A 60,948-nucleotide genomic window follows, 5' to 3' on the forward strand; every position below is an offset into this window, starting at 1 on the left:
TGGTATTGCCCCCCCCCCCCTTATGTAATACCCTCTTCTAGAGGGCTTTAGGGGTAACCTGTATAAATATCAGGTTCAGATTGACGAGGTTGCTCTGTGCATACAATTCAGAAATACCAAGAATTCGGTGTGCTAAAAGTCGACTCGGCGGTCAAACGAGTCACAATTTTTTCCTAATACACGCACTTGCATATGAGATGAAAAATTACAGCCTTTTAGTAGTTGATGCGTAAGAATTTTTAGGTGACTCCGCCCAGAGAAACGCCCGACTGTCCCCAACGCGAGATATATAGGTAAGGGCTAACTGGGTGGCACACGTCCTCGTGACGTCAGTTGTGAGTGCCATCTTTTGGGGTGGTTGACAGGCTCTCCTCAAACTGCTCTAAAGAAAACGTTTTGGAGCGCATAGCGGAATTTAGGTCATTAGGGGCTTGGAATTTCTCGACTAAGGCTGACTTACCCCTTTTGAATATTGTGCAGTACGATACTAAATGGTGGACACCCGGCACTACTTGCACTCTGCAGGAGGTACACGGGGGTGCTGATTTCTGAAAGTGGCTCCGTGCACGATGTCTGGTGTGCAGGCTGCGTTTGCACTAACATATTAAATCTACGCACCTAATCTGGAGCGGCCCAAAGGGAACCAGGCTGATAAAAGGAATTCAGACCACTTGTCAAAATTCGCTAACATATACAGGCAAGGTTAGTGACTTGCGCGTGTTTGGTTGGTTGGTTGGTTGGTACCAAAAATCAATGGCGCGTACCCACTCTGGGGGATTGGCCAAGTCAGATTGGGTAAACTGGTTAAGAACTCAAACTAAGGGTAAAATAGAGCTGTGGAGAATGTGAGGGAAGTGATGTTGACAATTTTGAGAATCCAAGAAAAAAAAATACTATAACATACTGAAGTAAAAACTACCAGAAAAAGAAAGTACGAAATGTGTTTTAACAGGGTAGGCGACCGGATTGTGAAATAAAAGCGTGAAGGGCGCGACAAACATCCCCGTGGCAGAAACCTAAACCCGATGCCCCAAATGACAGTACATTCGATACAGACAAGGAAAGACCCAGGCGCCGGAGGGGAACCTCCAGGAATCGATTTCGGATAGAGGAGAACCGCCGGCAAGACAGCAGGAAATGTTCGATTGTCTCCTCCTCTTGACAAAACTCGCATTGGGGCGAAGGCGCTATGCGTGCGCGGTGAAGGTAGAAATTCAAATTGGGCACTCGGCAGCGAAAGCTGGTCAGTGTGACCTCGCACAATCGCGACTGCATAACATCACTCTTCCACGCATACCGGAGGTGCTCAATTTCGGGGCAGCCAGAGATACTGTCTGGGGGCAGGCTGTCCAGCGAGCTATACCTGAGAAACCGGGATGCAACAACTTGGGCTATGGGGGGCACAGCATCAACCAGCGGTCCATTCAATGCCATACCTGCCAGATAATGATACTCCTGTGTCCTGGAACCCAGACCAGGCGGATTTCTCGTACATAGGGTGGTAGGAGCATCGTGAGCGTTCGGCTTAGAGAGGTAAAGCTTGGAGTAGATAGGGTGGAGCAGACTGAAAGCGAGTCCGTCACAATAATCACTTTCGAATTGTATTCATCGAGTTTTCTAATAGCAAGGGCAATCGCCAAAAATTCTGCCAAGAATACTGTTGTGAAATTGGGTAGCCGCAAAGAAAATGCCCAGTCAAGTGCAGGTGAAAAGATACCAATACCAGCCTTTCTTTCCTGAACAGACGCATCTGTGGCCACAACCACATGGGTGGGAAACTTCTCTAAACGGGTGATTAGAAGACCAGATATAGTCTTCTCCGACAAATATTTGGAATTGGAGGGGAAAATATTATCAAAATAAATTTCCACCTGCGCATTTTGAGGTTCAAAGGAAGGAATCGAAAGAGAGAGAGAGAGAAACATTTTATTGAGCCGGTGAAGTGGGAGTGGTTCCTTATTCCAGGAAGCCATGCGATGAGCCGGCAGCCTTCGCTCTGGAGGCCAAACGTGTCTGGACGTCCAGATCGCTGCTGGTCACAAGGTTCTCCCACAGCTCAGGGGTGGGAAGGGGGGATGGAAGAGGGGGGAGGTTGGGGTTGTGCTTGCACTCTAATATGATGTGGGGAAGAGTACCGGGTTGTACGCAGAACTTGCATGTGGCCGGGAATTGCGTGGGAAACATGCGATGGAGGCGGACTGGGTGAGGGAAGGTATTGCTTTGCAGTCGGCGAAGTAGGGATTCTTCTTCTTTTGAGAGTTTAGGATGCGGAGGAGGGAAGTGCTGTCGCTCGAACCGGTAATATTGAGTGATGTCCTGAAAAGTCAGTAGAGGGACGGACGGTTCGGTATCCTCAGTAGCCTGGAGGGACAGGGCGCAGGCTTGCTGGTGAGCAAAGTTATTGCCCGTCAGTGAGGAATGGCCAGGAGTCCAAACGAGGGTGACTTTCCGGCAGGGTTGATGCAAAGACAGTAGTTTTAAGGTTGAGTGGGCCACCCTTCCGGCTAGAAAGCTTCTGCAGGCTGCTTGAGAATCTGTGATGATTACGGGGTTCTTCGTATGAATGAGGGCTAATGCGATGGCGAACTCTTCGGCAACCGATATTGACGACGTCTCGATTGTTGCTGAAGCTACGAGGGCGGTCTTGGTGGTGACTACCGCTACTTGATTCTGTCCGTTGGGGTAGGTGCTAGCGTCCGTGTAAGAGACATCTGCACGCTTTCCATAGATGGTCTCGTGCACTTGACTTCGCGCTTTTCGGCGGCCGGGCTGTAGGTCCGGGTGCATATTTTTTGGCAAGGGGCGAACCCGGATAACACTTCTCCAGTTATGAGGGAGAGGCTGAGAGGCAGTGGATTGGCATGGGACGTGAAGACTTTTCAGGAGGGCTAAGCCCGCAGGTGTTTGGGTGAGACGGAGACGTTGACTAGATAAATGGCCTTCAATAAGTTCTGACACCGTGTTGTGGAGGCCCAGTTGTAAAAGACGGGCCGTGGAGGTGTTCATAGGAAGATTTAGCGCTTGTTTGAATGCTTTTCGTATAAGCCGGTCAATGGTGTCCGTGTCACTTTTGGTGAGGATAAGGTACGGTGCGACATACGTGACACGTGAAATAAGGAGAGACTGGACCAGTCGGACCATGTCTTTTTCCTTCATGCCACGGTGGCGGTTAGAAACACGTCGAAGCATGTGAGAGACTTGGTTAAAAGCATTGGAGAGCTTAGATAAAGTTTCATTGTTGCGTGTATTGGCCTGGATGATGAGGCCTAAAATCTTAAGGGAGGAGCCGGGCCGTACAGTATGGCCGTCGAGGTGGATGCAGACTGGTTCTTTCTGTAGAGCAGATGGATGTTTACGGATTATGACAAGCTCAGATTTTTGGGGGGAGCATTGAAGTCCCACGGAGGAGGCATAGTTGTGAACGACGTCGGTAGCCTGTTGAAGGTAGTCTTGGATGTTTCCCATGGAGTCTGTGTCTGTCCATATGGTGATGTCGTCTGCGTAAAGTGCGTGATGTATGTGAGGGATGGCGTCAAGTTTCTGGGGCAAATCCAGGAGGGCGAGATTGAAAAGGAGTGGAGAAAGAACTGAACCTTGAGGTGTTCCCTGGTCCCCCAAAGCAATAGGCTGGGATTTAATGTCACCTACACGAATAATAGCTTGCCGATGAGTAAGAAAATCTGCAATGTATGAGTACGTGCGGTGGCCGCAGCCTGTTTGATTGAGGCGGGATAAAATGGAGGAATGCCAAACATGATCAAATGCCCCTTTTAAGTCCAAGGCAAGAATGGCCCGAGGGGAGCAACGAGTCGCTGGAGCAAGGACTTCTTCTTTAATTCGAAGGAGAATATCTTGTGTGCTGAGATGCTTCCTGAAGCCATACATGGTGTCGGGTATAAGGCCTTTTTCTTCAAGGTAAGGTTGGAGGAGCTTCAGTATCATTCTTTCCACTAACTTGCCCACGCAGGAGGTCAGAGAGATTGGTCTTAGGTTATCAAGATGAGGGGACTTATTTGGCTTGGGGATGAATCGTATTTCAGCCGTCTTCCACTGGGGAGGTAGGTGACCTGAGCTCCAGTGCGAATTGATGTGGTATAGAAGGTGATCCAGCGAGCCGCCGTCCAGGTTGGCAAGAAGCCGGTAAGTGGCTTGGTCTGGTCCCGGGGCGCTATTTTTATTGCATTCGAACAAAGATGCTTCCATTTCGTAAAGTTGAAAGTCCTTATCCAAGTCACTATTTGTCGATCCCGTGTAAGGAGGTGGGTTGAAGTGGCGAGAGGTGTTCAAATATTTAGCCGTGAGTTTTTGGATGAGATCTTGGGGAGATCCGTTGAAGGAGCTTAGGGTCCGGGTCATATTGCGTTGGGTCTCACTCTTGCTTGAGAGCGGGTCAATGAGGTGCCTAAGGAAATACCACGTTTTTCGAGTGGTAAGGGTACCCTGGAGGCTGTCACATAATTGAAGCCAATTCTCTTTGCATAGGGAAATGGCGTATTCAGTGGCTTCTTTATTAAGCGCTGCAATTCTGAGCCGGAGCTTGCGGTTCCGTCTTTGCCGTTTCCATCGCTTTGTGAGGCTCCTACGGGCCTCCCAGAGGTGGAGAAGTTTAGCATCCACGCTGGGGGTCTGGAAGGAACAGGAATCGAAAGAATGTTAATGTTTAATGGGGCTAAGAGAGACTGTACAAACACCACCTGCGGGCCTTGGTACCTGGGCCATGGCTGAGCGAAAAAAGGTGATGGGGAGTGAATGAGACCATTTGCGACCTTGAAACATGCAATTCCATTACACTAAGGTAGACCTGTGCGCCGGTCGGAAATCGCCGGCGGCGGCGCGCCGGTGTTCCCGCCTCCGGCGGCGGCGTGTAAACGGCGCGGGGGTCACCGGATCGGCGGCGGCGTGGCGCGGAAGAGGGGGGAAGGGGGAATGGATTCGAGAGTGAGGGGATGAGAATCATATATATAAAAAAAAAACAAAAAAAAACGAGGGAGAAAATTTATGCCGGGAAACAACGACTGAACCACGGAATAAAATCACAAAAAAGGAAGCACTGTGTGACGCCCTGCATTTACTTTTTTTTCACAGAAATGCTTAATCGGCGTATTAACACATTTAATGGTAGTAATAACGTAAACGGAGAGCATTGATCTAACGGACCTAAAAAACTCCAACACACAAATATACATAAAAAAATTACGCAGTGTCTAGAGTTACGTCCGACGGAACCCAAAATTGAAAACTAGAGTTACGTCCGACGGAACTTTAAACCAGTTTCTAGAGTTACGTCCGACGGAACCCAGAATTGAAAACTAGGGTTACGTCCGACGTAACTTTAAGCCAGTTTCTAGAGTTACGTCCGACGTAACCCAAAATTGAAAACTAAAGTTACGTCCGACGGAACTGTAAGCCAGTTTCTAGAGTTACGTCCGACGTAACCCAAAATTGAAAACTAAAGTTACGCCCGACGGAACTATAAGCCAGTTTCTAGAGTAACGTCCGACGGAACCCAAAATTGAAAACTAGAGCTACGTCCGACGTAACTTTAAGCCAGTTTATAGAGTTACGTCCAACGGAACTTTAGGCCAATGTTTTGAGTTACGTCCGGCGAACGTAAAGCATTAAAAAATTACAGCTAACGGCACCAAATACCATGACGCTCCATGGGTGTAGCCCGAAACAACCCATTCTGGGAGCGGCAGCACGACAGCGGCAATGTCGCATGACCACGCATGGCTTGTTTTGCAGATTCTGCCGCTTATCGTCAGCAATGCGGTGCCCAGTACAGCAGCGGTGGACGTCACTTGGATGAGCCAATCGGACCATCAAGCAGGAGTGACATCGGCAGCGGGCAGCGGGCATATAAAGCTGGCACCTCAACCAACTACCTTCAGTGGGAGCGGCAGCACGACAGCGGCAATGTCGCATGACCACTCATGGCTTGTTTTGCAGGTTGGTTATTACTCTCCCGTATCACGATTGCGGTCAAATTGCCTTTGTCTGTTGGTGCTGCCGCTCCCTGTGAAGTGTCTTGAGATTTTGAGCATGTTGTGGTTGGACCTGAAGGTCTTGCTTTCTGGGGACGTAGAAATGAACCCTGGTCCAACTGTGGAAGAATTGCTGGAACAAATTTTGGAAAAGCAAAATCAAATGGACAACAGGCTTGCCAATTTGGAAGAAAGCCTCACTAAAATTATGAATCAATGTGCTCGGGTGGAAATTTTAGAAAGAACAGTTGAAGACGTTAAACGAACAGTTCAGCATCAACAGCAGCGGCTAATTGGTTTGGAAGACCGGGCACGGCGCAATAATGTTATTGTATTTGGTGTCCAGTGAAAACGAAACGCGTGAGGACATCGAGCAGAAGGTTGTAAAAAATATATTTTCTGAGAAACTTGGCGTCATGGTCTCGTCAGTTGAAAGAATACATAGGCTTGGTCAAAAGAAACAGTCGCGTGATAGGCCTGTTATACTAAAATTGTACGATTTCAATGAAAAGGTGGCAATCTTCAAGAACTGCAAAAAACTCAAAGGAACGAAAATCAGTGTTTCTGATGACTACTCCCCGGAAACAGTTGAAAAAAGAAGGCTACTTTGGAAATCGGCGCAGACTGAGAAAGGCGCCGGTGCAAAGGTCAACCTTGTTCACGATAAGCTTTTTATCAATAGCATTGCTTATACATGGGATTTCGAGCAGAACGTGCGCGTGAGACTGCGCAACGAGCGGCCACTTGCTTCCGAAAAAGTTGACTGACGCGCAAGGCAGCCACAGATAAGATTACTGAACATAAATGCCCGAAGCATTGTGAATAAGGTAGAACAACTTGAATACTTGTCTTTGCTCCACGACGCGGAGCTAATTGCCATAACAGAAACGTGGTTGCACAGTGACGTTAAGGACGAGGAAATATTCCCAGGCAATTACAGTGTGATCCGCAAAGATAGAGCAACACGAGGAGGTGGCGTAGCACGATTAGTGAAGAAGCCACTCAGATATGAAACTGTGTCATCCATAAACGGGCATGAAAGTGTTTGGTGCAAACTGTTTCTTGATACCACCATTTTGATGGTGGGCGTTATCTATAGAACCCCCGGAAGCCCAGTTGAGTTTTTGTGTACTCTTGACCAGCACTTAAATACTATAAGGAATGCCAGAAGTAGAATTATTTTAGCAGGGGACTTTAATTTACCTGGTGTCGATTGGAATGCGAGAATTACGGGATTAGTTGAAAAGCCTAGCGCTGATACAATGTTAGAGATCATGCTTAAGCATAACCTTGTTCAGGTGGTCAAAGAACCAACCAGGACACAAGGACAAAATAAATCTACCCTGGATTTGCTTTTCTTGACAGACGGGACCTTCAATTGTAATATCGACATACAGGATGGCATATCAGATCATAAAACAGTCGTAGCAACTTTAACTATGGGTAATATACAACTAGAAAGAAATCCCTCTGTACATGTGTATAATTTTAATCGTGCTGACGACACGTCAGTTACGGACTACTTAGAATGCGCTCTTGATAATATCCCTGTCGAAGATGATATAAATAGTCTTTGGAAATACTTTGTGTCAGTTGTACGCGCCTGCTTAGAAAAATATGTGCCTAAGAAGGCCAAACGCATGGGAAGACGCAGCCCATGGGTAACTAGGGACATCATTCATTTGAAGCGACGACTGAATCGTGCGCGTAAAAGGATGCCAAGGAGAAGTGAAGAAATAGCTACTCTCGGCACGCAACTCAGACAGAAACTAAAAAGTGCAAAGGCGACCTTTTTTTCGACAACGCTTGTGGATTATATGCAAAACTCGCCTCAAAAATTCTGGACATACTTATCGGATTCTAAGCGCGACATTAATGAAATCAAGGTAAACGGAAGCGTCTGTAGTAAGCCAGATTTGATCGCTCATGCTTTTAACAGTATGTTTAATTCGGTATTTACACCTAGCAGTAATAGGCGCCCCTCAGATACAACTGATGCTTTGTCAGTGTGTGGAGATACTAACGATATCGACATTTCCCGAGATGGCATTGTAGCCTTGTTGCTGAAACTGGATACCAAAAAATCTTGTGGTCCCGATGAAATACCCAATCAGTTCCTGAGGCGCTATTGCGAATGGATATCCCATTTCTTGTTGAGAATTTTTGCGGTGTCATTGCGTACTGGAGGTGTACCCGAAGACTGGCTCCTTGCTCGCATTGTACCTGTTTTCAAGGCGGGCAATAAGTTATTGCCGGAAAATTATAGACCAATTTCCATTACATGCGCAGCGTGTAAAATGTTAGAACATATAATATCGAAACATCTAGTTGAATACATTGAAACTAACAACTTATTCTACGGAAAACAGCATGGTTTTCGCCGACGCTTGTCGACAGTAACGCAGCTTTTTGAAGTGTCCCATGCGTTCGGCCTTGCAATTAACAACAAGGAGCAAATCGACGTAATAGCCATTGATTTTTCAAAGGCTTTTGACCGGGTGTGTCACACTAAACTTATTGAGAAATTATATAAACTTGGAGTTAACAAGCAAATCGTGAAATGGATTCACGCGTACCTTTCCAATAGAAAACAGTATGTCCAAATAGCTGGTGAACGGTCATCTTTTTTGCCGGTTTTGTCGGGTGTGCCGCAAGGGTCGGTTTTAGGACCAATTTTGTTTCTTTTATATGTTAATGACATTGCTAATGACATTGATTCTAAGATTGAACTACGTCTATTTGCGGATGATTGCCTCATTTATTGTCGCTTCAAGAATGTTCAAGATCAAGTGCTGTTAAACGAAAGCCTTCAAAAAATTTACGACTGGTGTGTTACATGGGACATGAAAATTAATTTTGATAAATCGGCTTACATGACTGTATCTAGCAAGAAAACCCCGTTGCCTTTTACTTACACAATAAATAATATTCCACTTCAGCATGCCAGTAAGCTTAAGTATCTCGGGGTCACAATAACGAACAATTTGAACTGGAACGAGCATATTGATAACATCTGCGGATCTGCTCAACGCAAACTCGGTCTGTTAAGGCGAAAGTTAAAAGATGTTACACCTGAGGTCAAGCTCAAGGCGTACCAATCAATTATACGACCGACACTGGAGTACGCTAGTATAGTGTGGGATCCGCACAATGTGGGTTTGATAAACAAATTGGAGCTGATTCAAAGGCTAGCTGCAAGGTTTATCTTCGGTGCGTACCGAAGAACGCAGTCTGTATCTGCACTATTATCTCGTGCCGATTTGCCCGAACTCTCAGTGCGCAGAAAAATAGCTAGGCTGAAATTCTTGTACCAATTGTATAATAATAAATTCAACTTGGATTCCAGGCTATACTTGTACCCCCCAGGGCGCGTGTCGCCACGAACAGGTCACTCTCATGCTGTGATGCCGTATGTGCCACGCGTTGATGTGTTCAAATTTTCTTTTCTTGTAAAAACTATAGTTGAGTGGAACAACCTTGATGCAGATGTATTTATTGACACACCCACGACTGAATCATTTGAGCGTAAGCTGTCATTGTGTGTTCTCTGAATGCATTGCTTGTCTATCGCGGAACTGGTGTTACATGTTTGTGGAAAATTATTTTCCTCCCACCTCTGTAACAGCCCGCAAGGGCTAACAGTATTGGAAATAAATAAATAAATAAATTCCCGCTTGAACCCGCCCCGCTTGAACCCATTCCCGAAACGCCCTTCCCGTTTGGCCCGTCCCGTGTACGCCCGTTCCCAAAACGCCCTTCCCGTTTGGCCGCTTTCTGTTTCAACCCGTTCGCAAAACACCCTTCCCGTTTCAACCCGCTCCCAAAACGCCCGCTTCGAATAGCTCAGATAAGTTTCTGAGCTCGCAGTTCACTTCCCAGTGAACGCAAGCACGTCTTGTAGAATTCTCAAACTTATCTTGTGTAGCTGTCCAAGACATCTTGATCTGCACATTAGGACAGCTACCACACTTCTATACGACATCTGGGCAAGACCTCCAAGATGTCTACGCAACACCTGAAGATTTTTATAGACATTGCCAAGACTGGAGATAGCCATCCTGTAGCTCGGCTAACGCGACGCTATGCCTGAGCTACAAGTCTTGCAAGATATTCTTGATGATATCTCAGAGACTGCTAAAAATTCCAACAAGACGTTTACAGGACGAATACTAAACACCTCATAGCTATCTGGAATGAAAGCAACAAAACGTTTATTCTTCGTTTTGACGACATTCTCAAAAATTTTGAATAGCAATCTACGAGAAGACTTCTAAGCATGCCAAATAGAGACATAATGTCTTGTGAAGATGTTCTCTAGTAATTGTGGAGACATAAAGGAAAACCTCTCACAGCAGTTTACGCCAGCGGCATTGTAGCCATCTTGCTATCATCTTATTAAGATGTCATCAAGACGACTCTTATAGCTCTCTTCCTGTTTTACGCCCAGGGGTATATAGAAATGTGGTTGTCAGAATAAGAGTGCACATATATAACTTATTTCATCTAAAACAACTTTGATATTGTATAGATGGGACAGCATAACCACATTTTACTGCATTTCGTGTGGCCTGACAAATCTGACTGAGCTAAAGCGTCTAGACACACCTTAAATGCAGCAATAAGCACACTGAGCAACTTTTGCAAGACTAGCAATTTTATTATTCAAAATACACATGACAAGTCAAAATAGAATAAAAGGTGGCCAAAAGATGTGGGAGTAAAAAAAAACTTGATATGCATAAAAGGCAAAAATTAGAAACAACCCGTTCTATTTGGCTGCCATAGCAATTAAAACATGCTTATAAAAAATGACTAGATACTGAATGCCTTTCAGCCTTTCAATGTTATAGCAAAAAAAAGTCAACTGCAAGAACTAAAAAGAATGATCATAAAAAATAGGTTAGGGATCACCGAAAATATATCAAAACATGTGCATTACAGTGAAAACCTATTCAAAGTGGCCGAGTCTTGATGATGTTTGAAGTGCTGGAAATCCAGGTAGGCTGATCCAATGACGGAGGGTTAACCTTCCTGCGATGAGGTAAACACACTAATCTGAGTATACACAGACACGCACCCAAATGAAACACCCGATGGACACATTTTTGTGTAAGGAGACTTTTTTAGACCACAAGGCAGGGCAAAGGTAAATGCTTAAGGTAGCTACTATTTTACAGGTAACCAGTGAACTCTTGCTGAAAAAATTTTTAATGAACTATTCTTTTGATACATGGAAGGCCATGGGTAGGGGAAGTCAACAGCGACTGATGATAGGGGAAGGGGGCTAGTGGGTATACATTTAAGAGGCTTCAGAGTGCCACTTATGCAAGATGCCAATAATATGCCCAATATGACAACGTCAGGTTAATAATCCAAATTAGTTGTAGGAAAAAGTAAAACGTTGCTTGACAACTATTTTAGGCAATATAAAGCAGCATAAAATCATTTCATCAATTTCCACAATATTAAAGCAAATTTAGAAGAGGGGCAACACAAACACAGGGGGTGTGGAATATTGGCTGCATTCTCTTCCAGGCTACTACCCACAATAGAACATTTTTTTTTGTGGTGGACACGTGACCATTTGGCAAAATTGTGCATCTTGCAATGACAAAATATTAGGCTTGTGCGAATAGTGTTATTTTAGTTCGAAGCGAATTCGAAGCAAATAGTCCTGGGTTCGAATATTTTCGAAGTGAATTCGAATAGTCGCGCAGAAAACCGGGCTAGTTGGTACAGATTCATCTTCGCAGCGCACAAATGACAGGACAAAGGGGAGGAAAGGCAGGATACATCTTCAGCGCTTGCCCAGTGTTTTCCTCCTCTTTATCCTGTCATTTGTGCGCTGCGAAGATGAATTCGAATAGTTGTCAGGTGTCCGAAGAACAAAACAACAGTTGAAGTTGTTCTATGCAAAAGTTTTATTTGTGGGGTCATCACAGAGAATCCTGTGATAACATGATAAAAAATCGCGCCAATCCACCCCGTGAATGTGGTTGGAAAGCAAAGCTGTAAACGGCACCCATAACGATTACCCATGCGACGTCACTTAAATTCCCTCACATCGCTCTACAAATAGCAAAACCAGAGAGAAGGGAAATGCACTTAACCACACCATTTATTACTTCAAAGAGACATTCTTGTTAAGGTTAAATCAATGCATGAAGCATGAACGGTGTTTGGTTGAGTTGTATTGGTGTAGCACAAGAGTGGAAACTTTTTTTATAAAATTAAAGTAAGCTCCAACCCGGTGTTAGACAATCTGTCTTCTCCGTCTCTGCGCCGCGGACGGAGGCGACGAGATTTGCGGCAGAGAAGGAGGAGGGGGAAGAAATACTTCTGTTCAGATTTCTGAACGGCCCAGAGTGCAGCCCTGGGGAGTGATTCCTTCTTCCGTGGGGCCCATATGCAGTCCGCGCGCCTGTGTTCTCTCCACCCACTGAAGCTGGGTAGGTAAAGAGGGCCTGGAGAGCAGCATCTCCCATTGCTCTGGTTGGGTAGTTGACGTAAAGAGAGGAGGGTGCTCAAGGCTAAAGCCGCACACCCCGATTACGGGGCGGAGTGTTCCTACTTCTGAGCAAAATTTACATTCAGCGTCGTAGCGATTCGGATGCGTTAAGTGAAGACGCGTTGGCTGTGGGAAGGAGCCCGGATTGTATAAGCCGTAGGGTAGTTTGTTGTTCTCTGGAAAGGTCAGGGTAAGGCGAATGTACGGTTTGTCTCAGAATGCGATAATGCTGGGTTATCTCCCTGAACGTGACAAGCGGGTGACTGTCCTCGTTCAGCTCCATAGCACGGGATGTAAAAGCGCAGGCTTGTTGGGTGGGTGTATTTGTTTCCCTCCATTGAAGCGTGAGGGGGTGTCCAGATGAGCTGAATGGAACTGTTTGGGGAGTGGTTTTTTAGCACGCGCAGTGCAGGTCAGGACACCCAACCCGACTGGTAATTTCAGTAGGCTTGCTGGGAATCGGTGTCTACCCTCCGAACCCCTGGTTGAGTGAGAGCCAAGGTGATAGCTGCCTCTTCTGTTGGCGTCATTTCCTGGGTCCTAAGAGAGGTACACGCAAGGAGGTTGGTTCTGAAGGTAGCCACGATAATGGCGTATAGCTGCCCTCGATGTTTGGAGGCGTCTGTGTAGATAACTGCATGATTCCCATCGAGGGTGGTGTTTAGCGCTTGAGCCCGTGCTTTTCGGTGACCATCGTCATGTGAGGGGTTCATATTTCTAAGCAAAGGGAGCATCTTTAGTTTTACTTGCCAAGAGTCTGGGAGTACGTCAAGCGGAGTGACATTCTGGGCTGCCCAGCCAATCTGGTGAAGCATGCGGTTACCCATCGCAGTTCTGAGTCGGACCTTATGGTTAGAAAGATGGCCTTATATCAGCTCTTCCACGGTGTTGTGGAGCCCCGTGCTAAGCAGCCTCTGTGTGGACGCACTCATAAGAAGACCAATGGCCTGCTCGACCGCCTTTCTAATCATTATATAAAGCGTCTCTATGTCTTCCTTGTCTAGAAGAAGACAGGGGGTTGACGTAAGTAACTCTCGAGAGGACAAAAGCTTCAATTAATCGAAAGGTACCGGATTCCTTGAGGCCTCGCTTCTTGGTGGCAACTCGCCTGATCATGTGTATGATTTGATTAATGCTGTTTTTGAGGCGCTGCAAGGAGACGTCACTCCTGATGTTAGCCTCGAGATGTAGGCCCAGCTAGGATCTTGATGCTGGGGCTTGGAGTGATGGCCTGGCCATCAAGGATTATTTGAGTGTATTCCTTGGTTTGGCGTGAGGGCGGATGACAAGGAGCTGTGATTGTTTACGTGAACACTGGATGCCACAGGCTTTAGCACATTGGCGTAGTAGAAGTGAGATGTCATGCATTGGTGTGAGCTTCCTTTAATTTTTGTAACTCTTAGCACATGAGTAAGGTGCGCACAGGGCCGCTAGATGGGCGTGACTGGTCACGTGACGCTTTCACGTGGCATTCAGCGAGAACGCAGGGGGTAAACCCGTAGATGTGCTTGGTTAGTACTCCACCTGTCTTCCCAGTCTTCGTGTGGGCTCGTAGCTAAATCGGTAAGACAATGGGCTCTCGCTTTGTTAGTCTATTAGTTCCAGGTTCGATTCCCGGTGTTGCCAGTAAATTCTTTTATTTGTTAGCTGGAGTTTTCTGGTGACACCAACGGTCGCGAAAGAACCCTTGGGGGGTAGAGGTAAAAAGCTTTGCTTTAAAAAAACTTTGCTATAAAATGTGGCAACATTATACCAACGCTGCCTATTTGAAGATGAAACAAGGGTACATATAGACGTTCAGTTTGTTTTAAGGAATAAAGAGTTTTCCCGCTTGAAAGTGGACCAGCTTGAGAAAGCAGCTTGTCTCGATTAAAACGAACAGCGACTGCTTTCGTACGGGTACGCCGTTGCAGCGCAGCGCGTAAGGTGAAATATACTTTGCAAAATGTTTGTGTGGGCGTGTGTGTAGAGAAGGGGAAGCACTCTGCACTACTTCTGCACCAGGCCAGAATTCTTACGCAATATGCATACGTGTCGAACAATTTCAGAGCTTGCCTATTGGCCACTATTGCAAAACGCATCTAACATGCTCAAAATAGGGCAAAATTATTTTATAGAGCACCGCCCAGACCTAAGCGACGCGCAGGCGGAGATTTTGAAGAATAATTGTGCGGTAAGTCGGCAAGCTTTACGCCAATTCACTCCGTACGCGTGTGTTACATAGCCGGCGCACACACGGTGCGTGGACGAGAGACGAGACAGCGCTGGGGACTGAACCATTTATTCGTCCGTGAACACAGTATTTAAAGCATAGCAAGGGAGAGGGAGTTGGGAAGGAAGAAAGGGCGAGGAAATACATGACGCTGAGTTGATACGTCACACGCCTGGCTCAGGCGGCGGGAGATAACAAAGCAAGCCGATTTACAACATTTCTCCTCCCTTAGTATTGAAAACGCTGTACAGGCTTTCTTTCCCGAGTAGAGCGTCGCAAAACTTGCGGTGGTTCCTGCGCCTTCTGGATAGGCAGTGACGGTTTTGCGGGTGCCACCTGGTCTGCAGGCTGCTCGTTCAAATCGCCTTCGTTGTCGGTTGGTGTGGGCGCAGCTGCAGCCGAAGGGGTCCCCTCGTCTTGGTCTCGGTGAACGCCGCTCCGAGCGGATGCCGGGCTCGGCCTGGAACGCACTTGGTCTATGTGACGTCGAACCACCCCAGCGGGCGTTTGTATGATGACCATGCGAGACCCTGTTGTGGACAACTTTCCCTGGTGTCCATTTCTCCCCCTGGCCGTAATTACGGGCGTACACGGCTGTGTCGGGCGGCAGTGTCCACTCTTCCGTCTCCCGGGTTGACCCTGGGAAAGGTGGGAAACACGAGTCCAAACGAGAGCGGATCAGGTAGCCGAATAGAAGTTCGGAAGGGGATTTTCCCTCGTGGCACGGCGTTCTCCTGTAGTTGAAAAGAACTTTCACTAATTTCTCTTCCAATGTGCCTTCGCTTATCTTCTTTAAAGCTTCCTTAATCGTCCGAACAGCTCGTTCAGCGAGCCCGTTAGATTGTGGGTGATACACAGCCGTACGGAGGTGTGCGATGTTATTGTTCTTCGCAAAAGTGGCGAATTCTTCACTAGTGAACTGCGTGCCATTGTCCGTAACTATTGTGCGTGGAACACCGAATCTGGCAAAAATGCTGCGTAAGCTGGCAATTGTGGACTGCGTGCTTGCATGCCTCATGGGCACGGCTTCAATCCACTTAGTGGCCGCATCCACGACCACCAATATCATGCTGCCTGCGACCGGCCCGGCGAAATCGGCGTGCAGCCTCGACCATTTTTCCTTAACGGCTGGCCAACTCGTTGGTTGAGCAGAGGCTGGCATAGGCAGGTTTTGCACGCAGTTGTGGCACGACGCTGAGAGGTGTTCTATCTCTCGGTCTAGTCCCGGCCACCAGAATGCCGATCTGGCGACAGCCTTCATTGCCGATGACCCTTGATGTGTCTCATGCAGCATATGTAGCACCCGTTCTCGTGCTTGTGTGGGAACAACAACTCGATGACCCCAGTATAACAACCCATGAGCCACGGATAGTTCTAACCGGCGGTCCGAGAATGGCATCAGCTCTGTGTCCTTTACATGTTTCGGCCAGCCATTCTTGGTGTACTCAACGACCTTCGCTAGTAAAAGGTCCCGCGCAGTTAGCTCTTTGAGTTCACAGTACCATCATCGAAACTTGCTAGAGCGTAAACATACTCTGGGGGTTCGCTTCTCGCTGGTGGTGCTGGAGTCTGCAGCGGTAGCCGGCTGAGGGTGTCGGCGTTTAGTAGCAGCTTACCGGGCGAATACTGAAGCTTGTAGCGAAATCCGCCGAGGTAGAGAGCCCAGCGCTGTATTCGAGCTGCGGCCAACGCTGGCGTCGGCTTCTCCGCTTTCAGCAGGCCCAGAAGCGGCTGGTGATCTGTGACCAAGGTAAAATCTCTGTTGAGGAGATAGTCGCGAAATTTCGACACCCCAAAAACAAGGGCCAAGGCCTCACGTTCTAGCTGAGTGTAATTCCGCTCAGCAGTGGTCAGCGTTCGCGAACGGAAGCCTATGGGACGGTTCACTTTTCCATCTGTATGAAACAGCACGGCACCAATGCCATGCGGAGAAGCGTTGCACTCCAGTTTTAATGGCTTTGCGGGGTCGTAGTGAACGAGCACCCCTGCCGCAAGTAGGCACTGCTTTGCGTTGGCAAAGGCGGTGTCTTGAGCTGCTCCCCAGACCCAACGCGCATTTTTGCCAAGCAACTGGTACAAAGGTGCAAGCAAAGATGACATATTCGGAAGGAACTTGGAGTAATACGACAGCATGCCCAGAAATGAGCGTAGTTCCTGCACATTTGTCGGGCTAGGAGCCTGGGCGATTGCTTCCACGTGTTTCTCAGTGGGGTGTAGGCCGTTTTTGTCGATTTGGTGCCCTAAGTACGTGACTGAAGGCTGACTAAATTTGCATTTGTCTAGACGGAGTTTTACGCCATGCTCACGGAAACGCTGCAGTACCGCTCGCAGGGTCTCGCTGCTTCCCTGTCGCTCCGCAACCAACACATCATCGAGGTAAGCTTGCACGCCTGGTAGCCCCTGCAAGACTGTTTCGATTTTTCGTTGGAAGATGGCTGGAGCAGACGCTATGCCAAAAGGCAGCCTCTTGAAGCAAAATAGCCCTCTATGCGTGTTAATTACGCATAGCTTCTGCGATTCTTCGTCAAGCGGAACTTGATTATACGCGTCACGCAGGTCGAGAGTGCTGAAGTACTCTCCCCCGTTTAGGCACGCAAACATGTCGTCAATCACCGGCAATGGGTACTGCTCCAGTTCGCATACAGGATTTAACGTGATCTTGAAATCGACGCAAATCCGAACGGTTCCATCTTTCTTTAAGACGGGCACAATGGGCGTAGCCCACTCCGCATGCGCTACCGGTGACAACACCCCAATTGCTACCAGTCTGTCAAGTTCTTGAGAAACCTTATCCCGGAGAGCGAAAGGAATGGATCGTGCCTTACAGAACTTGGGTGTAGCTCCTTCCTTGAGTTGAAGGTGCACAGGGGGACCGCTGATGCAGCCGAGTTCCGCGCTGAAAACGTCTTGAAACTCGCTGACGATGTCGTCCACGGCCGGCAGACTCGTTGGCGATCCGGCTTCCGCGGTCAAGTTAAGGACAGGTGACCCTGCATTGCTCAGCTGAAAAATTAGGTCCCGCCCGCATAGACTAGGACCGGGGCAATTTAATACTACCAAGGAGCAGTCTACTACGGCACCCTTGTAGGCTACCTTCATGTCCAATTGTCCTAGGATGGGGAGCTTGCCAAGATAACAGGAAAGCTTGATAGATGAAGGTTGCAATGCCGGCCATCTCTCCCGGTTCTTTTCATAAATTTCGCGTGGCACAACGCAGACGGGCGACCCCGTGTCTATCAGCATTGGCATGTCAACGCCGCACCAAGTGAATGTCCTGTGAATTGGGGGCTCTAATTGCCACTTCCGAGATGAAGTCAAAGTCCAGAGGTGCATAGCTTCGTCTACGTTCCCCTCCGCACAGTCTTCCGCCACCGCCAGTGCTCGTCCCCGCATGCCTTGCGTCTGCACGGTTTCGCGTTTCCTCGGAGCGTCGCTCGAACACATTTTCGCAAGATGACCCGGCCTACCACAGCGATAGCACCTACTCTTGGCCCAGCCGCACGCGTGGCTGTTATGCTTCTTACTTCCGCAGCGTCCGCATTTTAGAGTAGGCTCTTTCGTCAACACGCGCTGCGCGTCAACCTTCAGTACGGTAGTTGTATCGCCCGATATCTTATTTGCGTCATCTTCTGCCGTTTCGGCTGATAATGCTATCGCTTCGGCCTCTTCCAAAGTCAAGTTAGCTTTTGCCAAAAGCTGTTTTTGCAAAGCCTTTGATCTGACACCACAGACTATACGGTCGCGGAGCATTCGCTCCAGCATGCTGCCGAAATTGCAGTTGTCTGCAATGCGTCGGATGTCGACAAGGAAATGTTGCAAAGGCTCACCTTCATGCTGACATCGATTGAAGAACCGGAAGCTTTCCGTTATCTCGTGGCGCTTCGGGTCAAAATATTCATCCAGCGCTGCAACGACTTCTTCGTAGGTTAGGCTGTTCGGTTTCTTGGGAGCGACTCGTCCAGCCAAAATCTGCACAGTCCTCGTGTTTAACGCTGCTACGAGCAACGTCCTTTTTTTCGCTGTGTCGGTAACCCCCGTTGCCTCGAAATAAGCTTCTGCCTTGATGACGTACGCTTTCCAATTGTCCCTCTCGCCGTCATACTCGGGAAGATGGTGGTGAGCCATGGCTGCCGTTGTCATTGCTGCAGGTTCTTGAAGGACCGTACCGTGGTTTTGCTCGCCGTGCTCTTCTTTTACTTCATGGGTTCCTTTCTTGCTCGTCGCCACTGTTACATAGCCGGCGCACACACGGTGCGTGGACGAGAGACGAGACAGCGCTGGGGACTGAACCATTTATTCGTCCGTGAACACAGTATTTAAAGCATAGCAAGGGAGAGGGAGTTGGGAAGGAAGAAAGGGCGAGGAAATACATGACGCTGAGTTGATACGTCACACGCCTGGCTCAGGCGGCGGGAGATAACAAAGCAAGCCGATTTACAACAGCGTGCGAGCGAGTACATGTGATAGCAAAAACTTACCCCCTACCTACATGCAGAGCGCCGATATCGATTATAGGCTACTGTTTCGCGATTCCAGTGCTTTGGGGACGTAATGATTTGGAGTAGATGCACCTAGCACTGAAGGTATCAGCCAAAAGATTGCGTGCAAATGCCCCCTACGTGCAAATCACCGAGATTCTAACTGCGCCAGCGCTGCGCTCCTCTCACGACAAAAGCAAACGTGCAGCGAACTTTCGCAAAGGCGTAGCGACGACTTGAGCAATACGTAGCGGTGCGCGTAGTTTGTCAAAGCACGCACTCTGGGATCCAAAGCAAGTGCAATGCCTGAGAGCCTGAGACGCCACAGCAGGACTGCTTTCAAATGGGCGCCGCCATTTTGGCTACAGCTTCAGTGGAAGTGACGTCGGTGACATCACGATGCTGGGGCGCTATTTAGGGGGGGGGGGGGGGGGGTCGGCCTGGTCCCTTACGGGATATGGTTTGGGAATGCGCTGCCGGGCGCTTACGGAAGGGGGTGTGGTTTGACCTCCAGCGCGCAAGGGCAAAACTGGTCACCCCGCGAATACTGCTCGAGGTAGCGTAGAGTAAAAACCAAAACCAAAACGCTTAGACGAGCCACGGCATGAGGAAATAAGCGCTTTGTACGACAGATAGTGTCGCCTTGTCGCTGAAACTGACCAAGATCAAGCAGCCGCAACCTTCACTCCCACATGTTCAGCCACACAAGCGTACATGGCGTCTGTTATTTGTGTGTCAGGGCAATTTAAAACCATCTAGGCTAACCTTCGGTAACTGGAAAGCAGAAATTGTAAACGCAGCAACTCCCTTCTAAAACGCTCATTCGGCGTCAAAGTAACGCTATAGCGTCCAACATGTCACTGCAACTTTTTCTGATGCAAAAATAACTGTCGGACGGTCTTCTTCATCCTGATCGATAGCAACGTGGTGTTGGAATTGCGCCTAACTTCATTAGCTTGGGCAGACGTTAGTGGGACTTCTTCTGTGGAAATAACAATGGGACACGCGACGTTATCACGCGCATTTGGAGGCTGGTGTGAGCGGCCTCTGATTCTGATGCGCATGCTTCCGTTCCATCACCTATGTGACGCCCGGCCGCCGGTAATGGCCGCGTTTTTCAGTTTAGGTTCCCAAAACACCAATCTTCACGAGCTGTTTGCGTCGCGCGCATTCACGCTTGAAACGCAGTATATTTGCATGTCGCACTCTTTTTATTGGCCCTGTTGGATGGCCTTATTTTTACGCCGCCGAAAATTTGAGTGCAGTTGGCCTTTAGGGAAAAGCTTCAGTATAACAAGCAGCGGGACTGCATGCTTTGTTAGGCAAGCGGATGTTGGATTAGCAGCAACGATGTTGTTTTAGCCCACTCCCTCCTCTGCTTCGTTTTAAGTGGATTGTCTTCGTCGTACGCAATCCCAGTAGGCTACTTCTTCACTAAACGTCCAACGGGTAGTCAGCTTCCCGATCTAGTACTCTTTGTGATGAAAAAAGGAAAAAAACCTGTGGTTGCCGCATAGTGCAACTTGTCACCGACCACCACCGAGTCAAAATGAAGATGCCGGACCAGGGCACTCTGGCGTTTGAAGTAGAACCCCCGTGTGACTGTAACAAACCTGTACTCCCAAGTTTCGACTCCTGCGATGTGCTGAAGAATGAAGAACGCACGCTCATGACGTAGGACCTAAGGGGAAAATTTAGGTATCTTACCTAAAGTATGTGTATGACCTGCAAGAGAACCTGACGGTGAAACCGGTCCGTTATCTACACCGAAAGCCCGTCCATACGAATAATATCGAAAAGATGAACGTGAGAAGGACCATTCAAGTTCTGCCTCCGGCTGTGACCGCTGCCTTATAACACCTAAAAGAACAAGCCAGGCACACATGCAGCCCATTGTTCGCAACTGCAGGCCACACCATCACATTCATGAGGAACTTCTATCAGGGGTTCATACTTCTGGACATGAGCAATACAACCCGGCACCTGCGCCAAAAGTTCCCCGATGTCCGGCACTACGGCGATGCTGACTATGACAGGCTTGAGTGGCTGGAGGTTACCATGCCTATGTACTTGGAAGATGTTAAAAGAAGTTGCGGCGATCCAAGCGAGTTCCTCACGAAGGAGACGTATGAGGAATTTTCTATCACCACCTACTCTAACGTTTCCTGCATAAGGTACCTTCTGAAAACCGATAGCTTCCTGTTCGTGCATATACCGAATAGAGAAACGGAGCGAGAGCCCGTTGTCTTACCAATTGAGCTACGAGCACACGCAGATACAGGGGAGACAGACGGTGTATTTACCGAGCACAGCTGTGGGTTTACCCCCTGCGTTCTCGCTGAATGCCACGTGATAGCGTCACGCGACCTCTCGCGCCTCTGTGCGCTCCGTCCACGGCACGTGTGGCGGCCGTGTGCACCAGTGGTTTGTCCAGGTAGACCTCGAAAAGTTTGGACTCGTGTGCAATACCGATACCAAACAACCGACTACCATACGTGGAATGTTGATTGATTTGATTGTGGGGTTTAACGCGCCGACGCAACGCAGGCAATGAGGCGCGCCGTAGTGGAGGGCTCCGGATTAATTTTGACCACCTGGGGATCTTTATCGTGCGCCGAAATCTCGTACACACGGGCGTTTTTGCTTTTCGCCTCCATCAGAAAAGCGGCCGCCGCGGCCGGGAATCGAACCCGCGACCTCGTGCTCAGCAGCGCAACGCCTTAGCCACTGAGCCACCGCGGCGGGTCATACGTGGAATGTGCTTTGAGTTAACTTTCACGAATAATATAACTGCGCTGAAAACGCAAAGTCTGAGTGCGTATCACACCGGTCATCAGTCCGTTCTGAACATTGTGCTGAAGTGAAATAATAAATAACGTGTTACAGGTACAGTGTAACGTGTGAATAACGCAACCGGGCCGTAGGCACCCGTGGTAGGTGGTGTATAAAGCGTCGCTTTCGAAACGCCCTCCACAGGGTGAATTGGCCCGCACTTTTTTGGAACGCAGTGCATAACGCAGAAAAGTCTTGCGAAAAGAAATATGCTCGGTTGTGGAATGCAGGCACAGAATTGTTTACAAAATCCCGCAGTCTTGTCAGGACGTTGCATTGACGATCGCCTGCGTGACTACGAGAACTTTCTCAAAGGGTCATGCTGGCAGTCAGCTTGCTGTGCATTGGAAAAAAAAAGAAGAAAGGGCACGCGTGACCCACGAGGCTTTCTGTATCGCACAATGCTGCGACGAGTGTATTCGTATGCCCAGTGTCTCGCGTGAACGGAAAAGGGATCGCATATCTTTCGAATTGATACGGGTTTCCTACCATCATTGTGTGCTTTAAGAATTCGTACAGCACCGTCGCCTTCTTCTATTTGTTATTTATTGTTGCGTAGATTTGACTCTTTCGTACAAAGGTTGCGCCCTAATGCAATAAAAAAGATGTGGTTGATAGTCAGTGCGCATGTTTGTCTCCTCCTTTCTCGTGTCCCGTCTTCGGGCTGTTGTAATCGCTTAGTTCGTTTTTTTTTATTTTGCCACCCTCTGATTGGCTAGGTAGCGCACAAAATAGGCGTCGCTGAAGGAACGACGGGCATTGTGTTGCTGGAACTACGTGCGTCGCCTCCCTTCTTGGGCAAGCCGGCGGTCGTCCAGGCAGCTGGTGGCGACGGAAGGGAGCGTATACGTCGGCGTTGGTCTTGGCGTCAGATTTGGTGAGAGCACGGTTTTATTATTATTATTATTAGAGTACCCTCAGGGCCTTTACGGCGTTACAGAGGGGGTGGGTACAGTGCATGAAAACAGGTAACAGTGTAGAAGTACAGGCAGTATGTAAACACAAGCATATTTCCGGAAATTAGGTTACTGCATTACATGTACAGAAAGTGCATTCTTCAATGATGCCGGATCTTCAATGGACACAATGTGGTGGGGAAGGTGGTTCCATTCCTCAGACATTTTGGGGAGAAATGAATCTGAGAATGCGTTGGTGCGGCCAGATGGAACGTTGTTGCCTTGAACGGATGGTCGATGCGGGATGATATGTACGTGGGCCGTGAGAAAAGGTCGCGTCTTATAGATGGGTTATGGAAATAGATTTTGTGAAACAGAGAGAGTCGTGAAATTTTTCTGCGATGGTGCAAGCTTGGTAGAACCAGGTTATTTTTCATTAGTGAAACACTGGAGGTACGGGAGTAGTCGGAAAGTATAAATCGAGCTGAGCGGTTTTGTACAGATTCCAGAAGAGAAATTAGGTTTTGTTGTGCAGGGTCCCAGATTGCCGAGGCATACTCTAGTTTAAGGCGAATTAGTGTCCGATAAAGTGTTAACCTGAGGGGGGATGGATCATGAGAGAAATTACGGCGAATATATCCTAAGGAACGGTTTGCGCTGCTGCAGACATAATTAATGTCTGTGTGCCATGTTAAGTCATTGCTGATATGAACACCAAGATACTTGTAGGATGTAATGTATTCGAGAGTGGCTCCGGTAATTTTGTAATTAAAGGGCTGCTGGGGATAACGTTTGCGCGTAATGGTCATGCTTTTGCATTTGTTTGTGTTAAGTATCATGTGCCATTTGCTGCACCATTTAGAGACAGTGTCGAGGTCGGCGTGTAAATTAAAGTTGTCCGTTCGGTCACAAATTTCGCGAAATTACGCAATCATCAGCGAATAATTTTATGGAGGAATTTATACCATAAGGAAGGTCGTTAATAAATATTAAAAATAGCAGAGGACCTAACTCCGAACCCTGTGGTACACCGGATTTAACATCAGTAGGGAGAGAATTGCATTCGTTAGCCGTCACGAATTAGGTGCGATTGGTCAAAAAGCATTCTATCCACTTAACCACATTAGGGTCAATGTTTAGGGTACTGAGCTTAAGAAGTAATAATTGATGAGACACTTTGCCAAACGCTTTTTGAAAATCTACAAAGATGCAGTCTACAGATGAACCGCGATCCAGAGCTGATGCAACGTCATGTGTGAATGTTAGAAGCCGAGTTTCGCATGAGTAATTTGTCCGAAAGCCATGTTGAAATGGGCTGAAAAAGGAGTTGGATTCCACGAATTATAGAAAGTTAGAATAAATGACGTGCTCTAAAAGTTTACAGGAAATAGACGTTAACGATATTAGGCAGTTTTAGCATATCGTTACCGTGTTTGCGTTACCGTTTACCGTGTTGCCGGAAGCGCTGGCGACGGTGAAGCCTGTGCCGGTAAGTTGCCGTTCGCGGCAACTCTCGCGCTGCGCAGTCTTCTCCCGCAAACACGGTAAACGGTAATGTAAACACGGTAACGATATGCTAAAACTGCCTATTGGCCGGTAATTTAAAGGAGCCATGAAGAGAAAACACAAGTTTGGTTCATTCGAAAGATTGCCTCGTTAGAACCATAACGACACCACTTATAACGCAAACTTCGCTCAAATAAGCTACATAATTAGGAAAAACGGGAATGGTCATGCGACCCACCAGCTCATTTCCCGCAACAGAACCTATGCCGTCACATGGGCTAAGCTCTGCGATTGGCGGAGGCCGGCAAAAGCAAACGCATGTTAGGCAGGGCTTACAGCTTGCATAGCGAGCTAAATGCCCGTGAAACATACTGCACATTCTTTTTATGACAAAGAACGGTGGAGTAAACGGTTGAAGGTCCGAACGAACTCGCAAGCGTGTGCGCCAATGCGTACGAAACTAGCGCGCCGGCCGAGCTCGACATCTCGCCGTCGCGCAGACGAATTTTCGGGTTCGAGGCTCTTCGGGGCCAACGAACCGTTCCAGCACGCACAGCCGCGACCTTGCTTCGTATCGTAATCCCTTCACAGGAGGTTGGCCGTCATATCGCCAACCAGCAAAGGTAAAAATAGAAACGAGGGGAGTAAGGAACAGCAAGAAGCGACGAGATAGTGCCAGTCGTCGCGTAAGTTTCGAATGGTGTTGGTTTGCTGCTGTCGTTACGAGCTCGTTTCCAGTTTACAACCACTGAAAACTTCAGTTTGTTCAGTTACGGCAGGGACCCTTACGTTAGCTCACTCCTGGAACATGCTGGCGCTCGTTGCCGACTTCGTCAAATCGCTCTGACCTTGGGGAAAAAAATGCCGTAAACACCGCGCATTGACGCTCGTATCTTTCTGGTCGAAGCAGAGAGCTCGCGCGAACGGCTTTCCATACACGACACCGGCCAACTGGCATAAGTGATACTGCTACTGAAATTGAACTATTATTAGCCGTAATCAAAATACGGCACATACGTACCAGTCTATATTCGTCCGTCGCGACGGGGCTGACGAGGCAGCGGTGCCGACGGCTGGGCGTTCGTCTGTTGTGGCTATCGCGGAATGGTCGCTTTCCGGTCTACCGCGTATCCCACAACTCTTGCCGCTCGTGCACTTAGAAGCATTGAGCGTTATTGTGGTGTGAGGTTGTTAAATGCAAGCCCGAGCTCCTCGGCGAGAGTTTTGTTCTCCGGATCAGGCGATTCCATGACTAGGGCTGTGGGTGCACTAGGTTTTACTAGTATTTTTAAAATGGCCGCCGTCTCGATCGACTCCCGCGTGTGGGTGCTATATGGAGTCGACATACTAAGTATCTGTTTCATGGACCGGCTCTATGACGCCATTGTACACGTCACGGAATGTTCAATTTTAGCGGGAGATTTAAAATTTTGGCTTAAATTGCCTTATTTATCAGTGAATACGGCATCATTTGCTTCCGGGAAAGCGCTTGGGGTACTATGAAACACCTAATCTTTCGAATAAAACAAACTTTTGTTTTCTCTTCATGGCTCCTTTAAAGGAGAGCTTTGGATACCGGATTTGAAAACAGGGACGACCTTCCCCACCTTCCAATCAATTGGCACGGCACATCACTGAAGGGATTGAAAAAAGATGTGTGGCAGGATTATTGACGAATAAACTTCGGTGTTTTTTAAGAGCTTGGGATTAATTTCGTCTACGCCACAACTGGAAGGTTTAAGGTCATGAATCAGCTTCATAATTCCAACAGGATCTACTACAATAGGATCCATTGGGAAAAAAGTTGTAATCGCATAATTGCGGAACAACATCCGCAGGACAATTCGAAAACGACTTGGCGAATACTTGATTCAGAACGCGACAACATTCGTCACTGCCCATGACCTGGTTGTCAGCATATCTAAGAGATATAAGTTCTTTTTTATTAGGTCTAATTGTCTTCCAAAACATTTTTGGGTTACTTTGGAGAAGCGAGGGGAGAGTGTTTGTAAAAAAGACGTCCTTTGCTTTTTTTATGGCTGCACGATAAGCGTCGGAAATATTTTTGTAAGCAAACCAGCGGGATGTCTCATTTTTGCGTTGGGCTACACGAAATGAGCGTTTCTTTAGGTTTTGCAGTCGTTTTAGATCAGATGTGAACCAAGGTCAGCGTTGCTTGCCAGAAATAACAACTAAAGGAATATATTTGTTAGTCAAAAACGTAACTTTTTCTTTAAACAAGTGCCAACTGTGTTCAACCGTGCGATCAAAAAAGCCTACCATGTAGGCATCGATAAAACATTCGAGTTCTGTATTAATTGAAGCGTAGTCTCCTTTGGCGTAATTTCTTATTGCTTTGCTGTGTGTTAGCCGGCGCGAAACGTCAGCTTCTAAGGTAAAATGAATGAAACAATGAGCGCTTAAACCAGGAAGGAAAATTAGGAGTCGCACAAGATCTGGAATATTTCTCAGGACCAGATCTAGTATGTTCGCGGACGTCGGACCCACTCTGGTTGGTTTGTCAACTAGCTGAGTCAAATTAAAGTCGAGACACATGTTAAAAGATGTAGTACTATCTCCTGATAGATTACTGTAAGCAGAGCAGGGCACTGACCAGTTTATTTTGGGGAAGTTAAAGTCCCCGAGCAAGAACAACGGCGCATGTGGAAATTTCAAGACCAGGTTGTTAAGAACGTCATGTATTTTGTCACAAAAGTCAGATGTAGCATTGGGCGGACGATAACAGGCGCAAAACAGGGCGTTTTGATTATTTAAGTGTATCGAAACACAGATAATTTCCAAGACTGAATTTGTTATCACCATACTGGAAGTGAGACAATCGGCTGCAGCGATCAATACACCGCCACCAGGTTGATTACAACGATCAGCTCGGTATACAAAGTAATTTTTATCGCAACAAAACAATTCCGAGTTTGCCTACTATGTCTGCAGCGCAGTCATCAAAAAGGGAAAACAAGGCATCGCGCTTGTTAGTGACGCTACGCACATTTGAAAATAAGACTGACAGGTTCTTGTCGTTATTTTTTGGGCGCGGGTCAGATGTTAGGATGACACGGTATCTGAACCCCCGGACGTATCATCGATCTGCCTTGGCTTGTTCGTTTCCAGTTCGCATATGCTATCGGTAGCAGGAGAGTAGACATAGCACTTTTAAGTGCGAATGCACTTTATAAGCGACCCCAAACCTTCCACCGTCGGCGGCGGCGGCGGCGTCCGCAGTCCTCCTCTCCCTAGCAACGGCGTGGAGCGGAGAGGAGCGTCGGTAGCAACGGCGCGGTGACGTCACTTCACCACGTGACCGCGCTCGCTCCGCCTCCTCGCCGTGGCTGCGCGGGTGCGCGCCGCTCCCCGCACCGCTCCTCGCGCCGTGACGTCATGGTATGACGTCACAGCGCGCCTCCTCTCCCCAGCAGCTGCCGCGCGCCTCTCTCTCCACCGTGACGTCCCACTCTCTCCTCTCCCCCTCGCTCGGCTGCAGCTGCCGTGCGCCGCTGTCCCTCTCCCCTTGCGCTCGCCTCCTCTCTCAGCCACCTGGCTCGACGCGCTGGGCGCGGCGTACCCCCCTATATATGCAGCGATAAACTGCCAGACCTCCGTGGGTCGGCCCGCGCGCGCTCACGGGCGAATGCCAACGGATTTTAACTTTACTCCCCCTCGTAGCATCACCCCGTGCATTCGCACTTAACCATGTTCACCCTCGGGGAAATGCTTGGGAGTTTTTTGTTCAGGTAAAGCTTGTTATAGCGAATGGTAAACTGCTGGCCGCTATCCTTTCCGTACTCGTACAACTTTTTTCTCATGCTCCTCGTTGCCCTGCAAAAATCTTCGTTCACGACCACGTCAGACTCTTTAAGCTTTTTTTTGGAATTCAAGATGCTGTTTCTTCATTTGGATGAGGAGAACTTTACAATAATTGGCCGACATTTACCAGGAATGAACTTGCCTAACCTGTGGGCGCGAGATATTCGGTCGTCGCTAGTAGTCAAGTTTAAGTTCAATACGGAATTCAGAATTGCACAAACCTTTTCTTGTGGTTGTGTCCACGTCTCGGAAGAGCTGTCTGCAAGGCAATGAAATATTAAATTCTCCCTTCGTGAACGATCTTCAAAGTCATCTAGCCATTGGTTCAGCGCCATTACTTGTGGTTGATAATTTTGCATGGGCAGCCCTTCGGGGCAGCTGACATGTTTTTCAACTTCCGAAAGCCTATTATCGAGATCCGTAATCTGTTGCTCAAGGGATGATTGCGCCTCTTTCGCTTCATTAATAGACTCCATCAGTTCATCGTGATTTACATCTATCTTGTTATGCAATGACTTAATAAGGGAAAGCAGCTCGTTGTAGTGTTTGTCAGGAACATCCTTTGGGGGGCCGGCGTTTGATTGAATATCGCCAGACATGATCAGCAGTTTTACAACATGAACACATTCGCTTGTCACAGCAATCATTACACAAGGGCATGGAAGCAGCAGCAAGCAATCATTGTTTGATCTTTTGCTATAAAGGGAAGGAGCAGAACCCACCTGCACAAGAAAAGCGAAAGGGTTGCTGTAGACTCGCATTGTTGCTGCACTTCCATGCCCACTGAAGGCGATCCTCGGGTCCCAGCTGTTTAAGTAGAGCTGCGGTGATGCGTCGGTCACTTTGGATGACGGCGGTGCGCAGAGGGCCGGGGAGTCGTTCCACAAAAACGGTTGCTGCGCTTGGCAGTCCGGAGTGTTTACTGCAGAATGCAACGCCTGGAAGCCTTTGCCGCCGAGTTGCGCAGTTGGCTGCAGTGTCTTAGCCGGGAGCGGAAGAATATTCCACGAGGCAAGGAAGGTCAAAATCCGCACAACAAAAGCGAAAGGGTCGCTGTAGATGAGCATCGTTGCTGCACTTCCATGCCCACTGATATCGTCTTGTTTGACTTCATGTGAGCACTAACGCAATTTGCTTGGTAGTCGAGCATTTTTGACTTTTCTAGATATAAGCAGTACATCTAAGAGCGGAACTTTTGTTATCTGCAGTCATGATGGAGACGTCGGTAACAAAACCCAACCTAATGTTGCTCACCGAAGGGCTAGGTATCACACGGAGAGAGCCCACGCGGGAGACAGACGGTGCACTCACCGAGCACATCTGCGGGTTTACCCCCTGCGTTCTCGCTGAATGCCATGTGATAGCGTCACGCTACCTTTCGCGCCGCTGTGCGCTCCGCTCACGGCACGTGTGGCGGCCGTGTGCGCTCCTTGTGCATGCGCTAGGATGCGGTTATTTAAATATAAAAGGAATCTCACAACGCATGGCATCGCACTTCTCTTTCGTCTCTGCCACCGATCCCGTCGCCTCTGTCGGAAGCGATGGAAACAGAAGTGAGATCGTCTAACACCGGGTTTGAGTTTCCTTCATTTTGCAAAAAAAGTGTCCACTTATGTGCTACACCGATTCAACTCAACCAACCACCGTTCACAAATCCTGCATTCATTTAACCTTAACAAAGAACATGCAAGAAAGGGTATGGTTAAGTGCATTTCACTTGTCTCTGGTTTCATCTTTTGTAGAGCCACGTGTGTGAATTCAAGTGACGTTGCATGGGTAATCACTGTGGGTGTCGTTTACAGCTCCGTTTTCAAACCACCTTCGTAGGGTGGATTGGCGGGCATTTTTTGCCCACAGGGATCGTTTTTGCTTACGTCGATGAAACCGTTGGGGGGGGGGTGGTAGAGGTATACAGCTTTGCTGTAAAAAAAAATTGGCCGCGTATCTGCTTCTTTCGTTGCAAATGTCGTCAAAAGACGATAGTCTTTATCGACTTTTGCCAAGTAAATGCCTCCCTTCGCTTTACCGCTCACCTCTCATGTTGTTCCTCTTGCGTCGCGCTCCTCCCAAGGTAAAGACACCAAACGTTTGCTTAAATCATTTTAAATTTCCCGCGTTCCACTGCTCCAAACCGTCAGCGTTTGGAGCAGTGGAGTACGGCGAAGACGCGCGTTAATCGAGGCACCCTACTTCAACGTTTATAGAACCGCGTTTCCCTACTCCACGTGCGTTGCAAGCAGAACGTGGAAACTATCTAGTGGAACCTTGCGTAACTGTTGCCGGTTGATTTCTTAAAATGGCGCCAGAAGCTATAGTGGTGCTGGCGACAGCAGGCGACGGCGGAGTGAATTCTTTTCCTGCAGTTGATAAAGTATTTAATTTGGCAAAAGTCAAGCATGTTTGAATTTTTATAAAGGAACACTGCAAATATCACTTCTGTATTGATTTGTTGTCTCATATTTGCGTAATGTCTTGTTCTTCTTCAACAATGTTGAAAAGTCTGAACATTACACCGGACCAAGACGGGTAGATTTAGCTGTGACTATGTAAGACTATTCCGCAGGCATTGTTTTGCTTTGGCCGGGTGGCTGAATCGAGTCAGACAGACAGACGGACAGACACACAGACATACAGACAGACCAAAATTTCTGGGTTTAAGTAGCCCTTTAAAATGCCTGCAGTATGTGTTGTATTCCACTCCATGCCCATGATTCCACTACATAGAGCCAGTAATGCGCAACGGCTCCTGGCCTCCCTGGAGGTGGTACCTACATTTATTAATTGGTCCTTTCTACAGTGATGTTTTTTAAAGACGATAGTCTTTCTTGGGCTCCTTAAACCCAGAAATTTTGGTCTGTCTGTATGTCTGTATGTCTGTCCGTCACCCGGCCAAAGCAAAACAATGCCTGCCCATTAGTCTTATATAGTCACAGCTAAATCTACCCTTCTATGTCCGGTGTAAGGTTCATACTTGTCAACATTGTTGAAGAAGAACAAGACATTACGCAAATATGAGACAGCAAATCAATACAGAAGTGATATTTGCAGGGTTCCTTTATAAAAAAATCAAGCATGCTTGCTTTTGCGAAATTAAATACTTCAACTGCAGAAAAAGAATTCACTTCGCCGTCGCCTACTGTCGCCCGCGCCACTATTGGCGGTGAGCGCGAACACAGGCGGCGCTGCGAAGCGCGCCTCCGTGACGTCAGCTTAGGGATTCTCGCATTTGTCGTCTGCTTCACTCAGGATCGCTCTCCCTGCTTTTTCTTCGCGCTCGGTCAACGTCTGATGCTTGTCCGCACCGGAATTGGCGTGTGGGTAACTTTTTATCATAATAATAGGCTTAAAATCGCATACACTAGCTCATGGTGTCAATTAAAGCATAGTTTTGGATACCGCTTCGGGAGAAACATTGCTGGCGCCACCCCATTCCTTGCGAAGCCGGTCCTGTGCGGAGCGCGAAAAGTCGGAGCTAGGCGTCAGCTTCTCATGTAAGCATTCGAACAAAAGGAACAGTCAGCTGCTAATAACCGACAACAGAGAATATGGAAGACGAAAACAAATTCTAGGCCTTCAGGGCTGTCGGCTTTGGCAGAAGGCATTACGATTCCCGGTAATCATATGTAAGGTAACACAGTTTTTGCAACCTTGCCGAACGCTCGAACGCGTTTTGTCAGATCACTTTACGTTGTCAAGGCATGAAAGTTTGCCCACATGCACTATAGACTGCAAAAACTGTAGGTTGAGTTCCAAATAATCCAGTGTGTATATACGCGCGTGCTGATTCTATACCAGGCATCTAACCAGTATGGAGGTTTATTGAGCAAAACGAGTCACGTCTTCGTTAAATTTATAGTAACACATATATGTTTGTTAAGACCTGGAGGGATATTTCGGAACATTTTGCACAGCCATATCTTCCCGATATTCGGATATGCGTTATAGGAAAACTGCACTCAAGAGGAGGAAGAGGAGTAAGGGGAGGAGGGGAAAACTTTGTTTAACAATTAAATCGATCTGGTTATTGGGCCGGGTCCTCAGTCCAGGACAAGAGAGTAAAAGTAATTTTCTTCAAATCATAGAACGCCATCCCGAGTAGAATAGGATTTGTTCTTCGCGCGTGGAAGGGTTGAAAAGCAATAAAGAGCTACTTGGAATTCTTCTTCGGTTTCGAGTCTTGTAATATATGCAGGTATACTATTTATTACGTTACTTAGCGAGTATATCATGCCTTCAACACCGTAATCATGTCATCATTGTTCGAGTTGAGAGTCAGTTCATTATGATAACGATATAATTACGATAGAAATTCGGAGCACAAAAGCCGCCTTCGAGTACTGTGGACCACGTTGTTTAGGGCGCGATCGCGGTGGCGTAGCACAAACCTTCTCATTGTATTTGCATGTGAATAAACAAAGCACGCTGCGGATATGCACCTTTTTGCACGCAGCCGTAATGAAAGCCAATTTGTGAAGAAGGGAATGTATGCCATACAAAATGAAGGAAATATCCACACGATCTTTGTGAGGCTCCCAAACATCCCGAAACCTCCTAATAAGAAGTTGGTGACGGCGCAGAAAAATTAATGCGTTGGGCAGAAAAAAAGAGCAAGAAACATTAACCCGATACAAGACAACAACGAAAGAAACAGAAGAAAGCCGCTTTATTTCCTGCTGTGCGATGTGCGTGTAGAGGCCGCTGCTTGGTACGTAGTCTTAGATTGTTGAGTCTTCATAGGAGCATCTCAAAAATACTGCAGGGAAGCCTACGCATTTTGAATACTTATCGAGAAGCTCTGATCGCTGATCCTCGCGAATAAGCAAGAAAGGACGAGTTACACACGATCTTCTGACCGATACTCTGAAGGAAGTTGTTCTCTATCTCTTCGTGAGTTGCAAACTTGCGGGAATACAGCTTCAAATTATTCAGGTGCGTCAGAAGCTGGCAAAATAACTGAGTCGCTAGAAATACGCTTTTTAACGCACTACAGCAACGAAGCGGGCGATTTCTAGCCCAGGCACTGTTGCCCCTCACAAGCGGAGTGTAGCAGACGACAGCGGCGCGAATCCCTAAGCCGACGTCAGAGCCAGGGGGCGCCACTCAAAGATCTCACCGCCAATAGCTTCTTGCGCCATTTGAAGAAATCAACCGGCAACAGTACCTGCCCTTCAGGAGAGGAATTAACCAACCTTCTGGGCGGGTGAGGAGCATCACTAGGCGGATGTGACGTCACGTTTGCTCGCAGCGTTCCCGCGCGGTATGCTTACATTTTTCCGAGTGCTGCCTACACGGCTTACGTGCCGTAGCGATTCAAGTAGTCGCGTTCGACTTATGCGGTCGACGCAAGAATTCATAAACTGGCGATGGTTGTCGCCCTGTCAGTCGTCGTTCACCAGCTCCAGCGTCTTCTGGCACTACAGCTTTGCAGTTATCTGTGGGCGTTCAACTGTCCACCATCGGACGGGTCTGGAGTCCCTTCTCCATCTCACATTCTGTCCACCATCGGCCGACCAGGTGAGTGTTTTTTGGCGGGTTTGCAATCAGTTCGCATATCTCCTACTGCAAAGCTTGCTTTCTGCTCGCGGCAGTTATATTAGCGACGTTTGCGAAATTCTTAACGGCGCGTTCTCCTCGTCTTGCATTATTGTCGCTGTTTATGCTGCTCGTTCGCGTCTGTCGGCGATCGCGAGCTGTTGACGGTTTGTTGCACGGCGCGGAAACTCGCTCTCATTGCAAACCCGTCTCGCCCATGACGTTTTATTGTCTCTTTAATGTGGCGTCATTAACATCACTTGTTTTCCTCGACGCTTTTTCTAGACAACGTGCCTTGTGCTAACCGATCTTTATATTGTAACGAAAATGAACTTGCAGTACGATCTCAGGTCCCTGTTGGCAAGGTTTTCGTGTGTGCGTGTGGTTCGTGAGGGCGTTGTAACACGCTACTTTAGCCTGTTGCACTCGTTGCTGCATCCAGCACTTTTGCTGTCAGGAGTGCCTGCCAAGGAATGCTTACGTCGTTATGTGTTTTCATCTCATCAATCGGCGTTCAATAACCGATGGAAATTCAGCGGGAACGACCCGGATAACGCAGGGCGGGCAAGAGCACTGCTTGTGTGGTCTTCGCTTTCGTTTGCCCTTTTTTTAGTCATCCTAGATTGTTTATTTACTGCTGCCTCAACGGTGCTTCATTCCTCATGTTCCATTTATTTCTCTTGCAGCATCTCCTGACTGCAGTCACGGTGCCCCTACCCTGCCTGCAGCACTCATCCTGCCATTCTAGTGGGAACTGCCATTCTAGTGCAGGCCACTTGTCACAACCAAACGGGTTCCCGACTTTTCCTGGCTTCTATTTGATGGTATACTTTAGATCCACCAGTGCGTTCTCACTCCGTGTACATTTCAAGCGAGGGTTTACAGTAACACGGTAGTTGATAGCCATGAAGACAGCAGCGTGTGTACTAACAATCAAGTTTAGTTATTTATGCCAATGTCAAAAAACCAACCTGGTCTATGCATCCATTCCAGCCTGACATTTTCAAATACAAGTCTTTCAGTAGCTAGTGAAACAATGAAGAGGTAGGGATAGCTCATGCACTGCTTAATTACTACCTTCATTTTTTTACTGTTGAAAATTTATGGATGATGCTATATGTACCACCTAGTGAAGTCCCACCAGCTACCGATATAGCACAATCTATGAGGTGGGCTGGCGTGACCTTCGTGCAAACAGCACCGTACGTGGTTTCCGTCACGACAAAGTTTGCACTGTAGTCTTGGGCGTGTAATGGGTTATGGCTGACCGCAGGGCCGTTTACAGTGCTTTCCAGCTTCCAGTGGAGGCAGGAACATAAAAATTACGTCGTCGGCCAGGGCACAGTACATGGTGTTAGTCAACACCATAGATATACCGTGCCTCGGATGGCCGCGTCATATATATATATATTTTTTAATTTTACTTTTGAGTTTTGTGTAAGCAAGGATGTATCTAGTGCCCCTATGCTGTCTATCCTTGGTTTTTGTAAACACTAAGTAATATCGCACGGTAGCTTTATTCATCGTAATGAGATTTCTCAGGTGCCAGATTGCTCAGATCTCACATGGTTTCCTATGGCTGCAGGGATGTACAATGTCTTGGGTTCGATTCTTGTCTGCCGGGGCTGCATTGAATTTATAAAGCCAAAAAAAATAACCTTCTGTACACAATGTCTTGGTTTACGCTAAAGATCCTTGAGTGAGAGGTCTACCACACTGCCCTGTGCCTCATAGTGCGAAGGGCCCTCAGTTTACTCGATTATGCAGCAGTTACTTAGTACCTTCTCATGTAAACTCTTGAGTGCAAACGGGAGAAGGTGCACCTACCTCGCCTTGAGCTGTTAGACTAAGTTGCCTTTTTCGCACGACATCTAAGCTGTGTGAGAAAGCTATACAGGGCTAAGAATGTTGTAAGAAATGCCTCTTACGTGAGGCAGCTCATACATAATGTTTAAAAAAAGCGTGTCACATTATTTTGCCGTAAGCTCTTTAAACGTTTTACACCCCTCCTACCGCCCTGCTTTTATTGTTAATAAAGGCACTTTGCATAAGTAGACACAGGAAAATGAAGCAGAAAGACATAGATATTTTTTTCAGCTGCACAGTGTCGCAGGCTATGCACCTGACGCAATGCTGTTTGTTCATCACGGTTTGCACTGTGCTTTGAAACAGTTTGTTACCAAGGTCCAAAGATTCACTTGGCTATTTCATGTCAGGAATGATACAAAGGGATCATCTGTGGAAGCAATGCCCATCTTATTCTTGTCCTTTTGTAATTTATGAGAGCTGCTGCAGCCAAGCATTCTATGGTATATTTATGAACTAGAAAATACATGGAAAAGGCAGTCTCTAAGCTGGAGGGAAACTATCGAGTAGCATATGCATTTAGTTTAAATAGTGGCGTGTTGCCCAATTGCTGGGCAACCGCATTAAGTTTATGCCGTGCTTGTGATTTGCTCAAGTATGTGAACTAGTCTTAGGCATTTACGTGTTGATAAAAGAATTCCGTGCTATCTTCATTCATTCACTGCAACTCGTTTGTGCTCATGGGGAGCATTCGGAATATGACCCTTAGCATGATAAAAATCAGAATACCCTTTACTCAGTTGGACTCAAGATATACCCGATCAGGACACGTCTACTCCTGAATGCTTAGATACCTGATCACATAAAAATTGGCCAACTTAACAAGCTGCAGGAAAAGAAGCAGCCCCATTCCTTCACCATAAAATAAAAAGAAGACAAGAAGAAACTATTTTACATTTGCAAAAGGTCCAGGCGAGGCTGTTGTTTCTTACGCTTTCAAGAATACATTAATACTGTTGTTGTTTTACAATATAAAGTGAATTTTCCTTACACTACTTAATCGACTTCAGTTGTTTTCCTTTCTGGGTGACCTATGAGACCAAAGGTGCAATGTAATTAACAGTATGGTCATGTTGGTTGTAAACATGATAGAAAAGGAGCACAAAAATATGCATGGCAAAACTTTTTCATTTATAGTTAATTTTGTTTTGTCCTATGGCACAATGCAATTCTCGAAACCAGCTTTCCTCAGAAACCTATTGAGCACAATTTTTCATACAGGCAACATTACATGCAATGGCTGCACAGCACTTTCTGCCTGAATGTAAATGTGGCTAAAAAATGTCTTAGTTATTTTGAAGCAGGCAGTTTTCATTGCCAGTCAGACAAAATGGGGCCAGATGCCATCTGTGCAAAACCGCATGTGACCGCACCATGGGAGGAGGAGGACAAACATTTTATTGAGCCTTTAAAGGCCCCTTAGGGGACGTGGTGACCGGCGTACCGGTGTCCGCAGCAGCCCTCGCCGTCGCCACCCGCTGGGTAGACAGGTCGAAGCTTCCCAGTGCCTCAGCCCAGTGCCCACCGTCTGCTAAGAGAGGATAGGGGTTGTGGGGACAGTTCCAAAGAAGATGGTCCAGTGTTTCCACTGCTCCACTGGCCGTGCAGTTGGTGGAGGGGTAGACGGAAGGATAAATACGGTGCAGGTGGTAGCGACATGGGAGGGTATGGGTTTGCACCAGTCGCCATAGCCATTCTTCCCTGCTGGATAAATCCGGGTGTGCGGGGGGGAGCTGGCGGCGTGAGAGGCAGTAATGTGCCGTAATGTCTTGGAAGATCAAGAGACTGTCCCAAGCTGATAGGGCTCCGTGAAAGGGTTCGAGGCTAGGGCCTGCTTGGACGGGATGCTCTCGAGCGGCCCTATGTGCTGCCTCATTTCCCCCCACGCCCATGTGGGCCGGAGTCCAGATCAGCTTTATTTGTATGGTAGGAGGATTTTTGAGGAGAATTTTGAGCGCCAGGGGCGAGATCATGCCTCTGGCGTAATTTCGAATCGCCGTTTTCGAATCCGAGATGATAGTGATAGGGGGCGGCCTATGTGTAAGGGCTAGCGCGATAGGTGACTGGTAAAAAGTGCAAAGGCTCATGGGTACGTTGTCTGCTCCAGCCACTTTCGGTTCGAGATCTCGCCTGGCCTCCCGTACGCCGGCGGCTTTCACGCGCGTGTGCGCGTGTTGTTTATTTGTCACAGAGTGCTAACCTTTCAGAGAAGCCCCTAGTAGAATTCATTGTTGTTACACATTGAATGTGCGATGCATGAGCGGTTTTTTTTTTCAGTGGAAACAGATAAACAACAAGCACAAGCGCGCCTGAAAGCCGTCGGCATATGGGAGGCCAGGAGAGCTCTCGAACCGGAAGTAACAGAACTCCGCGGGAGCTGACAATGCACCCATGAGCATTTGCACTTTTTACCGATCACCTATTGCCGCCTCTTCTGCCTCAGCGGTCAGTTGGTGCGGTCTGTTAGGGATTTAAGAGGAGGAGTGTTGGGATGGTTGATTACTACTGCGACAGCGTATGCATCCTGCCATCGATAGCAAGTTGCGTCCACGTAAACCGTAGTGGGGTGGACGGGGTATTTCTCTGTAAGTGCTTGTGCTCGTAGTTCCCTAGCCCTAGGCTGCTTGTTGAAAACAGGGTGATATTGCGCGGTAAAGGGTGGATAGCTGGTACCGGGAGCCTGTCATCACAGAGGATAGGGGCTTTAAGGTTAAGAGTAACAAGGAGAATGTGACCGGTGGGGGTGGATGAGAGCCTATTTAGCTGACCGATAAGGTGGGCTTCAATGAGTTCCTCCGCAGTATTGTAAATGCCAAGTTTCTCGAGTCTGGCAGTGGTAGTGCTCTGAGGGATGTGTAGCGCCGTTTTTTAGGTCTTTCGAATGAGGCAGTTGACTTTAGAGAGTTCGGTATGCGAGGGCAAGAGATACGGGAGGGAGTAAGTGAGAAGGCAGAGCCCAAATGCCCGTATCAGCCGGATACGCTCTGTTTCTTTGAGCCCCTTGTTGCGGGCAGCAATCCTGCGGATGAGGGCGATCGTCTGATTCACCTGAGAATTCAGCTGTGCTAGGTACTTAATGTTTGCGAAATTGCGCTGTATGCAGAGCCCAAGTATTTTCAGGACTTCCACTTGGCGAACATCCCTACCATCAATGCGGACCTCAATGGTGGGTATCTGGGCCGGGTTGCCGGTTGATTTGGCGGGGTGAATTAAAAGCTCAGATTTTTCAGGTGAGCATCCAAGCCCAACTTGCGCGGCGGCGGTAACTAAGCCAGCTCCCTGTTAGAGAACCTCCTCGATTTGAAAGTCGCTGCCTCTGGTGGTCCACAGCGTAATATTATCGGCGTATATGCTGTGGAGTAAGCGAGGGATCGCGGCGAGCTTACTGGGAAGGTGGATTAGGGCAATGTTAAATAGGAGTGGCGATAATACTGCACCTTGAGGCGTGCCAATGGTTGGGAAATGGATAGTGTCGGATTGTAGGTCACCGAGCTGAATAACAGCCGTGCGGTTCGAAAGGAAGTTACGGATATAGTTGTATGTGCGGCGACACGGAGTGAAAGTGGCAACGTTACACAAAATAGCCTGGTGTGATACGCGATCAAAGCTTTCTAAAGATCAAGTGCCAAAATGGCTCAATTATCTACCTTTGAAGGGGCAGCGATAATTCCGTGTTTTAATTGCAGGAGTACATCTTCGGTTTCCGCACCATGGGAAGTGTTGTCCAGTTTTTTGCAAATCGCTTGTTAGCCCTACGGGAACCGCAGCACGTGTAGTGACTGCCATAATCTTTGTCTCAGCCTTATAAATTGACGTGAACCTTTTTCCTCCTTACTTAAAACAGATTTCCTTTTTTGTTGTTTGATCCTGTTTACAGCAAGCCCTTTTTTGTAGAGAAAAGGAACTGCCACCTGAAGAAAACCACCTCTGCTTCAAAAATGCACTGATCAAGATTAGTATCATACTACAATGAGAACATATAAATGTTAAAATGTAAAAAATTAGCCATATACACAAATAACTAATGGAGTGTGCCGCTGCACAAATTGGTTTTCAATACATAAACAAATGAGTGCTTCAAAGATAAAGGACAAGAAAAAGGGCAGGGGTGTTTTCTGGTCTGCTTCACTGCAACCTAAAATGATGCTTTGGCTCTCGGTAAGATTAAGTACACTATTTATACGGTACTAGGAAGTGTCCAAGCAGCATTTCTGACTCGCCCCGTCTTTCTACGAGCATTACTGACAGTTTCTCTCTTGTTGATCGAAGAAAGGAGTGAAATGCGCTGAAAGCATCAAATCTGCATTCCCACCGTTCAGTTGCATGGTCTGGCTCATTAACAAGGAACCACACGACAAACAGACGTGCTCACACGTCAGCTCAGAGTTGCGTATCGAGAAATTCTGGGCGAGCTAGAGAAGCTTGCCAGGTCTTGCACTTAAACATCAGTAAAGCATGCATTATGCGACAAACCAACGACGACAGAAATAGCTACCTTCATACTGGGCAAGTGTTCGAACCACTGTGGCGTGTTAACGCCGCGATCAGAAAGTTGCCACGCCAGTTTGACAGCCCTGGCGCGAATCGTGTGTGTCAGTCCGGCCCACAATTGAAGACTTCCGCGTTATTACTGTGATTTGTGGCACCAAGATTGGTGGGATCGACCCATGGATGATCGGTCAGAAGCAGTGACAAACAGCCATTTTGTCTCTCCGAACGCTTGAAAGTACATGTAAACATATAAAAAAGTGTTGCTGACTGCAGCTAGATAATGCTATATCGGTGGTGGGTATAGCACTTCATAGGTTGTATTCACTGGTGTGGCCCACAAGTGGGCGACCCTCTGTGTGCGCCGCCATGTATGTGCCGCAGTGTCTGTGATACGTCGGACTCCATGAGATTGCGGTAATGGACCTTTTTCTATTAGCAATCTGCACATGCGCGGGCTGGTAATCCGCCATTCTGGACAGTCGTCTCGGGCAAAACAAACAAAAGGGTGCCCCCTCCACTTGTTGCTGGGGTAGCAGCTATGCTTTCTAGTGATGCACGTTTTTATTTCTTCTTTTTCGACAGCATGTGGTGAGTTGTGCTTGCACACAAAGGATTTCAAAGGAAAGGGGTGAAGACTTGAGGTTGACCACGGTATGAGCACATGGCTACCAGCAAGGGGGTGAGCGGTGCAAGCATGGCACAACTCGGGAGATGGCATCACGTGCACTGGCTTCATTTAATATAAATATAGAATATAACTATAAATTGGCGTGTCACTGTTGGCGTGTCATTGGCGTATCAGCTGAATCACTGTTCCAGAGGAGGCTGGAACAACTGCGCTATTGGCTCCGCTTGTTCCCAGGCTTGGGTTGCGACATCAGTGTCCTGACAGCACCACACCTAGCTTGCTCATCCCAGAGCTTGCAGTCTCCTCCTGATGCATTTTTCTTGCTCTTTGCTCCGCCTCCTTTCCATCTTGAGGTTCGTGCTTAATTACTCTCATCATGTCTTTGCAGCACGTGCTGACTGGGCTCTAGCCTGTGCCTGCTGGTGAAGAGAAGTTTGCTGTGAGACGAGGGTCTTGACGAGCACGTAACTCCTGTTGTTAAAGTGAAGCTTTCAGGACCTCACTGATTGCATTCAATGTGGCTACATAATGCACTGCAGGAAAGCTAACTTTACACAGTGATTTTCACAAAGCGATGAGGATGATAAGCAAAAGCACATGCACCTCAAGAAAAAACGCTTTCCATGGTCATAATGGAACCAGTGTCCCTTGCATTATGAAACCATTGTCTGTCAGACTGCGCCCTCCTGATACGGTCGAAGCAGTTTAGATTTTAGACTTTGACTCAAGTCGCAAGAGAGAGAGCGAGAATAAACTTTAATTAAATGCGCAAAATGCTTCAGAGAGGTGTCCTCATTCCCGGATGCCTTGAGCTCAAGCCGCGTTGACAGTCCTTTTGATCAGGCGCAGCTGACCTTCGAGGCCGGAGCTGGCCAGAAAGCTTCGAGTTAGAAAGGAACATCAGTTTTTGATCAAAAACTTTATTTTTACAGTTATGATGATAAGAATCGGGGGATGCATGTGGTTTTTCATTGAAACTGTAGATATGAAATTTGTTTCTGTGTAATACGACTCTATTCACATTTATTTGGATTTTTATTTTTGATTTTAGACAGCCTTTATAAAAAAAACTGCTGGAGGGGCGCAGCTGAATAAAGTACCAGTCAACTGTGCACAAGTCAAGGAGTGCAATAATACTAGCATTATCATTCTATCTGGTCTGTAGCAGAAGTTACAGCCATGTGAAGTTTGGGCCTAGAAAATGGGAACCAGGAAAACTGGTGTTGCCGTCCAGGCCCAAACTTCAAACAGCTGTCACTTCTGCTACAGACCATATATAATGATAATGTTAGTCTTATGGCAGTCAGTCCTTGATTTGTGCACAGTTCACCGGTACCTTGTTCAGCTGCATCCCTCAAGCAGTTTTTTTACAAAGGCTGTCAAAAAATCAAACATAAAAGCCAAATAAAGCTTAATGTAGTTGTTTTACACAGAAACAAACTTCATATCTACAATTTCAATGAAAAACCACATGCATCACCCAATTTTTAACGTCCTAACTGTAAAAACCATGTTTTTTTTTTTGTTTAAGACCAGGTGCCCACTTAGAAAAAAGGAATTTGAGTTTTTTGGTAGACAGCCCGGTAAAAGACCTCCCAAAAGCAAAGATTGTGGTGTGTTTCCACCATACTACTCTAGGGTGCTGGTGGCAACTGCCCTGGATGAACTGCTTTTAAACTTTATTTCAGGAAATGAGTGAAGGTCAATCCCCTTTTACGGTGGGGCGCTACATGAATGGTTCATTTTTAGCCACAAGATCCAAATGTCGTGTCTTCATCTTCTCTCTAAGGGGTTTTGGCACCTTCCCTCTAAGGGTGATTGACATTGACTTGTGACAGCCACGCAGCACTTTTTTCATTTGTAACATCATGGCAATTCGCAGTCCCACTTCCAGTTTGTTTCCTCCTACTGTGTACTGTGGAGTACAGACTACTGGGTGGTAGTAGTGTCGCCAGCAAGCAGTCCTCTAGCTCCCACGTTGCTGTTCATCTATACCATCCAGCCACACGCCTGGTTGATAAGAAAGTACAGTGGCTACTAAGACTCCCAACCCTTAATTTTGTCCATTTGCCGTATTCTTCGTCTCTGTTCAGCTGCGTGGGGAGGTTCAGCCGCAGCTGCTGTGCTCTTCTATTGCTCAGTCTCCTATTCAGAGAGTTCCTCTCCACAGTTATGTGCAAATCTGTGGTTGTCAGTTTCATCATTGCTCTCTGTTACTTGTTCTGTCATGTGTTCATTAGTTGCTGTAATTAATTGCAAGGAAAAAAAACGTGCACGCTTTTGTCTTACGACAATAATGGCTTTTTTTTTTAAACGTTTCTTGAACTGTTAAAAAAAAACACCCGGGGGCCTCTTGCTAGTGCATCAGACCCTCTTAGAAGTAGCGATTAGTTAAAGTTCACGACGGGTATGGGTGGGAAACAGCAAGGGAAAAATAGTGGGTCGGTATATGAAATGCAGGAGTGTGTCCCACACTGCCTCTGCTAAATTAGGTGGGTAGGAGGGACGCAAGAGATCATTTAAGGAATTTGGTTGTAAGTTAGTGGGAAGGGTGTCTAGGAGAAATTGTCTTTCAGTTGAACTCAGTTTTCTCGCGAGGGATTTCTTGCTAGATTGTCATCTGAGCTTGGACATTGCCTGTTTCAGCTATCACTTACTTGCATGCTGTTTGGACTTTTGATTGCAGTGGCTTTGAAACTTCGCCGCTTGATTTTGCTCGACGAAAGCTTCGCGTTCAAACTGTCGTCGTCATTAGAATGTGAGGTGCACCATTTTTGTCTAATTTTGCATCTCGATGCACAGCTATCCAGATTCAAACTACTTCGACCATGTTGCAATGGTGTCACGGAATAGATGTTGGTTTCACACCGCGAGGGTCCTGATTTGTTTCTGACTGCAGGAAGCGTTTTTTTTTTCTGCACTTCTTTACCCACGATCATTATCATTGTCAGAGAAAGTTGGCTTTTCTGTAATGCCTTTTTGGCATGGCATATTCCACTGGTGAGACATAGAAAGTTTTGCTTTAAAATCAGGGTCTTCAAGCACTTTTGGTCCAGTGAGTAGCAATCTGCACGTATTTGTAACCATACAATACTGAGTTAGCACCCTTCGATCCTTCCTGTCTTGTGCCAGCAGTCTCGTCATCCAACACATGAAAGTGCCCTCGACTTTTGCCCGCACTTTTCACTTATGCCTGACCCAATAACTTTTGTTGATTTCCAGTGTTGCGCATGTCACATTTTCATTCAGGGTCACCTTGGGGCAGATAAGCGCCTGCTTGTATTTTTATCAAGTGGTTTTAGCCACGGCGCATACTCCGCACTCTTGTGTGAGCAGCATTATGGTGCCTTGTTGCTTGTCCAGCAAGTGATGTGATGCCATGTAAATAAACATTCTTCAGTGTTTGTGATGACTTTGGTGTTTTCTTGGCTTCACTTTCATATAGTGAGAGTTGCTATCCATCAAGAAGCATACACTTACAAATGCTAGGTATTCTTATTTTTTTCTTAGGAAGACATTTACAAAGTTTCGTTGGCAACACAGCATAACATCAAAACAAATAAAACCAACTAAAATGGCAAATGTGGCATATTTTTAAAATTAATAAACTGGAAAAACAACACAGCATGAGAGAGAGAGCACGAAAAGTGACAGCACTGCCTGTTGGTACCATTCTGTTGTTTTCGTGCTAAATATTTTCAAATAAATAAATATGTAAGGAATGCAGTTGAAGTAGGGTAACTTTTTATTTGAGCTTGTCTCTTGGACATACAAGTACATTTCTTGAAGCGATTGCTGGATGCAATTTTCGATATTAGGCAAGCACTGGATTCTCGAATGGACACAACAGACGTTTGTTCAATTCTTATTTGCAATTGCATTGTGCAGTTTAACCCGTCCAAAACATTTCGCCGAAGTCCAAAGCATTGGTTTAGGTAGAACAAAAAAAATGCCTGTGTGCCAAGATTTCGAAGCATGTCAAAGATTTATAGGTGGCCTGACTTAACCTATAGCCCTACACTGCAGTTACCCTTCATAGCTGGCCCAAGTTATGCTGAGCTTTTCCTCGTGAAACCTAAAAAGTTGAATTTTGATGTTTACAGCTACGCTGTGCAATGTATAACTTGCAGGGGTGAGACAGCCCAAACAGATTTGGGAGCAGTTTTCGGAGCAGCAAAAGTTCGATTTTGGAGCAGAAGAATCTTGATTTGGAGCAGTTAGGGACATTTAATACATCGTCTTGTGAGCTTAAAAATCATTATTTCAGCAATTTGCAGGGTCAAGTGCACATTGCAATCAGTTTTGAATACACAGAACCCTCAAACAGCCTTACCTGAAAGAGTTTTTAAGAGTATCACAAAGTACTAACTGCACTACCTTTTTCCTAACTGGTGATATTGTGTTGCAGCTGCACGCAACACTGACAACAAAACTGCCGTTACCATTAGAGAGTTTTAGCAGTCCGTCTGTTCTATTGGTTACTTTGTTACGGGTTGACCGGACCGGTCTGCGCCTGCGCGCGCGGAAGGGCGAGGAGGCGCGGGCAACTAATCCCCCTACGGCTACGAATGCCCAAGTGCCCAGACGAGTCCCGGTGAGCACGGTAACTACGTACACGACGGAACAGACGGACTGCTAAAACTCTTATCAAATTTAAGGGCTCCGCAATTGTGGCGTTTTTTTTTTTTGCTGTTTTAATGCTAAAATTGTTATTTATGTAATCCCAGGCTGTGTTGTACGAACGACTGTAATCACGGCAACAGTTGAGCAGCTTCGAGCTAACGGTCGCGTAGCCCAACCAGCCTACCCGTTTCAGTCCCCGGGGCGCAGGTTCACCCTATGGTCATTTGAGTAGCGTTAATGTTTAGCCACCTAGATTTTGGCATTAAATTTCACTTTGCATACATCAAGTGTTATAGTCGCGTTCTATGGCAACCGTGTAGTCATGCAGCTATTGGGCGCTGCCTGAACAGGTCGCGGCGCCGCAGCACAGCCCGCAACTTTCGTGTCGACCGTTCCATCCCCGAGGCTCGCGATCGCGCTTCGAAGCACAGCAACACCTCAACATTTTACAACAGCACAACAAGCCAAAAAATTCACTTCACGAACCCGATTATACGCCTCGAGATTCGCGATCGCTGCGCCGCCTGCCGCCGCTTCTCCGCGGCATTTGCGGGATTAGCGCTGCATGGCTGATAGGTGGTCATGCAGTGTTTTGGTTCCTTTCGATTCCCTTTGCCTTTCTGCGCTCTAAACAACTTGTTTTTGTGACGTCTGTAAGCTAACTGAACGTTTAGGGCACTTAAAAAAAAACAGCTGCGTCTTGGAAGAGCGCTCCAGCGCCAACAAGAGCTACCCGGGGAGGCGTTTCTGCGCGCTTCTTGGCCGCTCTTGCGGGCGTCGGCGATGGCAGCAGCATATCACCGCTGTCACCTTCGAACCCGTCAGCACAAGTGAATTCTATTTATTGTCGCCTCGTTTAGACCTGATATTCTCACTGTAAGGGGTTGGTTCGTTTTGCAGCGCAGACAACAAATGCGGCTTTGCTTCGAATATGTACGTCGTAGAAAAATATGTTTCGGGGACGTGATAACCCAATAGCTGACAAAAACTTGTGCCTTTTATGGGAATATAAGCCACGCGAAAATGTTAAGTACACTCAAAGGCTGTGCATTGTCAGATATGTGCCCACTCATGCCTTATAATAAGAACCAAGGTATATGTTAATGAAACCACGGGAAAATGAATGGTCTGCAAGTAAGGAATAAATAGAATAGTCGTACGGGAATGAAAAAAAAACCGAGTGCAGCTTCTGAAATGCTAAAGACGTTTGTTTGAGCAAGGTATACTATTCACCAGACCAACTAGATGCGAAAGGCACTGGTATTTCGCAAGATATGGGGGGGGGGGTTGAGGAGGAGGACGCTCAACTATTGTTGTTTACTAATGCGGAGCGAAATCAACGAATGAACGTTTTAGTAATCACACACACAAGCTGCGTGTTCACTTTTCTTTTGTTTTTCGCCTTGAAAAACGGCTGATCACTCGGCGGACTCATTTTTTGAAGAATACAGGCTAGGCAGTTCACAAGCGATACGAGGTGTCGTTGGAAGAGTTGATTGATTGATTGCAGGGTTTAACGCGCCGACGCAACGGAGACGATGAGGCACGCCGTAGTGGAGGGCTCCGGATTAATTTTGACCACCTGGAGATCCTTAACGTGCGCCGAAATCTCGTACACACGGGCTCGTTGGATGAGTGTCGTATCTGATAAGGGTCTCTGATTTCGGTTTATGCTAGATTCTGCAGTCTCCCTGTGTCATGACTCATATGACGATGTTTCGAAGAAGAGTTTGGTCACGGACGCGGATTACTCTATAAGCCCATCTTCGCGCTTCTCGTGGAGGATAAATGTAACACGTGAATCTTTGCGAGCGCTCATCTCGGGACAAAACGACCCAGCATTAAATTTGTCATCGCGTGCTGACTCCGGAGTGTAATTTTGCATTATCCATCGTACTTCTTTGGTACGATGTTTGTGAAATTTATGCCGCATTGGCTTGTCATGGTACTGATCAATATCTGATATGCGATATTGGCAGGCGTAACTTGCGTGCTGTCAGGTATGAGTGCTCCGCTGGATTTTTTAAGTGCACAAAGTCGATTTACATCATAGTGTGTATGGCCGCAACATGACTATCGGAGGAAACACTGCTTACGGCGACACTGCCACTAAATTACAGGGCAGCGGAATTACAATCAGCTGCATGCAAATGCTGGCTTCAGGACGCCGGCCTGGGACGCACCCCCGGCGCTCATATAGATCTCACTAAGATCGCGTCATAAACGTTTATACTCTCGTGAACATACCACGCTTGCAAACAGAGTGTCTGCTCGACGTTATTCGGTATTTCGAACGCGGACAAACGGTAAATCGCTGTCTTGAACGAGCCCCAAAAGCAACGGTGACAGGCGGGAGCGGGCCGGGGACTCCCGCGCCTGCTTTCGAAACGGGCCGCTAGGGGGATTTCAGTGGCGCCCCTACAGGCCGCGCTCGAGGCCTATAGACGCGCGCACCGCGTTTCGCACTCAAGGACAAACCACGCCGAAGTCGTAGGCCCCACATTTCACTGAACTTTTTTTTCGAGCCGCCCAACTTCCCGTAATCTGGCGCCAATCTCAAACCATATCCTTGCGTTAACGTCACTGTTCAGAGCCACAACAGATAGAATGAATAGACTGGAACTCAGCTGATAGCGTAAAATAAACCAGGGAAAATATCCGTGATACGCACTGAGCGCGTTGGTAGCAGCCAGATCAGGCGGCGGCCATGTTTGTTGCTACAGCTATGCCTAATCGAGAAGGCCGTTTCTGCGAAAAAAAGCGAATCGAGTTTTACAAGCTATCGCTTGCTTCGTTTCAGTCTTTCTATTTGTGCAATTTCTGTGTTTGCGATTGACCGACGATAAAAGCGGCGACCATGATGCGGGAGGCCTTTGTCCCCGCCGAAACTGACATGAGCATCAAAATCCGTGCCGTTGAGGCTCTTCTGGAGCAGTTTGGCGCAATTTTCGCCATTTTCGTGCTTTTGGAGCAGCTTGGCGCAGGAAAATGGAATTGTATCAGAAAGGCGCAATATGCGCAGCTGTCTCACCCCTGTATAAGCCTAGCATAATTTACTCTTCAGTATTTTTACTCTATCCAGGTTTTATGTTTATTACACCACAATAAAAGTTTGCAGCCAGTGTTGAATTGACGAGCGTCAACCAATTTAGGTTGAAAGCACAAAATGCTCTAACAGAAATCGCAGTCTTCACATGTGATCAAATACGTAGTTCTTTAACACTAAACAAGGCTACTGCAGAATGCTAGGAGCGTAAAATATACTCGATGAGGTGCAGTTGGCCAGTGTGTAATTTAAGCAGCATTGTTTTAAGACAAACGGGAATTGGTGAAACAGCCATGAGCTTCTGACAGCAGCTATCATCGTGACTGGCCAATTCATCTGAGTGGAGATGTTACGGCTATGTGCTGGCCTAATGAATTGCCAAGAAATTTAAAACTCATTGTATGTCGGGTTGCTTGTACCTGTGGACTTTTTTTCAGTTTAAGGTCATAATGCGCTCCCTGGGTCCACCTTTAGTCAGCTAGACCCACTGAGCTATAGTGGTGTCAAGGATGTGGTGCTGGACTTGCACTAGGGATGTCCTGGGTTTGATTCCCATGTGGTTTGAACTCTTCCCAAAGTTTTGAACTCAATCCACTCTTTGCTCTCTTTGCACTGCCGGCCGGTTTAGGAGCTGTTGTGCTAGTACAGACAGCGGATAGTGGCTTCTTAGTCAATGGGCCACTTATTGCTTTCGCGTTGATAAGGTAGTTTTCAAGATTGTGTGTTACGGTCGGTTACACTTGCCACATTTAGGGTGCTTAAATCCGACCATGTGCAAATTGCAGGCCTGTGATAAATGGGTACAGGTGATTATCTAGATGCATAAAACTGCGCCTACTGTCAAGGCATGCCGTGAATTTGTTGGTGGAATGGACATTTACAAACATGTATTCGCATGATTTCCACTGCAGCATAAAAAATTGAGGTAAAAAAGGTGCATTGTAATTTTGCAGCTCCAAAGTAGTACACTACATAAGACCAGCACTGCTTCCCCTTGTGGTGCTTTGGACGGCTCAGAGCAAAGTCCACTAAGCATCAGAATCAGCTAGTGCTTGATGTAGTTGCTACATCTATTCCCTTTGAAACGCAAGCTGCTGGACACCAGATTTCCCTACACTAATAACATTAGAATTGGGTTAGAAAAGTGAAATGAACTGGAAAGCTGTGGGTGAAAAGTATGATCAACATGACAATTCCAACAGGGACAAGACCACCCTGTTTTGGGAGCTTTACCCCAAAAGACCAAGGCACTTGGCAACGAAAGGAGCCCCAGCTGAAAACAGAGCAAGGCCTCATGGCTTGTGGAGGGTGCTTCTCGTGGTAGAATATAACTGCCTGTCATCATGCGATTTCGACTGCCCAGGAGTCTTCACCACCACTGTGGTGACATTGAAGGAAGGTGACAGGAAAGTGTCCGCAAAGTCGCACATCCGCAAAGTTGCACATCAAGGCTACTATTCCTGTTGACACTGGACAGATAAGAGCCAAAATTGCAACTAAACTAGTTTTCTGCACAAGAAAGAGGTCACTTTCTTGTTTTGCCAAAGCTAATAACATGCCCTTAAATAATCCATGCATGACATATGTTCATCACAGATGGGTTTGGGTGCACCAAATTATTTGTTATACGGAACCTTTTTTCCCCGCACTGAGCAGTGCGAACTCGCAGGAAGCAGTTTTATTTCGTGTAAGACATTTCTAAGAGCAACGCAATCACTTTGTTCTCTGTCTACTTTACTCATACTATCAATTCGTAAATTTATACCAGCAAATAGAAAACAAACAGAAAGAAGAACACAATTTAGCGCACGAGATATCCCCAGCTGTCCATTGCTTTGACACTCGCTGAAAGATTTGTAATGGTCAAGCTGGCATAGATCTGTAGATCGTTTGGTTTTGTTTTCACTGGCATTTCCAGTACACACGCTGCTGTCTTCATGGTTATCCACTGCTGTGTTAGTGTAAACACTCGCTTTAAATGTATGCAGAGAGAGAACGCAGCAGTGTATCTGAAGTATACCATCAATTATAAGCCAGGCAAGGGCGGGAACCCGTTAGGTCGTGACAAGTGGCCTGCGAACATCAGTTCCCACTAGAATGGCAGGATGAGTGCTGCACGCAGGCTAGGGGCACCGTGACTGCAGTCAGGAGATGCTGCAAGAGAAAAATGAAACGTGAAGAATCAAACAACGTTCACGCAACAGTAAATAATCTACGACGACTGAAAAGAAGGGCAAACGACAGAGAAGACCACACAAGCACTGCCCCTGCCACAAGCACTGCCCTGCGTTGTTATCGGGGTCGTTCCGCCTGCATTTGCATCAGTTATAGAACGCTGAGTGGTTCACTATTAAATATGAAAACACATAACGAAGTAACCATCCCTTGGCAGGCACTCCTGGCAAGCAAGAGTACTAGATGCAGGAAAGAGGTGCAAGAGGCCAAAGCAGCGTGTTACAACGCCCTCACGAACCACACGCGCACACGAAAACCTTGCCAACAGCGTTCTGTCACGCTCAGTTCGCACAGCAAGTTCATTTTCGTTACAACATTAAGATAGGTTAGCCCAAGGATAACAAGCGATGTTAATGACGCCACATTGAAGAAGAGACAAAGAAGCGCCACGGGCGAGACGGGTTCCCGCGCCGTGCAACAAACCGCCAACAGCTTGCGATCGCCGACAGACGCGAACAGAGCAGCATAAACAGCAACAATAATGCAAGACGGTGAGAACGCGCCGTTAACAATTTCGTAAACGTCGCTAATATAACTGCCGCAAGCAGAAAGCACGCTTTGCAGTAGGAGATATGCGAACTGATTGCAAACCCGCCAAAAAACACTCACCTGGTCGGCCGATGGTGGACAGTTGAACGCCCACAGATAACTGCAAAGCTGTAGTGCCAGAAGACGCTGGAGCTGTTGAACGACGACTGACAGGGCGACAACCATCGCCAGTTTATGAATTCTTGCGTCGACCGCATAAGTCGAACGCGACTACTTGAATCGCTACGGCACGTAAGCCGTGTAGGCAGCACTCGGAAAAATGTAAACATACCGCGCGGGAACGCTGCGAGCAAACGTGACGTCACATCCGCCTAGCGATGCTCCTCACCCGCCCAGAAGGTTGGTTAATTCCTCTCCTGAAGGGCAGGTGGCAACAGTTACGCAAGGTACCACTAGATAGGTTCCACGTTCTGCTTGCAACGCACGTGGAGTAGGGAAACGCGGTTCTATTATAAGGGACCGGAACCTGGAGTTTGCCGCGCGACACTAGCGCCATTTTTTCCCCGTAGTGGCGGAAAACGGAAGTTATGGACGAAAAAAAAAAAGAACGTGCCGCAGCTGTGAGCGCGATGCCCACGGCTGCGGCACGTTTTTTTTTTTTTTTTTTTTTGTTTTGAGCGCGAGCGCTTTTTTGCTTGCCGCGAGTGTTTCCCGAGGCAGTAGGGCTCGAACGTTAATTACCTCATTTAGGTTAATTAGTTAATTATTGCTTAGTCAGATTGGGTTAAAAGTCAAAGTGATGTCAATAAGGGTTGTGGGGTATCAAATTAAAGGTCTCGATTAGTGGAATCAAGTGGTAATAGTCATGAGATAATCACGTGGGTCATAGATTGGGTTAAAAGTCAAAGTGATGCGACTAGGGCTTGCGAAGTATCAAATTAAAGGTCTCGATTAGGGGAATCACGTACGAGAAATTAAAAATTGCTTCCCGGTAATAGTCATGAGGTAATCAAGTGAGTCATAGATTGGGTTAAAAGTCAAAGTGATGCCAGTAGGGCTTGTGATGTATCAATTTAAAGGTCTCGATTAGGGGAATCGCGTGGGACAAGTTAAAAATCGCTTCCTGTTCATAGTCATGAGACAGTCATGTGAGTCATGGATTGCGTTAAAAGTCAATGTGAGGCCACTAGGGGTTGTGAGGTATCAAATTAAAGGTCTTAATGAATGGAATCACGTGGGACAAGTTAAAAAGTGCTTCCTGGTCATAGTCATGAGACAGTCATGTGAGTCATGGATTGGGTTAAAAGTAAAAGTGGTGCCACTAGGGCTTGTGAGGTATCAAATTAAAGGTCTCGCTGAGTGGAATCATGGGGGAGAAGTTAAGAATTGCTTCCTGGTCATAGTCATGAGACAGCCATGTGAGTCATGGATTGGGTTAAAAGTCAATGTGAGGCCACTAGGGGTTGTGAGGTATCAAATTAAAGGTCTTAATGAGTGGAATCACGTGGGACAAGTTAAAAAGTGCTTCCTGGTCATATTCATGAGACAGTCATGTGAGTCATAGATTGGGTTAAAAGTCAAATTGGTGCGACTAGGGCTTATGGGGTATCAAATTAAAGGTCTCGCGGAGTGGAATCGCGTGGGACAAGTTAAAAATTGCTTCCTGGTCATAGTCATGACACAGTCAAGTGAGTCATGATTTGGGTTAAAAGTCAAAGTGAGGCCACTAGGGCTTGTGGGATATCAAATTTAAGGTCTCAATTAGGGGAATCACGGGGCACAAAGTAAAATTCGCGTCCTGGTCATAGTCATGAGACAGTCATGTGAGTCATCGATACGGTTAAAAGTCAATGTGAGGCCAATAGGGCTTGTGAGGTATCAAATTAAAAGTCTCGATGAGTGGAATCGCGTGGTACAAGTTAAAAATTTCTTCCTGGTCATAGTCATGAGACAGTCATGCGAGTCATGCATTAGGTTAAGGTCAAAGTGATGCCACCAGGGCTTGTGAGTTATCAAATTAAAGGCCTCTATTAGGGAAACCGCGAGGGACTAGTCAAAAATTGCTTTCTTGTTATAGTCATGAGATAGTCACGTGAGTCACAAATTGGGTAAAAGTCAAAGTGGTGCCACTAGGGCTCGTGAGGTATCAAAATAAAGGTCTCGATGAGGGGGAATCACGGACAAATTAGAAATGGCATCCTGGTTATAGTCACGAGCTAGTCACGTGAGTTATAGATTGGGATAAAAGTGAAAGTGGTGCCACTAGGGCTTCTGAGGTATCAAATTAAAGGTGTCGATTAGGAGAATTACTTGGGACAAATTAAATATTGCTTCCTGCTTATATTCATGAGATAGTGACGTGAGTCATAGATTGGGGTAAAAGTGATGCCCTAGAGCTTGTTATCGCCCTCCCGAATGTAAAAAGAAAGTTGCACATTCGAGATGGGGGCTGATGGGGTGTTGAAAAATGTGCCAGGAATGTGTGTTCGCGCTGGTAGTGAAAGCGACAATACCATATCTGCACAAGATCCCAGCATCCCAAAATCCAAAGTCGGCTATGAGTCATTCGGGGAAAACTCGTTTTAAGTGCAATGCACTTGTTAAGCGACCCTGAACCTGCGTCCACCGGCGGCGTTGTCCGCATCACATACCTACGTGGGGGATTGGCCAGGAATCTCCTCGTCTTCCTTGGCAAGGGGGGGAGATGGGCGCGCGCTGCCTGGCCGCTGACATGGCACATACCCACGTGGGGGATTGGCCAGGAATCGGGCGTGAGAAGGGCTAATGCACCCGCTTAAAGGAGTACTGACACGAAATTTCAAAACTGAGATCCGCTCTAGCAATCAAGTACAACGACAACACAAATAGGTGTCTGAATAAATGCATCTTTCTTTCTTTGTAGTTGTGTGTGTGTGTGTGATCTCTCTTTCGCGAACATTACCGAACCGCGCAAATTCAACTCGTGCATTCGCACTTTCACATTCTTCCCCTCTGGGAAATGCGGGGAATTTTTTTTAAGCTCGCCGCGAGCAGACCTGTTCAGTTTGTGCTTCCTTCAAGCTCCCCTATTCTAAGGGAAGATTTTGTGCGTCTTCAATATTACTGGGGACTTTCTGACCCGTTTCGGAATGAGAACAGAATGAGCTCTGCATGCTGAGTGGTCGACGCAGCTCCGGTGCTTCCGAATAGGACGTTATCTACCGGGGCCCGATCGCGAAAGGAAGCCACATCTCTTACCGCACATTGGGCAGGGGTCGTTTGCTTTCGCGAAAAAAAAAGGCTGTTTGGGTGTATTTTCACAAGCAATAAACACCTTTTCCTGATTTAGCGTCAAGAAAACTATAAAGGAATGCTACCAACAAATGTTTTGAAAAGCTCTTCAGCAGCCCTTTAAAAGCATGTCGAGTTTTTAATATGTTTGGAATCGTGTTTTTTTCTATTTCCGATATATTTCTTAAAGAACATGAAAAGAAAATGTTTTTCACGTCTTTCACTATTTGATGGAAATTACAACTCTACTGAGGTGGCATCTCCTTGTAATTCTAAATGAAGCTTTTGTCTTATATACAAAAATAAATATATTCATTTGTTTTGTTGGATTGTTGCTGCTTTGTTGCTTGTGGCTGATATTCCATGTGGAGCAACGTACGTAGCACCAACACAATAGTGTACCAGGATGGTAAACATATCTATGGTGCTTTACGTTTTTATGGTAGTAAACAAATATACACATGACGAACCAGCGCGCTTCGTAAGCCTTTTACATCCCCTGGCAGTCTTACAGCAGTAACTGAAAATACCACCCGCTGCAGTGGCTCAATTATGCTGCTGAGCCCAAGGACGCGGCTTCGATCCCGTTCACGATCTCTGCTTTTCTTATGGAGGAGAAAAAAAGACGATCGTATGTCGAGATTTCGTCGTGCGTTAAAGGTGCGCAGGTGCTCAAAAGTAATCCAGAGCCCTCGTGGCCCAGGTGCACAGCCGCGGCGCGTAAACTCTCATAACGTGAATTTAAAAAGGCCCTATATCTCCGTCCTTTGCTGCAAATGCCATCGAAAGACAGTAGTCTGCCATCCGAGCCTGTAAAACCCCCTTGTGCCCCCCCCCCCCCCCACGCTGGTCTCTTTCGCTCCCCCTCAACCACCATAGATGCAGTCGAAGTTTGCTCAATTTGATCCGACTATCCTGCGTTCGCTGCATCTGTTCAGAGCTCTTTTTTCTATGGCTCTTTGGCGCGAATTAACAGCCCCCCAAAAAAGCAACACACAGCGCCTCAAGAAAGCAAGCAGTGCTTGCTCCAAAGTAGTGGATGTGCTGCTAGGGGGAAAAGAAACTCGAGCCACCGTCGGCAAAAGAGTTGTCAATCACGAAGCTGAGGAATTTGAAAGGCCGGGGAAGTAAAAATACAATCTTTTCCAGCAGTCCCATGACGGCACCTGATTGCAGTGCCAGACTTTCATGTAGTGAAATTTGTTATAAACGAATTCATGCTCTAGAGAGTATGTTGCAAGCCACCGACAGAACGAGTAACGCCAGTCACGTGATGCGCCGTCCAGAATGACTCACCAAGAATACTCATGGCGACGTCACCCACTTCTTAGGGAATGCACGGCGCAACAGCGCCATGATGCACCCTGCAAGACGCTTCGCAGCGTTACTCTTTTAACGTGACAGCACTATATATCTTTTCTGCTCCTTAAAAGTGCAATGAATAAATCCACATGCATGTATTCCAGTATACAGATACCTGTTTGTGTCGTCTCGGTACAACTATTCACAACTATCTGAACACTGGCACCACGATTTGTAAACTATTCCACCATAAAAATAAGGAAAGTTTAGGAGAGGCTGTGACCACCTCTTTCGTGCAACCGGTAACGCCATCTTAGGAGTGTTCACTTGTTCTTGTATTTTGAGCCCATTCTCCCTTTGGTTCTCCTTAAGTCGCTTCTCGCTTCGTCTTCTCCAACTGTGCCTCTGAACCTCTGGAAGCAATTTTGTAGCTTCGGCAGCAACGAAAATTGATCACTTGGATTGTTTCAGCTTGTCCAGCAAAACGACATATTACCGCACTAGCGACGCCGCAGCTGTGAATTCGTTTGTCAATTCACACCATATAGAGCGGGCTTGTGGCACCCTACTTGCATTTACGCTTAGGGCAATAGATCCATTTTTGCCACAAGTGTGGTTCCAGAACATGAATACTCATCCGCCCACTTTCATTCCAATACCGTATTAATTCGAGGCACAAAGAAGTGGCTATGATTATCATTGTAACGATCGTCCTTCTGCAGCTCCGCTAGACATCTTGTACCTCATCACATAGCTTAGCTTTGAGGCTCACTTCATTCGACTGTTACAGTATATATGCCCAAATCCGAGTAACGGTTTTTGCAGTGGCTCAGAAAAATCAGCCCGTATTTAGAAAGATCGCCGTACAAATATTTTCCGGGGTGGGCTGACAGCAACACATGTGAAGTTCCCACTGCGTTCCCTCTTCGCCCTTGTGTTACTTCACCATCGCACCCCGCTTGGGCCAACTACATTATGCAACCGGCCAGCGCGGGCGGTGTGCAAGCCGTGTATTGGCACGGAGTGTTCTGCGAAGGCCGCATTACCTTGGTTACACAAGCGGCTGCACATAGAAATGCTGCATCGTATTAATATTATTTCGTTTTATGAGCAATAATATGGATTACGATCGAAACTGTGTAGCATATGTTATACAACTCCCAGACGGCAGATAAAATTATCTTTCGAGCGAATGACATTTGCTTTAAATGTCAATGTTTCAGCGCTACACAACAACACCAAAGGACGTTTGAGATGAATGATATTTAGCGGTGAACCGTGGTTTGGGAGCTCATTCATCGGCGAATAGAGTGGCCTCGACAGCAGTGCCGCATCAACTCTGAAGAAAGTTCACTAATACACCAAAAAGTACGGTTTCTAAAAAGTGTCAGCAAACATATTTCCCCTTCATATAGTGTTTAAAATAAAGAAAGGCCAACAAGTACTATGTAAAGATAAAATCGCGCCCACAGTGTGCAAAAGCCTCTCCCATTATTCTCCAATCACCTCGGTCCTTTTTTTTGACCCAGGTAATTGGAGAATAAAGGGAGAGGCCTTGTGCGCTGTGCGCAGTACAATGTGCGCTGTACCCTAATACGGATTTTTCGCGGACTTGTGTCGGCTTCTAATATCAACTGATGTCACCTAAACTGGTGATCTTTCTAACTTCTAAAAGATATTCCTTCGTTATCTTTTCAAAAAATAGATTGTATGAAAACATTCTAGATGGAGACCTTTCATTTGATCTCCCCCAAGCCCCAGTAGCGTCACACTCACGTTTAACCCAACCTATGACTCACGTGACTATCTCATGAGTATCACTAGGAAGCAATTTTTAATTTGTCACATGTGATTCCCCTCATCGAGACGTTTAATTTGATACCTCACAAGTCCTACTGGCACCACTTTGACTTTTAAACCAATTTGTGACTCACGTTACCATCTCATGACTATATCAAGTAAGCGACTTTTAATTTGTCCATGATTCCCCTCATCGAGACCTTTATTTTGATACCTCACGAGCCCTAGTGAAGGCTCGTGAGGTTGAATTTTAGACGTGAGGTTGCGTGACGTTGAGGTTGATGTGACGTTGAGGTTGACGTGAGGTTGACTTTGACTTTTACCCAATTTGTGACTGACATGACTGTCTCATGACTATGACCAGGAAGCAATTTTTAGCTTGTCCCATGCGATTTCACTCATCGAGACCTTTAATTTGATACCTCACAAGCCCTAGTGGCACCAATTTGACTTTTAACCCAATCTATGACTCGCATGACTGTCTTATGACTATTACCAGGAAGCAATTTTTAACTTGTCCCATGCGATTCCACTCATCGAGACCTTTATTTTGATACCTCACAAGCCCTAGTGGCACCACATTGCCTTTTAACCTAATCTATGACTCATATGACTGTCTCATGACTATGACCAGGAAGCATTTTTTAACTTGTACCACGTGATTCCACTCATTAAGACCTTTAATTTGATACCTCACAAGCCCTAGTGGCCTCACATTGCCTTTTAACCTAATCCATGACTTACATGACTGTGTTATGACTATGACCAGAAAGCAATTTTTAACTTGACCCACGCGATTCCACTCATCGAGACCTTTAATTTGATACTCCATAAGCCCTAGTCGCACCAATTTGACTTTTAACCCAATCTATGACTCGCATGACTGTCTCATGACTATTACCAGGAAGCAATTTTTAGCTTGTCCCATGCGATTCCACTCATCGAGACCTTTAATTTGATACCTCACAAGCCCTAGTGGCACCACTATGACTTTTAACCCTATCTATGACTCATATGACTGTCTTATGACTATGACCAGGAAGCGATTTTTAACTTGTACCACGTGATTCCACTCATTAAGACCTTTAATTTGATACCTCACAAGCCCTAGTGGCCTCACATTGCCTTTTAACCTAATTCATGACTTACATGACTGCCTCATGACTATGACCAGGAAGCAATTTTTAACTTGACCCACGCGATTCCACTCATCGAGACCTTTAATTTGATACCCCATAAGCCCTAGTCGCACCAATTTGACTTTTAACCCAATCTATGACTCACATGACTGTCTCATGACTATTACCAGGAAGCAATCTTTAGCTTGTCCCATGCGATTCCACTCATCAAGACCTTTAATGTGATACCTCACAAGCCCTAGTGGCACCACTTTGACTTTTAACCCAATCTATGACTCCTATGACTGTCTTATGATTATGACCAGGAAGCAATTTTTAACTGGTCCCATGCGATTCCACTCATCGAGACCTTTAATTTGATACCTCACAAGCCCTAGTGGCACCACTTTGACTTTTAACCCAATCTATGACTCATATGACTCTCTCATGACTATGACCAGGAAGCAATTTTAACTTGTCTCACGTGATTCCACTCATTAGGACCTTTAATTTGATACCTCACAAGCCCTAGTGGCCTCACATTGCCTTTTAACCTAATCCATGACTCGCATGACTGTCTCATGACTATGACCAGGAAGCGAATTTTACTTTGTGCCCCATGATTCCACTCACCGAGACCTTTAATTTGATACTTCACAAGCCCTAGTGGCATCATATTGACTTTTAACGTAATCTATGGCTCACGTGACTATCTCATGACTATGACCAGGAAGCAATTTTTAACTTGTCCCACGTGATTCCACTAATTAAGACCTTTAATTTGATACCTCACAACCCCTAGTGGCCTCACATTGACTTTTAACCTAATCCATGACTCACATGACTGTCTCATGACTATGACCAGGAAGCGAAGTTTACTTTGTGCCCCATGATTCCACTCATCGAGACCTTTAATTTGATACCTCACAAGCCCTAGTGGCACCACTTTGACTTTTAACCCAATCTATGACTCACATGACTGTCTCATGACTATGACCAGGAAGCAATTTTTAACTTGCCCCACGTGATTCCACTCATTAGGACATTTAATTTGATACCTCACAAGCCCTAGTGGCCTCACATTGACTGTTAACCCAATCAATGACTCACATGACTCTCATGACTATGACCAGGAAGCAATTTTTAACTTCTCCCACGTGATTCCACTCATTAAGACCTTCAATTTGAAACCTCACATGCCCTAATGACATCAATTTGACTTTACCCAATCAATGACCACCAATTAATTAATTAAACTAAATTTTACGTAATTAAAATGGACGCGCGTCGCCCGGATCTAGTTTCTGGCAAAAAATGTGCGTGTCACGTGACCAACATTCTCACGGTAACGAGCGGTTGCACTTTTTAAACTGCACGTAAACACGCGTGCTCCACATTCACACGCCAGGATATACCCAGTTCAGTTTTGCGATTTTCTTCCGCTGGTGGCGCTGTTGAACGGCGCTAGCAGCGCCACCTGTCCTACGTTCGGGCCCCTATAAACCATAGAGTTTCTTACAACATAACTAGAGGGGAAACTGGCGCTGCGATCGTACGCCTCAATGGGCGTGATGGGTAATTGTGGATTCGGATTGGCGCTTGATGGCTCGTGGAACTTACTATGGATTGCAGGCAGTTTCGTTTTCGTTTTGGATTTGCATGAACGCATTTGCTTAGGCGGGGTGTTGGGAGGAGTGATCAAAAATACGTTTCTCCTTGAACTGCATGCCTCGCGTGCACTGACGCCGCCCTGAGTGGAATGTTTTACAACCGGAGTTGCGAATTGGGTGGGTTATCAATGCATTGCCGCACAGCGAGCATGAAAATACAAATGACGGCGCTCTGTGCGGCGAAGTTGTCTTGTAATTAGGAGTTGCGGCGCTGCTCATTCGGCAGAGTAATGTATTGTCAAAGCTGACGACGGTTGCGAATCGCTTGGAACAGCCACACCTTTCGTGCGAACGCCGGCTCCTACGGCGTAGACCAGGGGCGGTATTCTCGTAACTGTCCCTTTTGAAAACGTATCTTTTGCGTCCCTTTCATCGTGACGTACTTCCGGTTAAGCAGTAAACGTTGGCCGCAGGTTTGCCGCGCTTGCGTTACGTCACTTCCGGTTGTTTGCTTTTAGCCAATCAGGGCTCACCAAAAGGGACACTTTTGAAAGGGACGCAAAAAGGACAGAACTCGAGAATACCGCCCCAGCAGCACCGGCGGCTGATAGGAACGCAGCTTGATGGATGTCACTAATTCACGCAAGAATAACTTCTCCAAAGGTAATCGGTTTCTTTTTTCTTATGAGCACAAAACTTC

General features: G+C 46.8%; 1 protein-coding gene and 1 long non-coding RNA gene across 2 annotated transcripts; one reads left to right on the forward strand and one right to left on the reverse strand.

Annotated features, from left to right (window-relative positions):
• The first annotated feature begins 33,505 nt into the window (after nt 1–33,505).
• Nucleotides 33,506–44,164, forward strand: LOC144163291 (uncharacterized). The gene is made up of 3 exons (XM_077694197.1): nt 33,506–33,752; nt 34,457–34,594; nt 41,144–44,164. The coding sequence occupies exons 1-3, from the start codon at nt 33,570–33,572 to the stop codon at nt 41,162–41,164; spliced, it is 342 nt and encodes a 113-aa protein (XP_077550323.1). The 5' UTR covers nt 33,506–33,569; the 3' UTR covers nt 41,165–44,164.
• Nucleotides 44,165–49,878: 5,714 nt separating this feature from the next.
• Nucleotides 49,879–51,527, reverse strand: LOC144163292 (uncharacterized). The gene is made up of 2 exons (XR_013320878.1): nt 51,269–51,527; nt 49,879–50,578 (listed from the first exon to the last, which is right to left on the reverse strand). It is a non-coding gene; the product is annotated as an uncharacterized LOC144163292 (long non-coding RNA).
• Nucleotides 51,528–60,948: the final 9,421 nt, after the last annotated feature.

This window comes from Haemaphysalis longicornis, unplaced genomic scaffold (genome assembly GCF_048455015.1).
Source record: "Haemaphysalis longicornis isolate Haplotype H1 unplaced genomic scaffold, Haemaphysalis longicornis Haplotype H1 scaffold_12, whole genome shotgun sequence".
NCBI classification, from domain to species: domain Eukaryota; kingdom Metazoa; phylum Arthropoda; class Arachnida; order Ixodida; family Ixodidae; genus Haemaphysalis; species Haemaphysalis longicornis.

Bases quoted from the DNA above. Each gene is read 5' to 3' on its own strand.
- LOC144163291 (XM_077694197.1), top strand. From the start codon at position 33,570: ATGCGGTCGACGCAAGAATTCATAAACTGGCGATGGTTGTCGCCCTGT. The intron at 33,753-34,456 runs GTGAGTGTTTTT...TTTCTCTTGCAG, and splicing joins GTCCACCATCGGCCGACCAG to CATCTCCTGACTGCAGTCAC. The intron at 34,595-41,143 runs GTATACTTTAGA...ATGTCTTTGCAG, and splicing joins TTCCTGGCTTCTATTTGATG to CACGTGCTGACTGGGCTCTA.